Genomic DNA, 72089 nt, shown 5'->3' with positions numbered 1-72089 from the left:
GGAGAGCAGCCACTCCTGAGTTGGAGAGCGGCCCCCCTATCTCTCTACATATCCTAATCCAGGCGTTGAGGTCCTTGTTCTTATGAGGAGCTATCGCTGCCTTGCACTCCTTTGTACATTGCTCAAAAATCAGCTGCCTTACCAGCGGTCGAGCCACTCCCGGATCAGAAAATATCTTATCGGCAGCATCTTGCATTCGGGCCACAAAGTCAACAAATGGCTCTGTGGTACCCTGAATTATTTTTGAAAGACACAAGGAGGCTGTTCCGGCACCACTTACCTGCTTCCAGGCGCGGAGCCCTATGGCGTTGATTTGTTCATAGACAGCGCCAGGGAACTGAGTCTGATCATCAGCGTGCCGACCTTCTCCCATAAGCATTTCCTTGTTCCACCCCCAGTTTCCCCGACTGGCGTTTCTCTCAGCCTGCTCTGCAGAGAACTCTGCGTACCAGGCTCGCCAATCCAGGTAACTACCCGAGGGCAGACACGCCTTTGCCAGCTGAATCCAGTCCGCGGGGGTGAGGGGCCCAGAAGACAGGTTCTCCAGCATGGCAATGGTGTAAGGCGCAGTCGGCCCAAAGGTTGTAACTGCATTTTTAAGTTCTCTAATCTGCTTTATCTCAAAAGGCTCCCATGCATTACGTCCCTGGCCCATAGCTACTTGTACAGGAAATATCCCGTAGGGGCCACTATCTATCCCAGGTGGTGGATGTACCTCATGAGACAAACGTCCCCCCTGCCAAAGCCGCCTGTAAAAATACCGACCCGCCGGCGGCGGAGCATAAGACGGCGGCCGTGATTGGGCGGAAAATGGGGGCCCGTGCATCACTTCCTGTTCTGGCGAAGAGGAAGGGAGCTCCCGGGCGGCCGCCTCGTGGCGAGGGATCGCTTCCGGGAACAGCCCCCAAGGTGGGGCGGAAGGCTTCGCCTCCCTCTCGCGCCGGGGAGCGCTCAGGAGCTCTCTACTCCTCCGCAGACCAAGTTGAGCGGAGCGCAATTCACGGCGCAACGCTGGGAAAGAACCCTGCGACTCCTTATCGAGCGACTTAGGCTCCTGACAGCTGGTCTCTTTGGCCTCCTTGCCATTCAACTTTCCCTCGTCCTCGGAGTCAGACGACTCCGAGGCTAGAGCCCCGTCCTTCTCCTTAGCATCTTTGTTCCCCTTGACGGGCCCCTCTTGGGAGCTCCCCGACTGGGCCTGCTCAAATACCCTGCGTACTTTTGTAAGCTCTTGAGAGCTTTCTCCACAACCACCCTCGCTCTTAGTGTTGCTACCTAGCATGTTTCCCATCTTTTAATATGTTACTCACCGCGTGAGGCCCAAGGAATCCGCCACTTACGCGTGAGCCTGAGGGGAGTCTAAAAGCCCTGTAGGTGCGCGCCACCCAGAGCCCAGGCTTATCCCCAACTCACCTGTCTCGCAGCTCTGTACTGGAGCGTTGTCCGCTGTCACGTCTCGGGGGTGATCAGTCCCCGTGCGGGCCTCCAAATGTCGATGTCGCTCCCGGCCGGCAGGAAGGACACACGACAAAGCCTGGCAGTGGACAACCTTTTCTTTTATTTTTCTTCTCCGTACAGCCTGCCCTGGGATCGCTCCCAGCCGAAGCCTCCTTTGGTCCGCTCCCCGCGGCTCCTTTTGGGCTTCTACTTCCGGGCTTCTTTTTTCCCCCCAGGGGTGGCACCAGTATATATACGGATACAGTGTCCAATCATGTTAAAGTAAGCAAGGCAAGCTGATTGGCTAACATCATCATTTGCCAGGCAGACTATATTGTTGAGCGGGTTGCTTACGCGGTAAGCAGGAAACTAACGTGCTCGATGGGAGGGGTAATCTACCTCAGGCTTTACTCTTTACTACAGGCCTCACGTCCGCCAAGTGAGGTGACCGGGCTCGGGGCTGCGGCTCCCAACAGTGAGTGAGCAGACCAGAGATGATGTCTTTGCTTCTGTCTACAAATCAACCCCATCCAGTTTACCTTGGTAGCTTTGGCGTCTGGGAAGTCCAGTTTAAAAACCATCCAAATTGCTCATTGTGAATTTGGAAAGAAAAACATGGAGGGAAGATAATATCACTTTCTGCCCCAGTTGTCTTTAAAATTCAATGGAAGTTGGAATACAGGGAAGCTTCCCAGCAGGGGACCCACTACAAAGTAAATATCCCCCAAAAGTGATGGATTTTCTTGTTACTGTCTTGCTTTCTGGAAAGAAATTGACACCCTAGAGTCTTCTGGGTGGTAGAGAAGGGTGATTTCTCTGCCTCTGTGGAAGATGACCACGGATATCAGAGGATGTTCTCCAACTGTGGTCACAAGTCCCCAGTGGAACATGTGGGTAGACATCTGCCACCAAGGCTGCCGCCACGGAGTCTCCCAGAAGGGCCAGTGAGGAGGCTGGTGATGCCCTCCTAACCTTGGAGAACCCGGCCCAGACACACACAGATACCCCGGGGAATGCTGGAGCCTGAGTCACAGCCTTCTGCAAGAGGAGGATGCTTGCAAATCACCCTAGAGAGGACGTGAGAACGGAGACCTGCACCTCCAACTCTTTCTGGTATCTTGAAATACGAAGTCCTTTGAGCTTACTCTGTGATGAGAAGGGCTTGCTCCACCCCTTGGCCGGCCCAGAACGTGTGCTGAGACAGAGAGGGAGGGAGGACAATGTCTTTAACACAGAGCAAAGGCATTTCTTCATGCAAAGAGGGCTGCTTTTTGTTTGTTTCCTTTCCCTCTGCCTGTAGCAGCCTTGACCTGGAGTTCAAGGTGGGCTGGAGCAGGCTGGTGACCTCAGGGCACTGGCCTTTCTGTTCCAAGGGTGCCGGGCTAGTTTCCCACAGGCTGCCAGCCCCCAGCTGGGCTGCAGGCTGGTGGGTGCTGGCCGGCAGTCATCATCCAGCAGTGGAGCCAGAAGTTTCTAGGAACCTTATCTCTCTTGGATTTGTTTCCTGCTGGCCCTGGGAGCCAAGGTCACACTGGAAAGTCAATGCTACAGCTTTGCCTTGACTTCTGTGACATCCTTTTTATCACTGGAATGAGGCATGGGAAGGAGCCTTAGCCAGGAAACGAGACTTCTAATTCCATCCCTGACCCCAGTGGCAGGGCCACTTGGTCTCTCCCATGGTGCTCTGGTGTTCTCCTTGGCAACTGTTCTTTATTTTTTCTTTCGGTATTTGAGACTAAGTCTTGCTATGCAGCCCAGGCTGGTGTCAAACCTGCAATCCTCCTGCCTCAGCCTCTTGAGTGCTGGGATTAAAAATGTGCGCCAATACACCCAGCTTCATCTTCATCTACCGATGGCAATTGTATGACGGTTGTTAAGGGCATTCGTCACGCTCCCTGCGACACAAGAATGCATGCTTGTGCCCCTCTCCTTTTAGATCTGACTCACGGGTCCCTTTGCATCCTAAGACCCAGAAACTCACAATTGTCAAGCGCAGACAAAGGTTCAGGTGGCAGCACCAAGGGTAGAGGGAAAATGTGGCTCCGAGCTCAGGGCCCCAAAGAAGTCTCAAGTCCTCGGCCGTTAATACACTGCACACAAGGACCAAGCTCACCCCAGACTAAATGAGTTTCACTTTGTTTGCTAACGTCTTTTCCATTTTTGCCTATGATTAGGCAGGGAAAGAGGCACTGAGCTGCGGCCGAAAAACATGATGTTCTGATGGTCACAGAGAAAAATGCCTAGAGATTGAGATTTAACCTTTGAGATTTGCTTCATTAAGGTTTGTTCTTCGAATTCTTCCTAATTCCCTTCATCTAACTGAATTCAAGGTCTTGAAACTTTCCTCTGTGGGGTGAACTCCTGCGAGTCTGGAGGAAGCTGGGGATTCCTTTCAGAATCCTGGTTTTAAACACACGAAACAAAACACATTGCATCACAATGGGAGTAGAAAAATCTCTGCATTTTTCAACTGGGAAAAAGTCACAGATATTTCTGATACAATTGTGTTTTCCTTCTGTCTAGATCTAACGCTAAACTTTACTTCAGAGTGACATGAATGATACCATTTTCCAATCCAGTTTTAAAAGACATAAAACTCTCCTTAGAGAAACATTGCACCGACACTTTTGGTCAAGAGGCCTCGTGGTGATGTGGTACAAAGGCTTAGTAGTTAAGGTGGGGGAAAAAGTCACAAAAGGGTTTTCTAATCTAGACCTCTTTCCCTAAATTGGAATTCAGTAAAAATTCAAAGGAAATGAAGGATAAGGAGACACCTGGATATTTACGTTAATTTTTAAAATGTTTTGCTCACAAGCACAGGACATATTTTAACTTTGAACTGGCTTCCCAGGGAAAAGGCACCCAAAAACCCAGTTCCGACGGTCACAGACAAGAAGGCAGTGGCACTTAAGGAAGGCTCTCTCTGCATTCTTCATTCTTAGAAGGGTTGCAGAGTGGTTAAGGGAGGCTGTGTCCAGCAGCTTCTAGGAAGCCTGACTGTGGCTGGAGGTACAAATCTGCCTCCCAGAAAGGGATTTTCATCTTGTCCCTGGTTGTCATTAACACTACATCCTTAGAAAGACTGGGACCCTTCTCTTTGTCAGGGATACAGAGGGGAGCACAAGGGACCCAGGGATGCACCAGACACCAGGAGGCCTGGCCTGGGAAGGTGGCAGTGTCATTTTCCAGGTCACCCATGTGCATGGGTGGACAGCACATGGCAGGACACAGTGGTCAGAGGGCACAGGGCCATGATGCCAGGCTGTCATGAGTAAATTAATCCACCCAAAGAAACATCCATTGCCTGGCAGAGCTTTGAGGATTAACTGTGACACCTCCTGTTGGGTGGTTTGTATCAGCCTGGTATAAGCTTTCCGTTTCTCAAAGCCCTCAGCCATGCTTTCCACACACGGACGCTTCGATGAGAGTGACCCACGTTGCTGTCCTCAGTGGCAGGCTGGTGTTTGCTAAAGCAATGGGGACCCCAACTCCCCCAAATGCTTTCTCAACTGTGGGACCTCAGTTCTTTATGTGGACCCCTATACCTGTTTTCCCGGAAGGGCAATGAATGTGTTTTTGGGTTGAGCTTCCTTATCTGTAATAGTTCCTACATTATTGAATGATAAAATCCGAATTGATAGCAGTGGATCATAATCCAGAACCCAAGTCTTTGCACAGTAGGGCATTTCTTCATACCCAGCACCCTCCTGGCCTTGCCAAGTCTATACCTGGGAATTCACCAGTGGACATCCATGCCACCAGTGAGTGCCAACATGTGAATTTCTTATTATTTCAGGATCCCAAGTCCACAGCTAAAGCTGCTTTCCTGCAGAGGAAGAGCCTTGCTCAGCCCAAGGACTGGGAGGCATGGCTGGGAGAGGCCAGGCTGGGAGCAGTGGAGACGCCAGGCTCCTCAGCATCAGTTACACACTTGGGGCTCCCACCTTGCACACGTGGGCCACTCTGCCCCTGCGCGTGGCAGGGGGAACCTTCCTAGCCTGCTCCTCACCAGGTCAGGCTGCACTTCCCGACCTGGGCAGCTAGCTGGGTGAGAGCTCGGCCCGGCTGTCTCCCAGGTGGTCACATCCAAGGACTCTGCCCCTGAGAGGAGCGGGCACGGGAGCCTGCCCCGGAGCCAGAGAAGGGCCAAGGGGATGCTTCCTGGTCCTGCTGCCCATGGTCAGCCTCAGCCCTGTGACCCGAGACTCCTCACGGCTTCTTTACAGATGGGGCTCTCAAAATTTAAGTGAATCATAATCAGCCACAAATTCGAAAGGTGTGACACTCTCCAGTTCAGCAAGGGTTGGCTGAGCTGCGGTTTCCGATTTTATAACTGCTTGTCTCATGACCACTGAATCTGGAAAGTATTAGGCGTCTGATCAAATCATCAAACATTTTTCCAGTCTTCCTTCCTCCCCACCTTCCACCTTCCTGTCCTCCTCCTCTGTTTCCTTCTTCACGCTCTCTCTCTCCTTCCCTCCTATTTGTCTCTCCCTTCTTTCTTTCCTGTTTCTTTCTCTTTCCCCCTCCTTCCCATCCTTCCTTTTCTTTTTTCCTTCCTCCCTTCCCTTTTCTTTGCTTTTATATATTCCTTTTCTTTCTTTGAATTTGAAGGGTTGGAATTTGTTTCGGAGATTAATATTTTGTGTTTTAATACATTTTTAAATATTTGGAGGAAGTTTATCTTTAGTCTCTGGACCAGAGGACAAAGTAAGTGTGTAGACAGGCACAAGAGTTCAGGTTTTTCGGGTTCTCTCTGTTTAGAGAAACCCTGCTGAGAACACAGAAACAGGGGTCACACACGTGGGTGCCCACAGAAGCACGCCCCTGGACATTCCGCTTCTGCCAGGAGGCTGCGGGTACAGGAAAAGTGCCATGTGTCGGGTATTGGGGGACCTGGATTGAGGTGTTAGGATACAGGACACCCTGCAGAGCTAGCCAGCCTCTCTGGGTCGTAAGTGGCTTATATTCTCTGAGCTTTGGTCTTCTTTTCTATAAAATAGGTTTAGTAAAGATATCTATTTGGTAGCTATTAAGGCTTCAATTTTCCATTTCTGAAATAATTTCCTTCGAATGCCATGTGTAGTATTCACAGAAAAACTACCACTCAATAAACACCAGCTCTAAATGCTTTTTCCATTTTAATATTTATTTTGGAGCAAGTCCCTCCAGCCCTCTGAACATCATCCTCAGTTTTTATCAGAAGGGACATTCAAACAGCTCGGACCTTTTATGTCCAACCACGACTTGAGCCTGGAGAGATCAATTGAGTGTGCTGTTGTGGCCAGTGACATGCTGTGGGTACTAAACGGGCTACAGGATGTGCAGGCCCTCGGGGCCACACTGTTAAGAGCTCCCCATTTGTGCTTTGAGTAGCTGGAAGACTGCAGTGCTTATGTTTTCAGTGACAGATTTCTCTCTGACTCTCCCCTGTGAGTCTTAGTTCTGCTGTATGGAAGCAGATGTCTTAATTCTGTTGAGGGAGTTTCCAATACTATGGGAGGGGACTGTTTCTTGCCCAGTGCCCACTGCAACTAAGCTGCAAACCTGGCCCCTTCCTTCATGCTCCAGCAACCTAGGGATTGCTTTTCCCCTGCCAGTCTGCCAACGGTGAGCAAGTGTGTGTATGTTGGTGTAAACAAGCCAAGCTCCTTCTCCAAGCTTGACTCGGGCTCCCAACCCTGAAGAGAGGTGTTGAGAGAGAGCTCCTAAAGTTGGTGGCTGTTGCATCTGATGCTTTTTATAAACCCGTGTAACTGGCTGAAGGTATTTTAGCTGAGAAACATTTAATAGGATCTGTGTCAAATAAGAACTAAAGTACTCATCTGGAAAGAAGTAAATGACTTGAACTTTAACCTGTACCTTTTGGTAACCTTCTGAAAACATTTATGTAATTGTTCTTGTGTGTTTTTATTACTCACACTCCTTGTTCTTCTTGGACCATCCACTGTGTGTAGTAGAGATGCCAAGATAACAGAAAAAGTGACTCTTGAGATGTCCCCAGTTCAAATAAAAAGTACCATAAATTTGAGATACTCTTCCTCATCTGCAATCCAAAAGTCCTGAAATAAAAGATTTAATGAGCCCTCCTTAGGCATCTTGATCTTATCTTTATATATTTAACATAAATAACCTGCAGATATTAAAAAAAGATCGAGGATAGCTAACAGGAAGACACATATGCAGCATGGTGAAAACACAAAAGCCTTGGAGAAGAAAGAGATAAAAATTTATCAGTCATCTTGAAGCAGTTCTATGATGATTGGACACCAACCTGGGCCCTTCGGGGCCCTTCACAGCCAAGAACAAAAGGAAAACACTATTGCTCAACTAGTCATTCTCCCATTAAAGAATGAAAGCTACTTCTAGGACCATTAAACTCTCTCTACAATCATATCCTAAAAGAAATTTACTGCAATCACACACCTGGAATGCCATCTAGTGCAACAAATTTTAACTCTTTAAAATATATATATCTAAAACCAAATATAAAAGCTATAGGTATTATATAGTTACAGGAACAAAGCTGAAAATGTCCAGTAACCTGTGCCTTTGGAATGGATTTACCAGTGCTGTGGTCCTGGATTTGCCATCAGTTAATTTAAATGATCATTTCTTGTTTCAGGATGCATTTCCTCTCTGCCACCTTCACGTATATGCAAAGAATTTAACACTGAGCTTGAAACTGATGTGAAGAAAGTCCTTGATAACCTAATTTTGTCAGATGATATAGGTGTCCTTTATCATTTGAGACTAACGAGGAGGAATAAACAGAACACTGAACTTTGCAGAGAAGGTGGGTGGAACAAAAAGCACATAGATCTTTCTCTGCCCAACCAGTGTCGGGGACGCAGGTTTCTCGTTTGTGTGTTAACTTTTCCATGCAAAACACACAAGAATAATAAAGTAACCTAGGTGGGAGGTATCAGAAACAAAAGCCTTTCTCCTTCATGTACCACTGCTAAGCTTCTTATAGTCTTAGATATTTGTGACACAAATATGACAAGAGTATTTATATTATACACCACACACAGATATATGTATATGTAGAAGTTTGTAAATGTGTATATGTATGTCGTGTTTATTTTTACAAAAAACATGGTCTTAGTATTACATGATTCTTTTTGCACTTAGTTACATGTCTTGGGCATTCTTCCATCACAGTATGGTTTCCTCTCATTATATTTTTCGCATTGTACCAAATACATGGATAGGTCTCATAATGACTAAGCTGGTTCCTATTAATGGACATGGATTTTTCAGTTTTCACTCTGACCAAAAAGAGCCTGAATTTGATATCTGTGTGCACACATGCAAATAAATTTAAATTTAAGTTGGATCAAATGGCATTGATATTTAAAATTCTACTGCAGATCACTGAATTATTCTCCAAAAAGATTCCAGGAATCTCCACCTCACCAGCAATGTATGTGTCCCCACTTACCCCTCAATCTGCCCGTTCTTTAGCTGCAAATGTCACACATGGTTGAAACTAGATTCTTGTTTAATGTGCATTTCTTTAATTATGAGATTGAGTACTATCTCTTAAATTCTCGATCATTTATATGTATTTTTGAATTGCTTTTGTTGTTTGTCTTTTACTTAAATTTAACATATTATTAACTCAGTCATTTGTGTTATGCATTTAATTGGCAGTGTTACATATTATGCATGTCTATATATAGTTATACCTCGGTTCACAGTCTTGATTCCTTCCCTGATTCTGGTAACCAATCAAGTTGGAAAACCAAATCAAATTCAATGGTTAGGTTCAGCATCGACCTGATGGGGAAATTTGATTTGGTTCTTGTCCAGTTGAGCAAACAGAGGGAACCATGGAGAAAACTGAGCTTAGGAACTGAGGTGTCGCTGTATTCTGCTATGGTCTTTAGGTTTCTTTCCGAAGGTTTGCACACAGAATTCTGCAAACAGAATCAAGCTTGGATTTTTGCATTTAGGAAATATATTTATATTCTTCTCAACTTTGGTCTTATGCAAGCAGTCAGTGTCCTTTCCATTCCTTCCTGGTTTTTTTTTTTCACTTGTTTTTACTTCAAATGAGACACAATGTCCCCAAAACTAATTATTAAATAACACTACACTCCTCAACCCTGTGTACACAGACACCTCGTAAGTGCACAGACCTGTACTAACCACTGTTAATGCAAAGACTGATGAGGAGAGTCTGCACTTGGAAAAGACAGAAGAGTTTGAAACACAGAACATTGCATACTTGCAGTTCACATTCCAGAGTGTTGTGCACTGTAGCTGGGGGTCTTTTTCAGGGGACACCTGGAAATTGGCCAGGAGGTAATGAGGGGAACCTGTAACTCGGAGTGATGTACCCACCCACACAGTGTATGCACCCGCACCCGAGTGGACTCAGGAACCAGGGGCTGAGTCACACAAACTCAAGTTTGTGTGGATGAGTCCTGTCCTGGGCATGGATAGGAACCTCTGTCCTGATGCCAAGGACTACATGTGGTTGTTCCCAAGGTGCTGGCAGACAGGCGACATCAGACAATAAGCAGAAGCTGGTGGAATCCAACTCTGATAAGGGAACTCACACTGGCTGGCGGCACATTCCAGGACAGAAGAGACAGAGACACAGGCAGTGTCAGGATGGTTAGGAGGCAGGAGGAGATGGTTAGGGAGGACAGGTAGGAGGAGCTCGGAGGCCTGAGTGTGTGGGTGTGAGAACAATTCTGTGTGCACAGAGTTCCATCTCCTGCACTAACAAGGCAGAGTCTGTTCCCTGGGGATGACAGAGTGATTTTCTTTCCTTTCCTCCACTGCTCCCCAGGCCTTCTCAGGGTCACTGCCCTGGGATGCAGTGGCCATCCTGGGTCCCTCATTGTTGCAGGTATCTCAGCTCATTGCATGCCCCTTGGCCTTCGCCAAGCAGCCAGTTCCCTAGGATAGAGAACAGAGCACTGGTCCAGGGCCTGCCAGGGGCAAGGAGAGCCATGGGCATTGGCTGCAGGAATTCGTACTTGATCTGGAAATCTGAATTCCACGAGGTTGGTGCACTGTAGAGAGGTGACCCTGGCAAGGGAATGTCCTGTGCATGGGCTGTCAGTGAATTTCATCATCCAAAAGGTGGATATTGATACTGAAGAGCTGAGCCAGGCTGCAGAGCCCCTAGTTCCCTGAGAACTGTAGAAAGTGTGGCTTTTGCCACTGTTGCTGTTAGTTCCATTCCCATTTTCCTGCCTTCTGTTTTCCCAGTGGGCCCCGCTTTGTCAAACACATCAGGAGTTTAACACGGGAGGATGGTGTGGAGAGCTGTGTCCGGTGCCTGGGGAGCCCTGCATGACGCTGGCCTATTTTCATCAAGGCTCTGTGGATCTCTGGGAAGGAAAAGGAGAGGACAACAGTAATCAACCTCATCCTGAGGGTCCAGGAAGGTAAATTTTACTAAACATGAGCTCGGACTTAGATCAGCAAACTATTATCTAATGGGGGAAATGTACAAAATACAGCAAAGCAAAGTAAAAAACCAAAAGCATCCCCAACACTAATGTCCAGGAGTCACCAGATAGCACACTTCCGGTATATAATAACTTGACCTTGATTTCTTTTTATGAAAATATCAATTTCATTCAAAACCAGGGCAATACTGTTGTGCATCCCTAGGTACAGGCCAACACTGTCCCTGGATGACTCCGGTGCTGGTGTCACAACTCTGCTCCTGCTCACGGGGCCTTCGAGCTATTGAAGTCACTCACCAAGGCATACTCAGCTGTCTGCCCCACGCTGCTCTGGAACTGCTGTCCCCCACTCCAGTCCAGTGAGCTCCAACCAACCCCATCCACATTTCAGCGTGGGGGAAATGGAGGCACTGGGCTCTCACAGGTAGTGAGTGCCAGAGCCCCCATGTACAGCAAGACCATCTGCCTCCATGGTGGGTCTTCCTTATCATCCTGCTCTGAGGACCCTCTTCTAGTTCTGTGCTGTGAGCAGAACTTCAGAAGCTCTGCCTAGGTAAATGCACATCCCAAGAGCTTTCGGAAGATGCATTCAGCTTGCTCTCTATGGAATCCATATTAGTTTTCATGCACCAGGGGGTAAAGTACCTGTGACAATACTGAGCCTGGTGGAGGAAGGTACGTGCCTGTAATCCCAAAACTTGGGAGGCTGAGGCAGGAGAATTGCCAGAACTTATTCAGATTCAGGATGGATTACTTTGTGAGTTCAAGAGCAGCCTGAACTGCACATCAAGAGCTTTTTTCAAAGGAAAAGAAAGTAAAATAAAATACTGAGCCTTGCTAGATATACATACATGCACACACATACATGCTGCAAAGTACAGAGCTAAAAAGTATTCTCCTGGCTCGGGGTGTGGCTCTCTGAAATAAGCAAGGCCCTGCATTCTCTACCAGCACTCCCTGCCCCTGCATTCTCCACCTGCACCGCCCCCCACCTTTTTGCTTAACTTCATAATTTTTTAATACCAGCAGGTTGGTTTTTCCCCAGTGGTCATTTCTCTTCAGCCTTGGACAGTTTGCCAATTCATAGTCCTTTTTCACTTTCCTCCACCTCGTGTCATCTTGCCCAACAGAGGAAGGCAACCACCCTGAGCACCCACCCATCCTACCGCCACACAGCAATGAAAGTCAGCCCTGAAGTCTCACACTGCCCACACACTGAGTTTGCATCTCCCACTCAACATCAGGCCAGCCCAACACCTCTGGCCAGGAAGACTTCCTGTGCACCCTTCCAGAAACAGGTAGCCAGAGGAGTTGCTCTTCTTGCCGGAGACATGAGATTTTTTTCTCTTGGGCAAAGAAGTTGGCATGCACAGGTGGCAGCTGATCCTCAGCTACGGTAGTATGCACCTCGTTGGCTTCTTCATTTCCATGGTACCCTGAGTGTGAGTCCTTTCTTCTGACCACAGCTCCAGGCCAGACAAGTAAGACCAGGAAAGAGACCACTGCTACAAGGAAGCACTCACCCAGAGAGAGCCTTCCCCAGTGATTTGAGACTGCTCTATCTAACTCAAGCAATGGCCTGGCACTGCAGGAGGTCCCGCTGCAACTCCCCACTTCTGAACTTAACCTGACTCCCCAGGCGACACCAGCAGGGATGAGTGGGAGCCTGTGACACTAGACCTGTAGTGAACCAGCTGGGCACAGTGATTCACACCAGTAATCCCAACTGTCTGGGGTGCTAAGACAGATCTTGTCTAAGGTGACTTTGAGAGACCTTGTCTCAAAATTGAAAAACTAAAAACAGGGCTGGAGAGTGTGAATACCCTGCATGCAATCCCCACTACCACCAGAAAATAAGCAAACAAGAAACTAAAGTAGCAGATCACAGGGAAGTTTCTGAAAATTAAATTGCCACTGGAACAAAAGTTCACAAATGTAGGCCAAATCCCAGGTGCCATACCTAAAGAAAGTGACTGTCTGAAAACAGAGAAGATTCCCATAGGACCCACAACCCCTTGACTTTGTAGACAAAATATCTCGACTTGAAGTCTGTCATACAGGAACAGAGAAGAGTATCACCTCAGTGCTAAAGGACACATGAGGGGCGCTGGCACCAACAGGAATGTCATGTTGGAAATAAGTGACAAGAATTTCAAGGCAGATGTCTTCACTAAAATCCTCAGAAGACAATTGCAAATTTCTTAAGAAACTATAAAAATGTGAAATTTCAGCAAACAGATGCAGTTAACCAAAAAGAGCCAAATGAAATTATAGAACAGAAAGGCTTAGTGAGAGACCTAAGGAATTCAAGGTGCTAGATAGGTTTAGTCGTGGGATGGAGCTAGCAGAGAATAAAAGGGTGAACTTGGATTCATCCAAGATCACTAGGATTTATCCAATCTGAACATGAAGAAATGTAACTGAAAAAGAAATGAACCAGCACTTAGAACAGCAACCAAAGGTGTAATGTTTACAACACAAGAGTTCCACAAAGATTCTGGGAGAAAGAGAATGAGTCTCAAAACTATTTGAAACCATACTGGCTAACAACTTTTGACCAAAAGTATATAATCGCAAATCAAAGAATGCTGGATAAATCCTGAATGGGAAAAGTCCAAAGAAAAACATAATTAAAACTCCAAATACTGAAAAAAAAAGTCATAAATGTGATCAGAAAAATAAATAGTGACCAAAGGAACACTAACTCTATGACAGTGGTAGCTCATGTGAAATTATGAAAGTCAGGAGAAAGTGACAAAATATTTTTCAAGTGTTGAAGGGAACAACTGTCATGCCACATATTCAGTTTGGCCACATTTGGCACAACTATCCTTGCAGAATGAGCTAGACACAGCTGTAGATGTGAACTTCAACGCTTCTTAGCAATTGACGTAAAACTAAAAAGAATATAGAAGGTTTCATCAGGAGCCAGTAGGTGTATGTAGATGTCCTGGCATTCAGCAGCAACAGACTATGCATTTCCTTCTAAGTACCTCTGGGGTACTCCTTAAAACAGGCCACCACTGTCCATTGAACAAACCTCAGCAAATTTAAAACACTTGAAACGGTACACAGCGCCTCCTCTGAAATCAGTGGCTGGGGATTTAGTTCAGCGGCATAAGCACCTGCCTTGCAAGCAGGCGCTCATGAGTTCGATCCCTGGTACCCATGAAAAGAAAAAAGAAATTGACAAATGAACAATAACAAAAAGATTCCTAAACACTTGTCAATGAAACAACACATTTCTAAATAAATCAGATGTCAAAGGTATTTTGAAAGAAATTTGAAAATGCATAGAGATGAATAAACGTGAATAACAAAGGTGCTGAATAATAATAATAAACATGAATAAACATGAAAATACAGTATGGAAAAGTAATGTGATATGCAGAACATTAATATTGAAAAGCCAAATTAATTTCATGAAATGCTTATAGTAGACATGAGCTGGAACTGTCAGTTACCTGAATTTATATATTAATTATATATTAAGACTGAGAAAGTTTAAAGCAAATAAGCCCAGTGAAGCAGAAGGTAGGAAATAATAAAAATCAGAAAATTAATACAGTGAAAAATTAGGAGAAATTGAAAAGTCAATCCAAAAAAAGATGATTTCTAAGACTATCAATAAAACTCGCATATCTCTAGCAAGACAGAAGGTAATGACAAGGTAAAAAGACACAAGTTACCAGCAGCAGGAATAAAATAGGGCTACCACTACAAACCCCACAGTCACTAAAAGAATAATAAAAGATACTAAGAGCAACTTTATGGTCTTCAAAATACTATTTTCAAAGAAAGGGACCAATTCCTTGAAAACTAAAAGCCATCAAATATCTTTAAGAAAAGCTTGACCAGAGGCATGAAATTACCATAAAACTCACCAGTTATGTCCCAGAGAATCTACACAAAAGTCCATACACAAATGTTTATGGTGTCCTTATTCAAAAGAGACAGGGACTGGAGATCACCCCAATGTCGTCCCACAGGGACAGACTGATAAAATAATCTGTACCCTGCAAGACTACTCAGCAGTCCAGGGGACCCGCAGCAGCCCAGACAGAAATAAAAGGAAGCGTGTTCTATCGATATGGTGTTATTCTGGATGATAGATGAATAGAAGGTGAAGAGCACGGAGGACTTCCAAACGCAGTTTAAACAGCTGCTCGTCCATCTGTAACGATTTTAGAATAAGAAGTCAGAATTAAGTGAGAGGGTCAAGGACACACTCTGAGTGCCACTGTCAGCACCTCTGAGTCAGTGCTGGCTGGGAGCCATGGCTGGCTGGGGGCACCTCAGCAGACAGACCCTCGGATACGAGCGCGCTGCTAACCACGCTCCACCTGTGCCGGGTTCTAGAGCTGGATATGTTAGAACTAAGCTCAGATCCCTCGGGGCTTCCCAGAATTGTCCTCCTTAGAACAATTCCAAAATGATATGCAGGGACTAGTTCCCCCTGATCCGCAGGGGTGCATCCCAGGTAGATGCCTGAGACCGCAAGTGACCTCTAATCCTGTATCACCCATGTTTTCCTTTCTATGCATACTTGCATAGTTTATTTATGAATGAGGCACAGATTAACAAAAAGAATTATAAAGCAGCTATCACAAGGTACTGTAGTCCCTGTAAAGTGAATGGGATCTGTTTTACTTTCTTAGTGTCTCTTGTGTCCTCATTGTACTGTGTACAGCACCATTTCCACACTGGAGTAGACCACAGGAACAGGAACCATGGAAGTCAAGATATCAGATTAGGAAAAGCGACTGTAGATTGATCTGTCCTTCCACCACTTCTCAGATCTCCTCTCCTGCCTTCATGAATATTACAATATATTTGAGAGTCAGCGTTCTCTTGTGAAGAAGGATTGAGGCCAGCCCGGGGAGGCAGTCATCTTTAAATGGAATGCAGCCTTGGCCTCAGAACTTGTCTCCACTTTGGAAGGCAAGACAGCAACGCTTAGAAAGTATTCGATAATTTTAATGTGGGCTTTTAAGTATGAGACAATTTAGGGAATCCAGCACTCCTCAGCCCTCACTGCAAAAATACATAAGGCAGAAAGGACAGAAGAGAAGAAACAGAGTGATGAGCCCTTGACTCCTGCTCTAAAACAAATAAGACACTTGGAGCTGAAGTTCAGAAGGCATAACACCTTGTCCTGAATATACAAAAGTGTCACTTCTAATCCAAATGTAGGAGGACAAGCTGGAGAGCAGAGGAAGGGAAATTTCTTCTTTGCTAATGGTCTACACATGTCAGTTAAAACTAGTACATCAGTCACAGTGGCCTAACAGAGATGGCAGGTGTACAGGGCAACAAGTTGGGGTAATAAAAGGCAGGCAGTGTGAGAGTGCAAAAAAAAATAATTGCATTCTCTCATTGCTAGTACTAGTGAGCCAACTTACACTCATGGGCACAAGGAACCACCCTGGAAAAAATTTGAACCTTGAAAATCATCACTGAGGAACATGAAACTAGCATGTTACTGACAGTAATAAGAAGTCAGCACCACAGAGTAAAAGAACATTGCAAATGAGAAAACAGAGGGATAAAATTATGACCTGAGTCACAGTATGACATACCTATCATGTTAGAGAAAGTTCTAAATTATCAATCTGTCTTATTAAAGTGACTGCACTTCCAGGGGCTCAGCTCACCCACTCTGATGACAGAATCACAGGGCAGAATCCAGCATCCCCTTCACGAAACACAGAAAAGCAAGAGAAGAGATTTCGACAAATCTTGTAAAGTGTTTCGATCTGAAATACTGAAGACGCTCCTGCTGACAGATTCAAAATAAATGAAGTCAGCGTTCAAAAGAGGTACCTGCATCCCCATGTTTACTATAGCACTGCTCACAAAGAAGGAGATATTAAAATTAAAGTTCTGTTGTCCAATAAAAACATTTACTTGCAAAGTGGAACTTCAAATTCTTCCAGGAGTGGGGGTGCACACCAAAGGGCTGGTACCTGCTCCTAGGATGAGCACAAGGCAACTAAAGGAATGAAAGACAGAAAGCCCTGATTGCACCATGTCGGTTAAATAAGGTTTTTTAAGAAAAAGATTTCAATGGAAACTGCATCTCCTTCACATCTGTATTTCTAAAGCTTCCCTCCCTGTCAGGCAGGCATGGTGGTGATGTCCCATAAGTTGACTGGCATTTCCAAGATGACTAGGGATGCTGAGTGTCTTTTCACATACTTAGTGATCATTTGTGTATTTTCTCCAGAGTAATTCTATTCAGATCCTTTGTACATTTTTAAAGTTTGCTCATCTACTAAGAGAGTTTATATATTCTAGACCCATATCCCTTCTCACTGTCAGTCTGAGTCCTTATTGGTGTCCTCTGAAGTACCACATTTAATTTTAATAAAGTCCAATCCTATTTTTTGTTTTTTATATTTTTTGAGGTAATACCTAAGAATCCTTTGCTAAACTCACAACCATAAATTTTGGTCCTAAGATTTGTTGCTAATAACCATTTTACAGGCTTAGTTCTTGCATTTTATAGGTCTAGTTCTCAGATCCATTTTGAATTAATTTTTATGTGTCATTTCATGTGCAAGTCAGATGAAGACTTGCACATTCTTTTAGGTATGGCTACTCAGTTTCTCAGAACCATTCGTTAGACAATCTTTTCCTTCTTGAAGAGTCTTTTCATCAACCTTGTTGAAAATCAGATGACCATAATCATATGGGTTTACTTCTGGATGTTCAATTCTCCTCCAGTGGTTTTCACACCAGCTCCATACTGCTATGGTTAATACTGTTTGAAGTACGTTTTGCAGTCCAGACATATGTGTCATCCTATTTTGTTCTTCTTTTTTAAAGATTGCTTTAGTGATTCTGTGTTCCTTGAAATGCCATCTCAGTTTGTGACTCAGCTTGCCAGTTTCTGCAAAGAAACCAGCTGGCATTTTGGAAGAGATTTCGACAAATCTTGTAAAGTATTTTGATCTTAATGTCAAATCTTCTGATCCATGAATATGGGATTTTCTGTTTTTAGGTCTTCTTTAATCTCTTTCAGTAATGTTTTTCTAGTTTTTGTAGCATTTACTTTACACTTATTTTTACTAAATTAACTCCTAACCATATTATTATCTTGATGACACTGTGAATGTGTTTTCTTAATCCCATTCATTACAAGTGCACAGAAATACAGCTAATTTTGTGTGTTGAGGTTATATTCTGCAACTTTGCCAAACTGAGTTATTACTTCTAATATGTTTAGCGTGTTCCTTAGAGTTTTCTAACATATCATGTCTTTTCCAAATAGAGGTCATTTTACGTCTTCTTTTTTGATATGGATATATACACCTTTTTTGGAATGAATAAAAACTACAATATGACCCTGAATAGAAGTGATAAGTGGATCTTTTTGTTTCTGATATTAAGGGTAAATAGTCAGCTTTTTTAAATTTTAAAAATATATATATTTTGGCATTCAGCTTTTTAATATTCAGCTAATAAAAATTTAAGCATTTAGCTTTTTTGATGTCATCTGAGTTTTTCATACTGTTTTCTATCAGACTGAGAAGCTTCACTTCTGTTCATAATGGTGTTTTTGATTTTCAAATGGTATTGATTTTTGGAAAAACTTTGAGGCAATGATTATATAATTTTATATTTTACAGACTTGGCCTTATACATTCATTTTCACATATCAAACAATTACATTTTCTGGAATAAGCTCTATTCTGTTATGCTATATGAATCTTTTAAAGCATTTTAACCTTCTGATATTTTGTGGAGGCTTTTTATGCCCGTATGTGTAACATATTTTGACTTGTATGGGGTTTTGTTGTTGCTTTCTGCTTTGTCTTGCTTTTCTTTTGTGTTATCTTTATATGATGATAATATTGGCCATGAAGAATGAGCTGGGAATTATTTCATCTTCATCTATTTTTGCAAGACTTTGGAAAGAACACATATTAATTTTTTATTAAATTATTGATGCAATTCACCCATAAAGACATTTAGAGCAAATGCCTGTGCCTAAGGAAAATTTTGTTACTGATTTAATCACTGGGTTATTTTTCCATTCTTTCTGTTTCCTTTTTAATCAGCTTCATTAGATTGTCTATTTCTGGAAATTTGTTCATTTCATGTAGATTATCTGTTTTGTGGGCATAAAGTTAATAATATTCCATTATAATGCAGTTTGGAGGTTCTTGTTCTCCTCCTCCCTGCAGCCTGAGATTTGACACCTGACAGCTCCCTCTCCAAAACTCAGCCTGAGCCAGGATTAACCAGTCACCACTGCAGCAAACGCACAGTGATCACATACTTTACAACAACGGCTTCAGAACATAACAGGTGTGGCTTGTTCTACCATGTTGGATCAGCACAGATATAGAGCCTTAGGGGAAGAGAAGAATATAGAAAGAAATTGGATGGTTATCAGCTGAGAAAGTTGGTGAATTCCCTGAGAGGCTGGACAGCATCACATTTTGGGGCAACTTCATCACGTAAAGGAATATTGTTATGTAAGTAGCCATTAAGGAGGAAAGAATAGAGTATCACAACATAATTTTTGCAAATGGAACTCAGCTGGGACCTCCATTCTGCCAGTACCACATTTAACATTGGAACGCACTAACAACCCACAAGAACCCATCAAATGGCTGAAGAGGTTTTTCTCTCCTTTGTTATTTGAGCATGACAGCTCAGGTAGTTTATTGTGGGAGTTCTGAAACTGTATCAGACTCAATTGAAAAGTGTCTAGGTCTATTCAAGTTGTTACAGCAAAGTATCATGGTCTACATGGCTTTAAACAAGAGGATTTGACAACAGCCTAGAAATTGGGAGGCCCAAAGCTGCAGAATCGGCAGATTCAGGGTCAGATAAGGGTTGACTTCCTGGTCCACTGATGGCATCTTTGTACTGCACCTTTATATAATGAAGGGGAAGAAGGGTCTCTCTGGGCACTTATTTTATAAGGGTACTACTACCATTCATGAAAATCCAACCCTTAGTACCTAATCACCTCTAAAGACTCACCCTCCTTCTATCAACAAAGTGGGGTTTAAATTTGTAGTGCACAGATTAAGGAGAAACATACACATTTGTTAACTAAGATGCTGGGTAACTACAGTTTCTAAGGCAGCAAGAAGAAAATAGTGCTAAAAACAAAAGCAAACAAAGGGCACCCTCTAGGTGGCTGAGGCAGGAGGATCCCAAGTTTGAGCCCATCCTGGGCAGTTCAGTGACTTAGGGAGATACTTTCTCAAATTACAAAGAGAAAACACAAAAGGATCACAATCCACATCCTAGTCCAGCAACAGACAGACAAACAATCAAACAGTTTCCTCCAGATGCTTGTGCAGTGGTAAAATTCATCTGCAGGTAGAACGGCTGCTTCTTTAAGGAAGAAATGTTAATCCATAGACGAGAGGCCTTGAGCTGCTCCATGAGGAAGCTGAGGTGCTTTGTAGACTGAAGTAAAAGAGTAACCTCTTTGGGTGGAAAGTGAACCCCTACAGACCAGGGATGCAGAGGGATCCTGCCGTGGGGGTTCCCCCAGACAGGGTGGCTGAAAGCCAGCCGCTGCAGTGTCTGCCGTCAGTTTTATAGTGGATACTTTAACTGTTTCTTAAACAAGATCCAGGTTATCATCACATACGTCTTATACTGAGTGGATTTTTTCCCGCTCCTGGAGATTGAACCCAGTACATCCCCATTCCTTTTTTATCTTTTAATTTGTGAAGCAGGATCAATGTAAGTTCCTAAGCTTCCCCGGGCTGGGCTCGAGTTTGTTATCCTCTTGCCTCAGTTTCTCAAAGTTCTGGAGTTGCAAATGTGAGTCACCTCACTGGCTCTGAGAGATTTTGCTTAGGGCCAGCTTGGTGAATGATGGAAGTCTCTTTGAAGACAGGCTCCTGGGGAAAGTAAGCGTCGGAGCTTGCCGGGAACCCTGAGGCGTAAGGAGACGAGCTGTGGCCCCACAGGAGAGCCTGTGAGCCCAGAGGACAGGCCAGTGGGGCCGGCTCTTTATCTGTGTTTTTTGTCTGAGCATCATGATTGCAAGTTGTTTTGCTTTCTATGTCAGCATGAATTTTACTCTCAATATCCTTCAATCAGATACAGATTTCATCATGCACATAAAAGCCTGGTTTCAGTTTTAAATGTGGGCACAGTCTGTTTAATTCTTAAACACAAAAAATAAACTAAAACAGCAAAAACAACCAGCGGTGGCCCGCTTCATTGTGGAGAGAGAGACAAAGTCTCAACACAGCTTCACCAAGAACAGTAGGAGGGCAGTGGAGCCCGGAGGTCCTACTGGCCTAAATCAGACGATTTATAGAACCCAGGACACTGCATTTCATCTAAAGGTACCATGTCACACAACTATACATCTCCTAATTCAGTATCACAGGCATTCGTTCAATGGGGTTTGATGGATATTTTTGATATTTTGCAGACTGATCAAAATGTCGAGGTGCAGAGGAACTTGGTTTTTAAAGATTTATATAAAATGGGGTGACTCCTCACTGCCACAGAGGTAAGACAGTGAGACAGGAGAGATACAACTCACATTCAGGGCTACACATCACAGAGATATGGGAGGGGGACCAAGAGATGGAGGGAAGGTGAAGAGAGAAGAGGGAGAGAGAGAAAACTGTGAAGACATGACATGCTCCCTCGAAAAATGTAATCACTGAACACGGCAAACATGTACTGACAAAAACTCTTAAAAACTATAAAATAAGTAAATAAATAAATAAATTATCATAGAGCTTTGGCTTAGTTTCTGTAAGGGTCATAACCGTCCTGGAATCTACATTTCTCATTTGTAAATGAGAGGATGGGCCCATGCTATCTCTAAAGTTTGATTTTTTGTTTATTGCTCAACACAACCAGGACAAGAGTAAGGAATGCTATTCCACTCAACTCTGAGACCTCCGGGTCACAGTGTAGAAGTGGAAAGGAGGAGGAGGACGATGGAAATGACTTTGGCTCTGTCCAGGAAGTTTAATTCCTTAACCCGTGAGGAGGTCACTATAAGTGACATTCCTGAAATTCAGCAGGAATTCTTGGAAATGGACCCATGACCCAAGAGAGTTGCGATGGACTTTGCCTTTTAATATCTGGGCGCCAAAAAATGAAAGGTTTGACAATTTTGTTTTTGTTTTGTTTTTATTTTTTCTTATTTTATCCATGCAAGCAATGATTGTGGCACAAAGGAGTGGAGCTTGGCTGGTAAGACATTCCCATTGGAACATTTAGTAATAATGAAGGGCTGTCATACCAAGCATGTCTAAGCTGGTGTCATGGAGCCCAGAGAGAAAACACAGAGTCTCATGGAAGCCTTAAATGATGTTTCGGGAAGCTGGTGTGGGTCCCTCATCCAAGCTGAGTCAAGCAAAGGATGGAGAACCATGCTCAGGACTTCCCAATGTCAGTGACACCAGACACCAACTTCCGACCTTTGGATCTCAGTAGAGATGGTGGTCATCGATGAGTCTGAACTGTTCCCATAAATACACACAGGGACTTTGGGGGGTCCTAGAAGTATTCTAAAATTTAGGAGTGCCAGAAGAAAACAATAAAAGTCTTAGCTGGAGGAATGCACCAATAGAAATGGAGAGAATTCAAGTGGGTGGGGAGGGTGGAAAGCCTTGGTGAATGTTTAAATTCTTAGAATTCATTACAGCCACAGAGGACACACTACTGTTCAACCCCCCTCAAAATCTTCCCTCTTTCTTCAAACTTGCCTACCCCGCCATTCTCGCCATTTTCTGAAGCACTTCTCCAAGTCCTCTTTCCTGAAGGTCTGAATGAGATGTGATCAAAACCACGGTGAAAGCTGCTGCTGAGAGCTCGCCAGTGGGAAGGCAGCTCCTAAAACCATGGTGATACGTCCTCCTGCACCCAATTCCCCGGCTTCGGGCTCTTCCCCAAAGTCAAAATGACCCACAAAGGGAAGCAAGGGTCCGTATTTTGAGGAGGATTTGTAGCATTGTCTGTATCCTGATTATTTTTTCAATTTAAATAAACGTGGTATTTTTAGATTACCTCTCATATATTAGCAAGCAGCAGGACTCCATCATGACAGGAAGTGAAATATTCTCAACGACCCTTCCCTACCCCTGCTCCAGGGCAAGGCCCTTCTGGGACTCCCTCGGTGTGCAGAGCTTGTGCCCCTCGTCTCCTGTGTCTGCTGGACAGAGTCACTGAGTGTGTCCCCAGTGGGTACTGTTTGCTGAGAGTTCCTTAGTACTGCTGAACACAGCACAGCAGTGCTGGGCACCATGAGGACAAACAAGGAATCGGTCAGAGAGTCTGTAACAAGCAGTATGCTTATGCACCGCTACAAGCTATCTGCTAACACTTCCTGGGTTTTTGTAACTACACTCACATGACAGTTTGATGCGTATTTTATACTTTTGAGATGTCTACCTTGTGTGGCATCATCGATGAATTACAAATATTGTCTCCTACTTTCTGGAAGCGATTGTCTAGATCATTTTTCTGATTTAAATGTTTGATATGATTCACCAGCGGAACCATCCACGACTGATGTTATGTTTGAAAATGTCTATTCAATTTTAATAGATGCAGCATATTCATTCCCTTTGTCTACATTTCCTTAAGTAAGCTTGGGTGGTTTTGAGCCTTCACGTAGAGTTTGAGTATTATAATACCCTTCAAAGTATTCTTTCACCACCTTTGGGACCTGCAAATTCTCTAGGGATAGTCTCTCCTTCATTTTTGGTATCTTTACTTTTCTTCTATTTTTTGGTAGTTTTGCTAAAGATTAGTCAGTTTTACAAATATTATTAAAAACCAGCTCTTAGCTTCATCGATTTTTCTCTATTGTGTTTCTGTTTTCAATTTTATTCATCCTGCTCTTATTTGCATGGTTTCTTTCCATTCACTTGTTTGGCTCATTTTATTCTTTTCCTCATTTCTCATGGTAGGGATTTAAGTAATTAATTTAAGCTTTTCCTTATTTCTAATGTCACCATTCACTGTTATAAATCTCCTTGCCAGTACTCTTTTAGTAGAATTGCACAATTTTGGTTTCTTGTGTTTTGTAAATTTTTCATTGATATTCTCTTTTTTTGTGTGTGAATTGGTTATGTCATTTGATTCCCCACTATTTAGAGGTCAACCTGTCATCTTACTACTAATTTCTAGATTGATTCCATCCATGATCAGAAAATATTCTGTAAAATTTTCAGTTATTTAAAAATGACCCAAGAAAAATCTACCCGGGCAAAAGAGTCTGTTTCCTGCTGAATGGAGTCTTCTGTGTGTCAACTAAACCCTTTTCATTGCTTATGTTGTCACTTTTAGGATTCGTGCTGGTTTTGTCTCATCTCAGTTTTTGAAAGAACTATTTTTGACATGTTTTCAGAATTTGACTGTGATTGTGGATTTGTCTGCTTCTTTTCCAGATGGCTGGAGGCTCCAATGCTTGGTGGTGCATATTTAGGGTTACTAAGGGCTTCTTGGTCGATACCTTCTCTTATGACACAACAGTACCTTGGTTCATGAACTTAAATTCTGGTCACGAATTGGGCAAGAATGAAATTTATGGTTTAGGTTCAATGTTGACGCTTTTATGAGGAATGAGATTTGATTTTAGTCCAACTCAGTTTGTGACAAGAATCGTGGAAAGAATTAAGTTTGCAAACCGAGAGATCCCCAAACTGAGGATCCATATTTGTGTTATACTTTGCTTTGCTCTGAGGTCTGTTTGATCAGACACCAATTTTAGTCACCCCTGCTCTTTTTTATTGTTGTCATTAGTGTCTGTGTATTAAATCATCTTTCACTTGCCAAGTACCTCAGTGTTGACACTGACATGTATTTGAGTAAATATGTTAGCTGTGTGTGTGTGTGTCTGTGAGAGAGAGGGAGAGAGAGAGAGAGAGAGAGAAAGAGAGAGAGAGAGAGAGAGAGACCTATTCTGTCCCCTATTTAATATGCATGTCATGAGTTTGTGGTATGGGAATGTTTATGTCCTTTATTTTATGACTTGTTTTGCATTCGCTTGTTCTTGTTCTCATACCCGAGTATCTTTTCTTGGCTTCTGGTAGTTAATGTGTCTAGGACACAGCCTTGTTTTACTTGTCGTGTTGGAAGTGTACCTCTGCACGGTTACAGTGGTCACCCTGGGCATCACAGTGTGACACAGTGTCTTTCCCTGATGTCAGTCCCCTGTCATTTTAAGCCACATGTGGATAACCTCACTTCTGTGCAGTGCCTTGACCTTCTTAGTGTCCTCATCAGATGGCTGTCATTTTGCCTTGAATAACTGAATCTGAAAAGCCCATGGTATTATCGATGGCCTAGTATTCGTACTTTTGATCTTTCTGCTGCTCCTCCCTTCCTATCCCTGTGTCTACCTTCTTTCACCCTTGCTATTCTCCTGGAAGAACTTCCAGCTGCCAAGCCTTACAGGTATATCTGCAGACAATAGATTCCTTAAGTTCCTCTTTCCCTGGATTGCTAGCTATTCCCTTTCCTTCCTGGAGCGTTTAGAAATTCAGCTCATAGCTGTGCCCCTTGGGCGCATACAGGATACTAATCCCATGCCTTCCTCCTCTTCAGCTTTAAAGAGCAATCGGATATCATCTGGATTACTGCTCCCTCCCAGGGAATGTGTTGACCCTCTCTGCTTTAGGGTTTTCTATTTAGAATTCTTCTTTAGATTTAGAATTTGAATTATGATGTGCTTGGTTTCTATTTGGGGATTTTATCCTGTTTGAGATTGGCTTGGCTTTGGCGATTTTTAAATTTGTGTCCTGGACATTTGACAAGTTTTCAACCATTAATTGTTCATTCAGAAGCCTTAGGGTCCCTCCCTCTGCTTCCTGCCCGCCTGGCACATTAGTTACAGGAATATTTTGTTATTGCTTCACAGGTCCCTGAGGCTCCATTCATATTTTTCTATTTTATCTGTGGTTTGAGTGAATTCTAATTTTCTGTCTTCAATTCACTTGTCCCATCTCTTTCATCTCCACTTCACTATCGAGCCCATCCAGTAATATTTCCCCCCATTACTGTATTTCTCAGTTGTATGATTTCATTTGGTTCTTTTTACAGCTCTATTTTCTTGCTGAAAATCCCCCCACTCTCTCTTGCATTCTTTCTAATAGATTATCATAGCTTTTTTTTTTTGATAGCTGCTTTAAACCCCTTGTCTGATGGCTCCAACAACTAATGTGTGCTGAACTTTATGACCCTCAAATCCACAATATCAGCAGGTTTGATGAATGTTCTTTAGGATGATGCTTTAGTGCCGAAATACAGCACTTAACACCAACGTGGGCCGGGAATCACAAGCTTAAACTGAGGGACAGTATAAACTAGAGGAGTGACATTTTCTTTAAAATCGTCTTTTTAAAAAATCATCTTAAAATTGAAAGTATCAAAAATTCATAACTTGGCCAATAAAATGAACAATTATTGAAACAACTGAGTTTCTGCCCTGATAACATAAAGAGACGCATCTTATGACTATTTTCTTGAGGACAAGAATACAAAGGTAATGAGATTCACTATGATGATGCCCATTCTAGTTTGATTATTATCTTCTTTTGAAGTCCTGTAATGTCTCCAATGTTTTGGTTTTATTGGTTTTGTTCTGTACTATTTTGTTGAATTTTATTATACCTGATGATATAGGAAATTCTTTTTAAGGAAGCAAAAGGCATTATGGTAACCATTGTTGATCCCCTTGTATTCTGTTTTTCCATCATGTGCTATGTCCACTCTTTGTTTTGACTGACTGTGCTTTGTTTTGTCACATTTGATTTTATTCTCTTCCAAAAAAAGTAATAAGAACTGTGGGAGTAATAAAACCCAAAATATGTAATTGTTATTGTAATAAAGAGAGGAAAAGAAAGTGCTCTAAAGGATACAACTGCAAGTGTGTTTAGGTGTGTAAGATAGATGACCATATTACTAAGTTTTTGTTGGATCATTGAACACAACTGTTTGCAGTCTCATTGTTTGAATGTCCACTTTGTACGCTTTAATTTTGTAACTTGAACAACTATTTCTAATATGACATTATGTAATCTATTAACTAGTGATTTCTTACTGTTTTTTTGAAATTCTGTATTACTTGTACCCTTTTACTGTTTTGTTTATTTTTTCTTTTTTTAAATTTTATTTAAAAGGAAAAAGAGAAAAAACAAAACAAAACAAAGTGGTATAAGGGTACAAGTAATACAGAACAAACAAAAAAAAAACCAATAAGAAATCCCCAGTTAATAGATTACATATTATCATCTTAGAAATAGTTGCTCAAATCACAGTATCAAAGCATACAAAGTAGACATTTAAACAGTGAGACTGCAAACAGTTGTGTTCAATGATCCAACCAAAATCATTAATATGGTCAGCTATTTAACACCCCTAAACACACTTGCTGTTGTATCCTTTAGAGCTCTTTTTTTCCCTCTCTTTTTTACAACAAAATTTACACATTTTGGGTTTTATTACTCCTTAGTTCTTATTACTTTTGGGGGGGGGGAGAATAAAGTCAAATATGGCAAAACAAAGCTGTCAGTCAAAACCAAGGATAGATATAGCACATGATGTAAAACAGAGTACAAGGTTATCAACAATGGTTATCAACAATGTCTCTTGTTTCCTTAAAAAGAATTGTCTGTCTCATTAGATATTATAAAGTTGAACAAAACAGTAGAGAACAAGACCAATAAAACTTAAGCATTGTAAATATTACAGGACTTCCAAAGGAGACAATAGTCAAACCCGAATGGGCATCTTAGTGAATCTTATTGCCTTCAAAGTAGTTGCCTATACCCTCAGACCTGATACTATCCCACAGAATGGAACAGAGTCTAATCAGTCAAAACAAGATAGTGGGAGTGTTACAGGACTTCAAAACAAGTTAATAGGAAATCAAAAAAAGTTACTAATATATATCCTGCTAATTTTTTAAATTTTTCCCCTTAATTAAAAAAAACAAAAAATAACTAAATAATTTTTTAATGAATAAGGGAGAGATTGAGATAAAACAGGGCATAACAATATAACAATAGAGGTCAAAGCATGACTGTTTCAGCAACCTAGTGCTTCACCACCAAATAACCTGACTTAATAGTAGTTACCATAGTGTCTGTCTTTTTCCTTGAAATATTTGAATAAAACTTCATATACTCTAGCTTCAAATATTTCCATATCAAGAAGCCCAGAATAAAGTCTTTCCAATTAATAAGTGAAAACTTTATAAGGCTTCAAGGCCACATAATAGGGAATCATGATTACCACATATTTTTATATATTTGAATCATTACTTACATTGTTTTTTTTCTATTTAAATAAAAATTTTTAAAAAAAGAATACACAATGGCCAGAGCTGATGGAAAAGAGTAACAAGTAAAGGAATTCCTGGAGGACCGCCAAATATAGATGAGTGAGTGATGGGTGCATACATGAGAAGCGATCACAGTGAAGAAAGGGCGAGGAGTCGGCAGCTTGCAAGGGAAACACACTGGAACCCACAACCGCTTTCAGGAGGAAATGGGAAGGGATTTTACCGTTAGAGAAACACCTGCCCTCCACTTACGCCTTTTCACCTTGAAGCCTGATCGCAGACATCCCGTGTCACTGGTCATCTTAACACACTAGCGGTGAGTTGCTGGTCCCACAGTCCTGGGCAGTCACCACTCTTGCCACACTCTCTTGTGGCTCTCCAGGAAGACTACAATAAAAACTGTTCTTCCTGGAGGACTGTGCCCCACGGGAAAGGGCGGGGGATTCATACGTCCACTCGGTGACCCACGGAGAAACTTTGGTTCATGCCAGTCAACCCATTCCAACACAGCCTGTTTCTAGAAGTTTTTCAAAGCTGGAGACGGTGGGTTCTGCTAAGGACTCTTTTCTACCCAAGTTGTTCTTGTTTTATTTTGCTTGTTCCTAGTTAACTCGAGGTCAAGGTGATTTTGTGTTAATACGTACGGCTTTCTGGAACTCCTCCTTCCTCAAACACACAGACGATTCCCAAAAGAGCTTGCCCACACTGCAGACCCACACGCCACGAGAAAAATAAACGTTCCCGAGGAGCCTTTGCTTCCACCAGTTCCCCGCCGTCTTGTCTTATTCTTGTAAATATTGCTTGCTTCATCCCAAACTCCCAAAGTGGAGTTTATTACAAAGGACTTTTATTTGGACTAGAAATATTTGTATACAATTTTGCATGGTTTCCATGGAAAAAGTGAATAGGACTGTGTTAGAATATTGTGGTTTTAAGGATTAAATGTCAAGTCCGCCTTTGTGAATCTGCATGGAAACTTTATGTCTGAGTGACATTTTTTTTTTCTATTAGAGAAAGCTTTGGTGTTTTTCACACCCAAATCGGTACCTGAAAAGCTAAAGTCCACCTGGACGGTCCCCTAGTGTGCTCAGAGCGATTGTACTGATGTCATGTGACAAAGAATGAAAAAAAGAAAAGCAGTAAAGTAGGAAACTGAGGCAGCCAGCCTTTTTGCAGCCGTTACAGCACTCTCTGGTCTCCTCAACAACTTCATCTCACCCAGCACCTGTTTCTCTTCCACAGGTTTACCAGCCTCTCCTCATCAGCTCCCTGCCCCAGGGCTTTGGCACCTGCTCTTGTCTTGTCCAGAGCCACATTTGCTCCAAAAGTGTAGTCTCTGCTCTTCAAAGTCAGTTCTCATGCAAGCGTCACTGACCACCCTGAATAGCAGCTACCCAGTCCTCCCCATGTCTCACACCTGATTTCCTTTCTTGCCAAAGAAAATCTTTAATATTACACGAAAAATAGTCTATGAATTACAAATTTACAAAATGTATCTGCCTATCTTTGTTCATGGCTGGGAGGCTCCAGGGATGTGGCGGGTATCAGAAGCAGCTTCTCAGTGACCGCTGTGCCTGTGACAGTGTCTCAGGTACCTGAAATCTCAGGCAGCGAGAGCATCTCTTGTCTGCATTGAGATTCTGCTGTGATCCTCAAGCAAGCCTGATATACAAGAGTAGCGTGAAAGCTTCTTGAATAATGTGAATACAGTGCAGAGGAATTCTACCCACTGTGGTCTCCTACCTCCTGGCTTGTTGTGTAAGTCTGTCTCAAAGATAGCATTAAATAGCGTGAGGAAGATGGGGTAGGACAGAGCGATCACAACCGTCCTTTGGGGAAAAGATATTTTAAGCTTACTCCTGTGACCACCTCCAGCTGAGACCTGTTTTTATGGGCTTTTACCATACTAAGCCCTTACAGGGTGGGGGTTGGGGGGTCCGAGAGTGCCTCTGAGCATGCGTAGAATCAAAGCAGGAAAGGCTTGCTGTGCATTTAGTCCGACTCAGAGCCTTTCTTTCCAGTGGATCCACACAAACCTTCCAGCCAGATCTGGCTGCTGTTTTCAGTCTGACCATCTTCTGTGACAGCAGAAAGAACTTCCTAAGCCCAAAGGGCGCCCTTCAGTGCTTTTCTGTCCCACTGAGAGCCCTCCCGGTGGCTTTCAAGGTGTCCTCTTGCAATGTCCTTTATCACCACCTCTGGGAAACTTCCTTCTCAGACATGGAAACTGACAAAAATATTAAAAAATAAAAAAAAAATTTTAAAAACCTCACAAAGCAATGTTCCCAGCTCCAGGCTTTCACAGCAGCCCGTTACGCTCCATTCTAGCCAATTATATTCTCCTGCAATCTCTTGCATCTTAAATGTCAGGGGTGGCCTCTACCTGACTTCCAGGATCCACCCCTGGGTCACGGTAAGACTTGAAAAACTGGAAAAGTTCAGTCCAGTCGATAAAGATCAAACTTATAGATGTGATGTCTCTGTGTGCTCCTAAGTGGGCCCGGAACCGCTTTCCCAACCACACAGCACCATGAGTCGGAGGACCCGGGCCTTCTTCCTTACTCCTACCTGTTGGTCCCTGGTGTGTGTCCCCGAGGTTAGCCAATGACAAACAGGTGCCTAAGCCTATCCAGAGGCTGCTCAGCCCCAGGATGCGACTGTGTTCACACCTTCGGGATTGTCACCACGCAAAAGGAAGGATTTGTTTCCTGTCCCTGTGCTTGTGACTCCATAGCACTCGTCACATGCCACAGCCACATCCTCATCTTCCTTAAGCTGGGACCTCACCTTCCTTTTGTGCTACATGGGTACCTCACACGGGAGCCACCCCTGAGTCGGTAGTTAATATGACTGTAGTTAGAAGCTAGCATGATCACAGTTAGAGCTAGCAGAGTTACTGCAAAGCCTGGGCACTAAATCCTGAGAGTGCTTCACTGACTCACCTCCTTGGACACGCATTGGCCTCTGTCAAGGATGTTGAATTGATAATTGCTAATCACGTGGAATAGTTGGCATTGGACTGCTTACCTACCAAGCGGGTAAAATATTTTAAAAGAACCATTAAATTTTTTTTGTGGTAGTTATTTTGTTGCCAATGGATAGAGCTTGAAGTCTCAGTGTGTCCCACACAGTCTTACAGGTCTGGAGTACTGAGTCTAAGCTGACTTGCTATCAGAAGTGGAGTGTGATCAGAAGAGGTGGTGCCTGAGTGTGACCTGGTACGGGCCACCTCCTTCCAGTCCTTCCCTGCACTCTCTGCTCCCCAGTCACCATGAAGTGAGCAGGCCTTTCCACCACACAGCTTCTGCCCTGCAGACAGCTGACTAAGGACTGAAACCTCTACAAACCTTGAGCCAAAAGGAACTTCTTCCCTGATGTTGCAGGTGTTGAGTATTGTGCCTTAACAATAAGCAAGTGACTAAGGCCGCTTAGACATGTCCTCTCTCCCTCTCTCAATCTCTCTCTCTCTCTCTCTCTCTCTCTCTCTCTCTCTCTCTCTGTCTCTGTCTCCTTCTCTCATTAGGATCCCACAGACCCCATATGCTGCAGCCTGCTCCCACTGTGTAGTCTACAACCCTGGATGGAACCTATATCACAGTGCACCATAGTGGAACTTACATCACAGGAGCATCCCATGTGCTACTTTCTGGGCTGACTCTGTACATTACAAGGCCCAGGGGACTGGGGATTTAGCTCAGTGGCATAAGCACCTGCCTTGCAAGCAGGCAGTGGTGAGTTCGATCCCTGGAACCAGTAAAAAGAAAAAAAAAAATCAGAAACATTACAAGGCCCAGCCTGATGATGATCTCCTTTGTCACAGGCTAGGAATAGGGAATTGTGTGGCTCCCACTTTGTTTACTGGCACCTTACCCTCCTGTGAGGGAGGGTCCTTGACTCTGCACACTGCTTCTGCCCTGGGTGATAAAAGAACATGAACAACATGAGGGACAGGTGTCATCACCTTCCACAGAGATGATGAGGATTTGGTAGAGACCAACATCCCAGCAAAGATGGGAGACTCCAATGAAGAGGTGACCCCACTTCAGTGTTTAGCAGGTGTCCCAGGTCTATCCTGTCTGTTGACTGTGTGGAAGTGGGTATTGCCTTCCAGGGTGAGACACAACCCAACTCCGCCTTCCCAATAGCTGCATGGTGATGTTCCAGAGAGGTGGCTTCAGCAGGGTGCAGAACCATGTTCCAAAACCTACGTTTGTTCACTGGTGAGTTTAAGAGGGGAAAGGAGCAGGCAACCAGTCAGCACCTACTGACTTTAGGGAGTGGGTCTGGAGAGGGTCTGAGCCTGGGAGTTAGGGGGAAGGAGGAGTGTTTCTACCATGGAGGAGCACAAAGCCATCCTGGGAGAAAGATAGGATGCAAAAGATCTCTTCTTTTAGAACATCTCTTTTTCTGACTCCTCTTGATGGGTCCATCTCTTAAGGACACCAACAACTCTATGTTTGTTTCTATGTTTGTTTGAATCTGTACAGATCGTCTGTCCATGTTTGTCCATTTGCCCGTTTGTGAACAACTGTTCTTTTTATTTTGAGCTCAGAAATTTTCCTTTTTTCTTTTGCATTTATAGATCATTTAATGAAGGTTTATTTGAGTTATAAAATTAAAATCATGCTTCCACCTGGATTCTCAGGTAGTCAAAATGATGCTAAAGTCAGTTGTGTAAAGGTAATGTATATTGTTGATTATCATAACTTGAGAGTCTCTCATTGTTCAAAAATAATATGTTAAATGTTATGATTGGAGTTTTCTTTTTAAAAAACTTATTACAAAAATGATTGAACAGGGGCTGGGGATTTAGCTCAGCGGCATAAGCACCTGCCTTGCAAGCAGGCAGTCGTGAGTTCAATCCCTGGTACCGATAAAAATGAAAAAGACAAAAAAAAAAAAAGAGAGATTAAACAAAAATCCCTTGGGTTGGGATTGTTGGACAGGACTTCAATTGATGAATAGGAGAGTGGCCACCTGATAACATTTTACCAGCTCTTGCTCATTGATTGGAGGCCCCCATGATCTCCATAGCCTTAGGGGAGACACCCCAACTAAATTTATATAAATATTATTGTAATATGTTCACATTGGTCATCAAAATAATACAAAAGGTTTTTCATTTTTAAAATACCCATATAAATGTTTTCATATGGTTATGACAATGATTATTGTTAACCCCTTGGTGTATTCATATATTCATGCCTCCACATGTACAGGTCTTTGAAAATGTAAAGATAGATTGTTTGTGGTGACAAAATTTTGTTTCAGATTCAGACATCTGCCTCTAATAAGTGCTTATGAGATGAACATCCTGCTAAAGGTCAGCAAGTTAGGTAAAGGCTTTTATGTGTTAGATAGCGGTGAATGACCAAAAGGGAGAAATCTGATGTCAAAATGAAAATTCAAGTGTGTTACAAAATGTCATCATGACTTTATGCTATAACATTGTATATAGTTCAATTTCTAATTTTCTATGTAAAATATGCAACTGTTTGTTAATATTCTACAGGTATTCAAATATTAAAACAGCCATGGTTGTTAAAAAATAATGGTTCTATTTTATGTTGTAAGATGTTTGATATTTAGATAAGATAATAATGTCTCTAACTACATTGTATTGTTATCGATCTTTTGTTCTGGATGTTTAACAACTGAGGTTTGGAGACCAGCAATTAGAGAGACAGATGGGCTAAGAGGACAGCCAATATTTTAGCCCTAGCCCTCCAAGGTTAGTGAAGACTCATAACATAAGAGAACCTCTGCTGCATCATCCTATACTCTGTCAGTCCCTGGGCTTCTGATCAAGAAGAATGTGAGACCACTAGGAAAACGGTCATCGGTATGTGGTGTGCCTAAGGAGAGTCATCAAGAGAAAAAATCTCCCAAGCTTTCACAGAAAGCAACTTGGTCAAGCAACAGCTGTGACTCCTCTGAACGGCTGACACTGACAGAAGAACTAAGAGGTGCTATAGCTGGTTCCAAGGTTTCTGAGGAGACTTAGCTGACCTTGACAGATAACAAAACATGACTGATAGATAACAAAAATTAAGTGAGATTGTGATCTCACTTAACTTGGTCTTGAACATCCTGCAGAAAATGTACAACTACTAGAAGCATATAAAACAATGCTCAAGTAATTTGTTATAAAAGAAACTCAAATCACTATTGCCTTTTGGTAATTGCCAGCTACACTGGTAGCTGACTACTGTCACAGATTAATGGACTGCACAGGGTTTCAATTGCGGAATGCAGGGACTTAAAATCTTTGGACTGCACTTAAAATAAAGGACCTACAGAGCTCTCCAACGCAGCTCCTTCAGCTTCAACTGATCACCCATCCTGTGCAACAACAAAACAAAAAGAGGGCTATGCAGGCAGCCTTGAAGCTGGAGATTGATCTCATGTGTGGGGCTAAAGCAAGGATGCCTGGAAAAAAACAGAGACCAAAACAAGCTATATAAACAAGTTGTTCCAGCACCAAGAAGGCAAGGGGCCTAGGCCTGCCAGGCAATAGGTTGCTTGGCAGAGGGGCTGAAATTGACATCATCTTCCTCAGTATATAAATAAAGGTGCTACAGTGGTTGAGCAGTTCCTTTCCTCCCCTCAGGAAAGTAAGGGCTCCACCTGACCCTAGCTTTGTCTTTTCTTTGTTTTTCTCATCCTGTCACCGATCCTCAACCCCAAGAACCTCAGGAGCCACATTGGGTCCTGGCATCTCTGTACCTGAGTTTACACCCTAGATGGTTCTATGTCATTTATCACTTTTCTTCTCTGTATTTTCCAAGTAAACCTTCCACTAAGGCTTCCTGGTGTCATACCATCATGCTTCGGTTCCTGCATGTGAAATGTCAAAGGCTTCCTACAAAAAAGTACTCTCCAAAGAAGGAAAACATGTTGAAATTTGCTGAGCATCTATTACAGCTGTCACCAAATATGAATGATCTGATCAAGTCTTTGTACAAACTGAAGTCATAGATAGAATAAATATGATCCCCAGGTCACAGCATGTTAAATAACTTACTAACGTTACTTAGCTGCCCAGGATAAGACATTGGTTTCCCTGTCTCTCTAGTTTGCCTCTCCTTGCCTCAGAGGGGCGGCTCTTCCTCATAAGGGAAGGTACAGGAAGCAGTTAGGCTGCTCCTGTTGGAATCACGGGCTTCCAAGATCAGCCTGCACTTGCCTTTGGTCAGGTCATCCAGTGGGGAGGTATCCATGTGGAGGTGGAAGCATTGCCCACATGAGACTTTGTAACAGGAAGAACTCATTGTACTAGAGTGGATTATAACAGAATCTATAGAGCTGATGGAACTCACAGTCTCAATACTAAGACTCAGATTGGAGAATGTCAAGGTAAACTGAAAGACGTGTGTTAGGACTTCCCACTTCTCCATGTATATTTATTCTTAGATTCAGCCTGGAATGGTAGTGCTTTAAATGATGTTAGAATACACTGAAACCTCTTCATAAATTTCTACCTTTTCCAAGTAGAGTTTAGGTGCCAGGAACAAGTCAAAAATGCCATCATGTGCTTGTTCTCCATTCTACCCAGCACGTAGGAAGGGTCTTTTGAAGCCAGAGAGGCCCAGGTGAAAGGAAGTACATTATGTGTACATTCCCGCCTGTCTGTCCATCCTCCAGCTATGCCGAGGGCCAAGTAGAGACAGTGATTTATGATCCTAGCATCTGAGGAGCGTGCACAGCAAGAAACAGAACCAATGAGTATCTGTAAAGAGGAAGTGCAGACTTACTGCACCTCAACCCTTTTTTTTTTCTTTTTATCTACTATCCCATCAAACCCAACAGTGATCCGAGCTGGGTGAAATCACTGTTTCTTCTTCATAAATGCACATGAGTAATGTGTGAATGAAGACTGGAATTTCATGATGCATAGATGGGTAGCTCCACCCCGCATCATGATTTTGACAGCAATGTAATGTATATTTTTAACTTCCACCTCAAAGAACACCACTAGTGTCTGTACTCCTATCTGAATTTTACAAATTAGAAAAGTGAGCATCCCATTTTTCATAGATTTATGAAAAGGAAACTCTGGCCATTTGAAGAAGAGGAGCCACCACACCATACGAAAAGTTTTCTAAGTTGAAAGAGTTGGGATGGTTACCCAGCTGTATGTTATCATATGTGCGACACAAGGGTCTTAAACTAGACAGTCTGGACTCTTAACCCGTTCGGTTCCAGTTTCCTTGCCCCAAAAATAGAGGTTGCATCATACCATTAAACATAAGAATATGATAGTGCAGTAAAATATTGGAAAGCATGATGTGAAACAGCCGAGAAAAAGTATTTCAGAGGGTTTTATCTGATACTTGGCATCCTTTCTAGGGTATGGCACTTCAGCAACTGGTTATTATTTCTTTTATCAAGAGTGATTATGGACACTAACACACTGCACCAAAAGCCACCCAGGATAAGTAAGAGACGGTCCCTGGGGCTGCGAAGTGACTGGAGTGATCCAGGACAGGAGTGCTGACCAGATGTCAGGTTCTGACCAGGAGGGTGACACAGAAGCCACAAGATTCAGGCCGGGATCAAAAATCACCTCCGCTCTCTATTACCATCTGCTCTGAATCTGGGTACCACTATGACTGGTCTCTCACCTATATTTATGATGTTTCCTATCGCTTTATTTCCAGTGAAAAGAGGGATCAGGAAAGACCTTGCAAGAAAGAGCAGTGTATCCTGGTGGGTGGACATAATGGAACTTGCACATGAGACAAACCTGGGGTAAAATCCAAGGGGTGCTTCCAGGTGAATGAGAGAACTGGAAGACGTGGAGAAGAGGTAATGTGAGCGGAGCACCCTGGGCAAACTGGTTTGGTGAACCAGGTCACTCCTGATCTCATTGGTTGGACTCACAGGAGACCTGGGAGGCAGGGGCAGAAGACACAACAAGTGCTTCTCCACCTCCTTCCTCCTGGACTCCTCGGTGGGCATTTTGATGGACACATAGAAAGGAATTACAGCGATTCTTTCTCTTTGGATGTTTTGGATTTTTCTCTTCCTTTTTGGAGCATTGTTTTGTGTCCAACTCTTCACACTGTTTGCAGACACAGTGGGACCTTGAGTTCCTACATTGCCTTCTCATTCTGCCTCTGATAAACGTGACCTGCAAGCCACGACCTCACTTCTAACATCTTCAAAAAGTGATAACAGCACAGATCTCTCTCTAGGCTACTGGAAGGAAAAGATTAAATATATATGGAAGACGTCAGTGGGATTGTGGTTTGGGTAGTGTCTCATAAATAACAGCTTCTCTTTGTAGGTGTAGCTTAACCTGTAATCAAATTAGCACCTTGTAGAAAACAGAAACTCAAAAAAAATTCTTTCTTAGAGAAAAGAAGAAACAATGGACAGATGAATAAACAAAATCCGTGAAGAAATATATCAATTCATCTTGAAATATCACATGACCCTTGATGGGCAAGGGTACTGGCCATGAGTGTCAAAAGCTGATTTCCCTAAAAATGCTAAAGGGCATGAGAGAGGGAGAGGGCAGGATCGTGCTGAACACATCAGGTTCACAGCCCTTCAGTCCTTGGTAAAGCAAGGTGTGCAGAAGCACCTGACATCTGTGTCGAGGTACGGGTGAAGAGGATTAGCAAAGAGAAAATGTCTGGGCTGGGGTTCAGCCCAGTGACATAAGCACCTGCCTGGTAAGCACAAGGTCGTGAGTTTGATCCCAAGAAATGTCTTAAAAGGACTTCATCCAGGTCAATAGAAATACACTAAAATTGATTCAAAAAGGAGAAGAGGGCTGATTTTTGCTGTTGTTACTCTCATGTCACCCGAAAGAGAAGACTGATCATTTTCCAGAGAGCTGGACATGGTGACCTCACTGGATTGGACAGGGGTAAGCTGAGATCACAGATTCACCCTGGGGCCTCACGAAGCCCACTGGGACATACATTTTCAGAACACATATTCTGGCACCCCTGAAACTAATGTGATCCTGGTATTGAATCTTTCATTTTGAAAAAAAAAATCTATGGTTTTGATGTAATCATCAAAGGATAATGGAAAAAAATAATGTTATTTCATAGTTTGAGAGAAAAGAAAAGGACATCTGGAATTAACTTTGAGTGGAAAAAATACTGACCTCATTCACAACGTGGAGGAAAAGAAAATGGAATAAAGTCCCTTAGGTGATATTCAGGAAGAAAAGATTGAAAATGCAGTTTAAGATGATCATGGAGATGCAACAAAAACAAATGTTCTGGTAATACCAGGTTTTTAAAAAATCTACCAATGTGGCAGGTAGGTGTTAACTTATTTAATTTTCAGAGTGAGTAGGAAAGAGAGAGTATAAACATGAGTTGTAGAATCAGACGTACACAGGTCCTGAGTTTTCACTGAAACACTGGTTATTTTCAGGGAGGATAAATCTGCTTCCAGCCCTGTGTTCAAGGTTACCAGACAAAATATCACACATGCAGACCTCACAGGGTGAGTAACCTTTTAGTATGTGTCCCCATCAGATATTCTTATGCAACATCATCTACTGTTCATCTGAAATTCAAGTTTGATTGAGTATTTTATATATCTGTGCATCTAACAGCCTTATCCAAGACGGTCACCTTTAGCAACAGAAATAAAAATATGGACACACAGTATTAAAGGTAAATCACTTAGCAGAAGGCCTAACTCCTGGCAAGTCAAACAGTAGCTACTAGGATTTGTGTTTTTTAAATTTCATCAAGAGGATTGAGCTGGATCCTTGGCTATCTCTAGAGTGGTACACATGTGATCTGAATGCATTGCTGGTAAAACATGACATGAAATCAGAGATAATGATATAACCTACTGAAGAGCACGCGGTGCGGGAAAGATCCGCAGGTCAGTGAATTACACACTTGTTACATTATATGGGCCCCATGAGACCAGTCCTTCTTCAGGTGCTCTGTGGGAGTGTGATGTGTTCCCCATGATGAGCCCCGTCATCAAATCTGGTGCAGGAGTGGGGAGCTGAAGGTCAGATGGGTGATCTGGCAGGGTGCACCCCACTCCACGGGACAGGACCAAGCTACACGCCTCTTTCCTTCTTGACGCTCTTACTCCATGATGGTATCTTAGTGTGAACAGCTGAAGTAGGACCTGCAGGTATGCCTGCATAGTCTCAGCAATTCTGGAGGCTGAGGCAGGAGGACAACTTAAGTCCGCATGTTTAAAGCCAGCCTGAGAAACACAGAATGATTTTGTTTTGAAAACAGTAGCAACAAATAAGCAAACGAATCCTCCAAAAATCTTAAATCTGAGTAGCTCAGCCTAACATCCTCTAGGTTCGCTCATGTTAACACCCTTGGCCAGTTTGCTTTCTACTGTCAAGGCTGAATCACATTCCACATGTTTCAATCCATTCCTCTGTGGAAGGACACTGGGGTTGTCGCCATGTCTCGGCTACCATGAATACTGAAACGGATGTGCGGAGCAGAGACCAAGATCATCGTTTCATTTCCCTGGGGTTTATGCCCAGAAGCTGGACCAATGCATCCCTGGGGAGCTCAGCGGGTACTGTGCTCAGTTACTCCCAGAAAGCACTTTCCAGGGGTCCGCTGCATGCGGTTAATACCACAGCATTGTGCACTTAAGAATGCAGGTTTTACCCAACATGTCCCTATCACAACATATTGATTAAGAAGCATAAAAATCCCAGGGAAATCCGGTACTCTGAATGGTACCATGACATTATGTTCAAATTTATCCACAAGTGTGCTTTCATTTTGTGCATCTTTTATATATCAATTATATTTCTGGAAAGCTTTTTTAAAAACTCAACTAATTTAAAAGCACTTCATTGAGGACATTTGTCCCCTTAGCCTGACTCAGAGATGCCTGGGATGGAATGCTGGCATTGGGAGCTACCTTCTAGAGGCCCAGAGAATGTAACAAACCAGTGTCACCGGCTGATTACTTCCCCTGTATGAAATGCTTGAGTTCTCAAAACAGAGCCAGAGCATGGAGAAAGTGATTGGGAGACGCAGGGAAAGCCACCTCAGTAATCACGAACAATTAAGACCTAGATATCCATGGCGGGACTCACTCAGGGCTGGGTGAGTTTCTGACCCCAACACAGGTGCATCACAGTTTGCTAGGGAAAAAAAAGCGGGGAGGAAAGGAAAGGGACAGATTAAGAGCTGAATCTTTTCATGTATAGGATTCGAACACTTGATTCTGCGAAGCCTGGTGACTAATGATGAATTCAAACCAGAGTAAGTGACTCACTCCTGGGCACCTGGTCAAATGTAGCAATGCCAATTTGGAAACTGGAGCCCTGGGTCTCAGTCCTGGGTTGTTTTCTCTTCCTGGGTCTCCCTAGTTTGCCTCATCTGATCCTGTCCCCTCCCTGGCCACCTCGGAACAGCCCAGGATGGAGAGGATGAAAGCTGGGGTCACTCCAGCCACATCTTGCTGTTCTGATTACTCCACATTGAACAGGTTGGCTTCTTTTGAATGCCTATGAGCACCTTTTTTTAAAATCTTTCTCAAATTTACAATATATGAGGTATCAAGCTAGACTGCTGACAGCATCCAACTGTTCTCTGTTACATGTTTTTCTAGAAAATTTGTAGATGAGACCCAAACAAGTGATACATCAATGACACTGTCCAACATCGGTTCATAATTTGAAGACTGATGATACTTCCAGGTGATAATTTTCATATATGACAAGCTGTGACAGATGGATTTTCAAGGCACTGATGTCCGCGCTAACACTTGGAAGATGTCCTTAAGGTGGTGCTTTTCCTCACGCGAGCCTGCTCATGAGGAACTGACTAATGGCTTTGTGTTTCCCTTAAACATTACAAATATAAAATTTGAATCTCCATTGCCCTTTTGTGGAGAAACAATAGCTTACTGTTTTTATTTCCTAGAGTTAATGAACCTGATTGGAACTCAAAAGCTGAACTCAAATTTTTTCCCAATCAATTCATTTCCCCTGCATGTTTTATTTTTCTTGACCTCTAAAACCACTAAACTCTTTCTTTGGAGCTGAGTGTGAGGGAAGGAGTGAAACTTGAAAGCACATTTCTGAAATCCGCTCTGAAAAGCCTGTTGTTGGCATTTTGTAAAATCCAGGCACATCACAGCCCTGAGCCCTCCCACGGCTGGGCACCCACAAAGCCTGGGGAAGAGACAGGTGGAAGGAAATCAAGTCTTTGTAGTTAGTGCCCAAAAGTATAAAACTGAAAGACCTGTCAAAAATCTCAAGGCTTTCCATGCACAAGGCTTTCCATGCAGACACACGTGGGAAGGTTAACACACCCACAGTTTTTTCCATGCTGCTGACCACCAATGACCTATCACAAGACCTCTCCCCGCTCTATATGAGTTTATTCCTGTGCTAAACTTCTGTCTCGGTCCAGGCTGCAGAGTTTCCAAGGCACCTATCCAAGTGTCTGTTGGGATTTTCCCTAAGAAGCACAGGATTGCCCAGAACAACGAGTCCAAACCGTCTGTAGCTTTCTCCAACCCCATCCCCAACACACCCTCCACCCATTTTCCAGCGCTCACATCTTGCAGCCCATGGAATTGACATAAGAGAAGTTACCTCTAGCCAGGGACAGTGGCACCACCCCTGACCGCCCTACTCACTGCCCCAAGAGTCACCCTTTCTAATAAACCGCATAGCCTGGACCATGAGAAGGCAACTGTCCTACTGTGGGAATTTCCTGAGGGTTCAAGGAACCAGTCATTTTCCTGCTAACCATCTCCCATGGACAAGCACTGGGATTGTTTCTAAGCCATTATGTGGTGTTTAACATCAGCATTGCTGTGAGTGTGAGATTTAACAGAGGACAGGGCCATGTCCACCGTGGAAGTTCTTGGTGTAGGTGTATACCTCTCCAAGTTTACCGGCTGTTTCTAGACTACTCCCGGAAGTGAACCCATTCACAGACCCTTGACGCAGACAGGTATCTGCTTCACTACTGGCAGCAGTTGGTGCTTTCAACTTACAGTGCCTTTACCAAGGAGACCTTGCATGGAGAGTGGTCTCAGCAACGCTGCCAGGTCCTCAACTCTAGTGACGAGGGACTGAGAAACTCTCAGATGTTTGCGAAGCATCCTGAACTTCTCTGGTGTGAACTTTTTGTTCACAGTTGTGCAAATCCCAATTTTTTAAAAGAATTGATGAATTCTGTTAATATTCTGTTTATTGATCCATTTGCATGCCAATCATTTAAACCTTATTATAATCTCATAATAAACAATATCTGTCAGGTCAAACCCCCCTTGGTAATCTTTTTCATACAGTTTTGTTCTTTTCCTGAAGTTTTTCCACTCTAAATGTATTCTAGAGCACAAGTATAATTCTGACTGCTCACTTGGAAATATTTTGGATTTGTAGATTGATGTAGCCACAAAAATCTTCTATTCTTCCCCCATAAATACAGGCCATCGCATCACTGAGTTCCTCTAAATGTTTTCCTCAGCAACTTATGCACTTCCTGTGTGGTACTCTGATAAGCACTTTGTTTCCTGCATACCTGGGTTAGCACTTAGTTCTGTCCCATCACGAGTCGGGGTGAGTCCCCACTCCTGTGCTGTTTTACCTGCTTCTCCCTGGCACATGGTAGGCTGAGCACACTGACCATATTTCGGGAGATGCCTATGAACTTCCATTTTGTTTTGACAATTTCTAGGTTAAGCCACCGTGCTGTCTTCATTTTATTTCTTTCAAAATAAACATCGGGATAATAGTATCTTGGAATTGTACTCAATATTAAGTAAAATACATATATATAACTATACACTTTTGCATACTTACATATACATATTACTATTGTATCTACAGACATTCCTCCTTTAGTGGCCCCCTTCTTTAATAATTATTCAGACTTACAACGGAAGCGGCTTGTTTGGACTTACAATCCATCACTTTTTGGTACAGTTCTGTGTATCTTGTTGGTAGAGTCCCAGTGCCTTTTTTTGTGCACAGTCTACATTGTTTATTCAGTATTGTATTCTTGATGATTATGTTTGCAGTACAGTGCTGTAGTTTTACATTCTGTCATACATTGCAGTACTGCATGTCAGAGTTACACAAACAAAAGCAAAGTCATCAAGCTGGAGTTTTTTGGCCCATGTCTTTGTTCTGAATATTGTAACATACATACTACTTACAACTCCTCATCTAGTGGGCAATTCATTTAAAGGTCTAGTCACGAGAACAGAATTTGATCATTAAATGTTTGTATCATGGCATATATGTGTGTAGTGAACAGTTTTTTTTTTTTCATTTTTCTTTGCCAGCAGGTGAGAGAAGTTTCAATTTTGGAGACATTTTATATGCTAACTCTTATTTATACGCCCTCTTCCTGCTTACTGCCTTAGTTACACTTTTTCATTGCTAAGACAAAGTACCTGACACCCAAAGTTAAAGAAAGAAAGGTTTATTTGCCCACAGTTTGTAGAGGTTTCAGTCCGTAATTGGCTGGTAGCAGTGTAGGATAGGCATCACAGACAGGCAGAGAGGCATCGCAGAGGAGAAACAGTTCCAGGTGGGCAGACGGCAGCAAAGCAATCAAGGACTTAGCAGCTTTTCTGCCCTCTTTATACTCTACTTAGACCACTGGGACCAGGGTGGTGCCAAACCGATCAGTGGAATGATTTAGTAATCACACACCCTTAACCCCAGCTTCTCACACTCTAGGTCCAGCTACCTCTAAAACCCCACCTACGACTGCTGGGGGGACATCTAGACACAAACTGTAACACCTGTAATTCATATTCCTTTAGAATAGCAGGTCTATTTTACCTACTGATGTGTTCCAAGCAAGATAGTGGGCATACAATAAATAAGGGGTGGAGTCAAGAAATAATGAATTCAAGCATGCAGTGACCAAGGAAAGTCATTATTTTTTCTCAGTGTGACATCCAAAGTAGCCAGGTACAGTGGCACGTGTCTCAAATTCCAGAATTTGAGAGGCTGAGGGAAGAAGGCAAGTTTGAGTCTAACTTGGACAATTTAGCAAGACCCTGTCTCAAAAATGAAAAGTAAAAGTGGTTTTGGCTATAGCTCAGTATGAAGGTCCTGAAGTCAATCCTCAGTACCCCCCCCCCAAATTATAAATGGAATTCTCTATTTTGACAAAATTACTTTTACCCCCATGAATTTGCACCCTACTACATTTAAGTCAGATTGTGTCCACTCCTGGGGAACCTTTTCCATGAACCCTGCTTCTCCTCTTCCATAGCATGCATTCTCTCTCTCTCTCTCTCTCTCTCTCTCTCTCTCTCTCTCTCTCTCTCTCTCGCTCGCTTGCTTTTTCTCTGTACAGCTGTACAACCTGTCAGCCTCCTGGACATAAGGTCTCCCAGGAAAGACTGCATACTCCCCGGGGTGCGTTTTCCAGGTCTCCTGGGTTTTTCAAGCCTTGTGGCCTCAAGGCCACCTGACTACAACCCTGCTGCTTGCTGCAGGCTTCGGAAAGCACCAAGTGAACACCTACTACACTTCCCTGTGCTCTGGGTTTCTCATCTGTTCAGATAAATCCCTCCAGTGATCACAGCATCCAGAGGCCCATGTCCAGGACTCACCCCGCGGCCTGTGGGTCTGTCCTTGCTCATCTGGCTTCCTCCCAGCTTCCTCCGCGGCAGGGACCACATGTACCAGCTCAGCCTCTGCATTCTCCTCCTCAGCCTGTGAGCTTCTCCTGGCTCCAGCCTGTGGCCCCCCACAGTCCACGAAGGGAGAACAGACTCTGCATCTCACACTGGAGCCATCACTCCTGGTCCTTTGCCAAGGGGCTCACCTGTCCCCGTCATGTCTCCTCAGAGGAGCAAAGTGAAAGATAACAAAGAGACAGAGACAGCCTTTCACCAAGGAAAGGGGATCTGAGGAAATGAGAGTGTTCTTCCAGGCATCAACTCCCCTCAGTGAACGTGATCACTACTTTCAGCAAAGGTGTACGTTAATAATAAAAATTAAAAATGGGAGAAAACAACCCAAGCAGCAATTACCTGGCCTCTGGCTAAGCGTAAATCATTAAGCTTTCCGCCCTGTAAGAGAACAGTTTTCAGAAGCACCCGAAGGCACTTTGGGTGTGCTCCACACACAGAGGGGTCCATACAGCTTCCTGGAATGCACCGGAAGTACAAGGCGATTTCTACAGAAACCTCAGAATGACGACAGGGGATTGAGATCTGCACCTCTCAGAGGCCCGGGGGGGGGGGGGGGGGGGCAGGGTGTGCCTCGGGCTCTGCCTGTGCAGAGGACAAGGCCAGGATCTCAGCATTTACTTTTCTTGTCTGTCTCCCATGCGACCTTAATCGTATGTATTCCTGCAGAGGAAGAAAAAAAAAAAAAGACAAACATGTTTCAGCCTCCAGATTGCATTAAGCTTGCAAGTAATTTCGATAGCTTTGCATGGATGGTGTGCCTGCTGCCCATGGCGTTAGTTCCCAGTCTGTCCCAGGAATCAGTACTCGCCCCCTGCAAAGCGTGAAAAAAGCATTTTTTTCTCTAACTTGTGATCGGTCTGCAAATTTGAAACTGTTTCCCGGCTCCTCTCGGGAGAATTTGTTTGGTAAATTTAGCTGTTATTAGCGAGGGGGCAAGGACCTTTAATTGTTGACGCTGGTCCACAGCTAGGTTTTAAAACTAGTACATCAGCATACAAGGGAGTGAGAAAAGACGCACTTCAATGAGTGAAATATTTTCTTCTGAGCACGTATCAACATTCACAGTGAAGTTCATTTATGGTAAAAGTGTCTTTATGATTTTTTTTTTTTTTGTGGCAAAAAAAAAGGAAACATTTAACAAGGGAATCGTAAAATTCACCAAAGCGTTTTGCAAGGGATTTGATTATTTACAGGGCTCCTCCCCTCCCCCCAACTTCGGAACAGCAAAATAAACATGGAAGAGCTTCAGAGGCCTCAGGCGACAACCAGGGTTTCACAAGCAACTCCGCGCACGCAGCCGGGCCCCACGCCGCGCCATGTGCGAAGCATCCAGGCTGCTGCTATATTTGGAAGCTGAACCGCTTCCATCTGTGGGGGCGCGGGGCACAGCACCCTTGCCCGTGCAAAGCTGTTCCAGGTGTGCGGACGGAGCTGAGGCTGAATCCCTGAGAATGTGCCAGCTGACATACCATCCAGAGAGCCAGAATCCGAGGCAGTTTTTCCTCTGATAGCACCAGGCCAGCCCCCAGCTCCTCGCCCCTGCTCCGCAGCCTCTGTGCCCCTGGGAACAGAAAGGCTACCACCCCAGGGTGCACCAGTTTGACTCGATGGGTTACAACCTGTGCCCGTCGCCAGGGCATGGCAATAGGCTTGCAGAAGCAGTGAAAACTAAATAAAATAGTTATTCCCTGTGGTGGCTAGAAAACTCCTGGTTCCTATCCCTTCACTCCAGCCCCTTTTTCCCTTCCATCCTCTTCCTCTTGTCCTCCTCTCCCTCCTCCCCTCTGCTTCTTCATCTCCTTCTGGTCTCCTCCCTCCAATTCTCTTCCTGTTCCTCTTTTTCCTCTTCCTGTTTCTCTTCCTCCTTGGCTCTTCTTCTCCTCCTCTTCCCCCTCTTCTTCTTTCAATCTTCCTCCTCGTTCTCTTCTTCCTTCTCTCGCACTTCTTTCTCTTCCTTCTCCTCCTCTTCCTTTCTTCCTCCTTTTTCTTCTACCTCCTCCTCTTTCTTTTTCTTCTCCCCACCCGCCGTGCTATCGTGCAAAGCATGAGACACAGCAGCCACAGACAAATAGTCCATGACCAGAACACACATAAAAGTCAGCCCTGTCACACATTTCACAGCCACCAGCCCTGGGTGCCAGACTGCTCCGTGTAGGTCAGACATACAGGAAGTCATACCATTGCCTTTCGCAACTGATCCAAGAGCCAAACAATGATCCCTGTAATAACTGGACCCGCTGAACCAACCCTTGATTAATCATTCACAGCTCCCCTAATTTTGTTCCTGATTCCAGCTGAGGAGCAACTGGAGAAAAGCCAGGCCTGTTTTCTAGCCAACAGCATAGGGGTCTGACTCCAGCTATTGCAGGCCAAGCTCCCCCAGTCTCCCCAGAGTGCCCCTGGAGCCTCCCCTGCCAACCCCTCTGCATCTCTGGGAACCTCAGCCCCATGCATCCTTGGGTGACTGGATCCCTTGCAGCAACAAGCTCTAACAAAAGGCTTTCAGTTCTCCCCTTGGTGACCTTCATCTATTTCTGTGACAGTGGCACATCTGCTTTCGTGTGTCTTAAGGGAATGCCCCTCAAAGTTGGGCCTCACAGTGTCCCACCGAATCAGAAAGACTCCCTTTGAAGGGTTCCCCATGCCAGGTCCAGATTGACGAGCTCCAGGGTGCCTTTCAGTTACAGCATCTGCATGTATGAAAATGTCACAATGTAACCCGGTGTTCTGTGTCACTAACGGACACTTGTTTAGAAAAGCATCCATCATCATTTGTGCCAACTTGTATTTTGGTTTCTGTCATTTACAGCTTGTAAATCTATAGTCAACAGAAAACCTGAAGTTGGGATGCTCCCAGAGGATGCTCTGAAACACCAGGTGGACCAACTGTCTGAGTGGCAGGGGGATGTGTAATTATGAGCCAGTAAATGGATTAAGCCACCCTGGCAAGTGTCAAATAGAAACGTGGTGGGCAGACTCAGGACAGGGTGAAGGATACAGATGTCACCCCTTCTATGGGCGTTGTGGTCTGCACAATAGCCAAGCTCTCTAGGGATTGTGAAGACTCCCACTGACAGAAGCTCAGAGCAACTCTGCAACTTTCACGAGCTCAGACAAATGGGAGGGCTGACACTGAAATGCAGGTCACCTCATCTCAGAGCATGCCCCTTTGCTGCGAGGACACCACACCAATGTCCTCAGGGGAACACAGAGTGGGAGGAAGCTCCTCTCCTTCAAAGGCAGCATCACTGTGCTGCTCTGTCTGCCCATAATCAAGATTGATGGCACTAGGGGAGCCTCCGAAGGGGCCACACATAAAAAATCCAGCAGGAGCGATGGACATGGATGCCTTGTATGTGTTCTTTCTCAATATTTTAAGGAAAAAGTTTAATTCGTTAGTTGGAACATTTTCTTTTCTGAAACACATGATTTGAGCATTTCCTTTTCTGTCCTAAATCCCCTACTCTGTCTGTGATACAGTGTCACTCAGTGGTCATGGAAGGGCCCCCAATTTAGGACGTGTCCACATTCATTGGACAAATGAAAACAACACTGAGATTCCATCTTGCCCCCCAAAAAGTGGCTATCATCAAAAATCACCCAATAACAAATGCTGGAGGGGCTGTGGAGAAAAAGGAGCCCTTCTCCATGGCTGGTGGGGATGCGACTGGTGCAGCCACTGTGGAAATCAGGGTGGCTATTCCTCAAAACACTAGGACTAGAGGTCCCATTCTGCCATTTATTCCCCTTCTGGGTATTTTTACAGAAGAATTGGAAACATCACAGTGATATACGTGCAACCATGTTTATTGCAAGAGAGTTTTGATAGCTAAATCTTGGAAACATCCCAAATGTGCATCCAGTGGCATATGGATAAAGATGTGGGGTAGTTTTATGCAATAGAGTACCACTCAATTATAAAGAAGGATAAACTTGAGGTTTTTATAAGTAAGTAGATACAACTAGAGACCATTCTCATAAGTGAAATACATCAGACTTGTGTGTGTAAACATTGTATTGTCTCCCTAGTGTAACAACCTGAAAGAGTAAATAAGATCCAAAATGGACAATAGATATTGTGAAAGTGAAAGGGGTAGAAACTACTCAAAAGGAAAGAACAGCTGGGGTGTGGGAAGGGAGAAAAGGAGGGGATATGAAATTAAAATTGTGTATATATGCTAAGATAGCTAAGATAACTGTATTACCCCTTCTATTAGCTCATTGAAAGGAACAGTGGTGGTATTGTTTGATCAGGTTTGCATAACTATATCTGGTGGCAGGCTGTTTTACTAATCTGAGCTGGAAAGGCCCAAAAGTCAGCAGTGGAAGCTGGAAAGACTATGCCAGCCGGGTGAAGGATCTGTGCCAGTAGGTTGAGGGTTCTGTAATGAAGCCAAAAAGCAATGCTCAAAGTAAGAACCAGGGCTGCCCTGAAAAGTACCACAGCCATCCTCGGTGACAGCGCGGTCTGGAGCTCCTCTGAAAATGAAAGCCGTCAAGTACACGTCAGGAAGCCAGAGTAACAAGTTTCTCCTGGAGATTAAACAGCAACATCTTCCCCTCCAGAGCCAGGAAGCGATGCTTGATGTAAGGACCAGAGCTCTCCTAACATGAACCACAGCCACTCTCAGCAACAAGGTCCTGAGCTCCTCTGATGACAGTGTCCAAGTTCACATCAGGAAAGCCAGCATGACAAGCTCCTCCAGGAGAACCAACGGCTCCAAGCAACAACACTTAGGGGAACCCACAATGCCCGCTCTTCCTCTCCACGTCTCCTGTTACGCTGGCAGGTTTCCTCAGGTGGACCATCCACACTGAGCACCACATGATTTAATTCAGCTGTTTCAAGCTGACCACCAGTTTTAATCCCTAACAGTAGGCTAATAGTGTTCTCATCAAATGAGTTCAGAACCTCTGCTGTTTTCTGGAAGATATTCTAGAGAATTGGTGTTTTTTTTTTTTTTTTTTCTGTCAATGTTTGGGGAATTCACCAATGGGAACAATCAAGTTAGTATAGGGTGATTTTACCACCCAATTTGGAAGGTTACTTATTACTGATTCAGTGTCTTTATCAGATAGTAACCTATTTAGGTGGCTGTTTTCCTGGTGCAAATTTTAGAGCATGTGGTTTTCAAAGGAGTGTCCAATGACCTAAGGTGTTAAACCTGAAACTGTGTATAATATATATCCTTAGAGTATTTTTGGTGTCTGTGGGAGGCATAGTAATGACTTCTTTGTGATTTCTGACACTGGTAACTTGTACTTCCTAGTCTCTTCACTCACCAATATGTCAGTTTTATTAATCTTTTTAAATAAACAGTTTTGCTTTTGCTGATATAATAGATAAGCTGTTTTCTTTTTTTTTTCTTTTTGGTACTGGGGATCAAACTCATGACCCTGCTCTTGCCAGGCAGGCACTTATGCCACTGAGCTAAATCCCTAGTCCAACAAACTGTTTTCAATTTCATTAATTTCTGCTCTTTTAAATTTATCTTTTTGCTTGCTTTAGATTAAATTCCCATTCTTTAATTTCCAAAGGTGGGCTTTTAGACCTTAGCTTCTTTTTCTTTTCTTCAACATTTACCTTTCATAATGTGTATGTGTAAAACTATAAATGTTTTATTTCTAAGCACAAATCAGTTTTCATAATTTGTAGTTGTACTTTCAGATAGTTTAAGAAACACTGGTTTCTCTTGAGACTTCTGTGAACAGCATTTATTTAGAAACACATTGTCTGATCTGCAATTACTTGCCTATCTTCTGATTATCTCACTGCCACTAGTTTCTAGTTAATTCTGTTGTGGCCCAAGATCTCCACATGTCTTATTTCTGCGGTGTGCGTTTGTTAGGCCGAGTTTCATATTGGGCTGGGTTTCACGTCCCCATCATTGTTCTTGGTTTGTCTACCCAGGGCAAGGTGCCTTTGAGCTTCATAAGGCTGTGTATTCCATGTTAGTTAAGATGTCTTTGATAATCTTGTTTGGATTGACAGCTTAATTTTCCAAACATCAGTGTCACTTCTTCTGCTGCATATTCTGATTAGATTTCAAAAAGTGGCAACTGAAATAATTAACCACAGATTTTTCTTTATGTTGAATATATACATTTCATAACATATGTGTTTAAAGCTATAAATCTGTGCACTGGGGGATTTTTATGGCTTTTTGGAGAATTGAGCCTTTCGTCTTTATGCCATGCCTGCTTCATAATCTTATGATTAAATTTCAGACTTCCTGTGTCCATCTCCTGGGCTCAGATCTCTGCTGTGCTCCTTACTTTGGATTTCTGTCCCCTGGAGAGGTGGCTGGAGGAAGTCAGAAGTGCATAAATTCCATGTGCTCATGTCAGAGAGGCTCTGCGGAAGCCCTTTCCACCGGAAGACCATCCTTTTTAATGAAATGCTTCAGGGCTGTTTTTCATAATGGTCTCTCACCTTGCTCCCTGCTAGAGAAGGCGGAGTGGTTCCTCTGCTCTTCACTAGGTAAGGCAGGTGGGGTTCCTAAAGGCACAACCACGAACCCCATGAGAATGTAAGGGACTCTAAGACCAGGGCCGTGGGAACTGCCCTTCTAAAAGCAGACCCCATTTGGCCCCAGCAATCTGTTGAAATCCTGTTTATGGACCAGTTTAATGGGTTTACAGGCTGCCAGGTCAGCAGTTTCCGGCGTGAGCTCTCTAGGCCTGCCCTGCTCACGCTGGTCACCCACTCTGCTGCCTGGGTTCCCCGATGGGTCTAAGCAGTCACTGGTTTTCCATTTGTTCAGCTTTTTATTTTGTAGGGAAAAAAGCGATGATTTTGGAGCTCTGTGCATGTCAGGGCAGAAACCCAGATAATAACATTTTCAAGTTTGGCTTTTCTCTCATTTTTACAGGATGTGATGCTTATAACTCTGAGTTTCCTAAGAGCGCTCTGGGTTCAATAAATGTCTCTCCATTGATTACTCATCGATCTTTATCTGCGATTCTGTGGAACCAACAATCCCAGCAGATCGAAAGCCAAAGTGTGTCAAAAATCAAACAATAAAAGTCAGACTCTGACGAATACCTCATTTTGCAATACAAATGGTTTCTGTGCAACATCTAATTTTAACATGAAAATAAAATCTAAAGTGTGCTTGTATTTAGGCCGAATTAAATTGGCCAAATATTAATAGATGTTCTCAGCATTGAAACCACATTTCAACTGCTCTTAATAAATCCTAAAACCACTTTTAAAACATTTATTAATTTTCCATAGCTGACATGACCACATAACAAAAAGCATACACAGACAAGAAATAAATCTGCAGAAAAGGGTTATAATTATTTTTCCCATAGTTTGGGTTTTCCACATGGGAGATAAACAATCAGTAGGTGAGAGAAAAGAATATTGCTAAGGAAACCCAACAGATTCACCTGCCCAATAATTCATTCATTATGTTTTGTATGTATGAAATTGGAGGTTAGGAGCATGCTAAGATGATGTGTGAGGAATATATTCATAAATGTGTATTTATATCCTATTTATTTTCTAACCAAAAGTGCCTTCTCAGACCACCATAAGCAAGTCCCACAGATTAAATGTCTTGTTTTCAAATACACATAATGTGCTTAAAATACTATTTCACACATGTATGTATTCAAGACTGTGAAGAAACACAAGCAAAATAAAATGTAGCCTGGAAGATAAAGCCTGCTTACATTAAAGGTGAAAAATTGTCTTTGTCTCCTTGAATTTTGATTCCCTACATACAGGAATCAAAGCTACAGGGACTTGGTTTGCAAACTCCTTTGTGAATCTTAAAGCCTGTGGTTCTATAATTAAAATCATCATGACATAAATAATAAGTGATAAATGAACATCAATGAGAGAAAAAACTAGTTTTTAAAAGGGCGATCAATTACAAGGGGAATGTAGCTAACATGGTATCTTTAGAAGAGAGTTGGCATCACTACTAAATCTGAATGTGAATGTTTCTTAGCTCTGGGGAACCCCCTTCCAGCAGGCAGGAGCCCAAGAAAAACATATCACAGCTGCACCAAGAGACATAGAAACAGAAATGTTGTTTCTAACAGCGAAGCCTCAACCTGGATGACTAGAGACATTTATAGTGTGAAGCAGACACTGAGTATGTTTATACAGTGGGAGGCTGAGGGGCTCTGCTTTGGAGTAATTTATATAGGGATCACAGTCGTGATATTCAGTAAAAGAATGAACACAAAAATAATGAATGTGTCCTCCAATACTCAAGTGAAATGAAGTTTAGAAAGAAGCCAGTCCAACTCTCCTGAGAAAACTTAGGGCAGAAGAAGGAGAGATCTGGAGAGCACAGGGAGGATTCCTGGCTCAGTGCCCCCCACGTTTCTCTGGGTCCCCTTATTGATCAATGTAATGAAGCTTATTTGTTGGTTGTTTTCATTTTTAATTTTCTTTACAAGGGCTTCACTACATAGTGGAGTTTTTTGGGTTTTATTTTGGGGGCCTTGTCCCCCCAGAAAACTAGAGTAAATATGTAAGAACGCAAATAACACATAGCAGTCCCAGCAGGGAGGATGATGGGGGTGGGAATTTATGGGAAACCTGGATCCCAGGGCTCAGTGTGTTGAAAGACGGTACCCTTGGAGAGAAGAGTTTCTGAGGCCGGTCATCCTGTTTACTGGGAGGGGGAGATGACCCGTCCTATAAAACGTGGGGGGTTGCTGGGATACAGCACACTTTCCTGGGGCTATGAATGGATCAGCCTCCCCCATGGCCTTAACTGTCTGTAGTGTCAGGAAGAGCAAAAATGAGCTGGGAGTGTGCATCCTGAGATGGAGAAACGGCTCCAGGGCGCTTCCGTCCCATCTCTAACTAGACTTCAGGTGAGTCCCTCATCCTGGATACAGAACCAGCGCGGACCTTCCTGCTTTCAGGGTCCCCAGGGCCAGGGGAGCTTGGGCAGCTTTGATCAGCCCTGCAGGACCGACACAAGCCAGGCTACTGTGTCTCTTGCTGCTTGTGTGCGTGAAATGAATCTGCTTTGTGTCCCTCATGTGTGGGTGACCGCAGTCTCCCCAGATTCACACAAGGTGGAAACACGGCCCTAGGAAGCCTTCCTGGTTGTTCCGGACATTCATTTATAAGCTTGTGTTTAACAATATGTCTGCAATAAAATGACTGAGGTGTGGTGCAGCTCCAGGAGCCCCTGGAGGGTACATCTGCCCTGGAGGGACCAAATTGATGAGAGAAAGCAATTCCTAAAACAGGAACATTTCAATTTTTGCCTAAAACCAATAACTAAAAAAAATATAAATACCATAAAGCTTCAATTGTTAAAAGAACAGTGAAGCAGTGTAAGCCAGAGGTGAACTCCATCCAGCCAAGCTCTGTCCCTCTCCTCCGGTCCTGCTGCGAGCCCGGAGCTGGCCGCATGAGGCACTGTGCACGTGGTCAGGGATGGAGTAGGGGGCGGGGAATTATTTTTAGTGTTTTATTATTTAATTGACATACAATATCTGTACTTCTCTGTACTTATTCAATACATACATGTAATTATCATATCAGAGTTAACAGCATTTTCATCTCCTCAAACTTTATCCTTTGTGCATGTCGGGAAACTTTAAGCTCTTCTCCTCCATTGATTTCGAAATGAAAAATTGGTAGAGGGCAGCTGACCTCTTGCACTGCTGAATACCAGTCTGTTTTTCCCACTCTCCTTGTGCCTTAGAACCCAGCATGCATCCTGTACTACCCTCTCTCCCCCTTCTCGTCTTTGGTGACCTAAAGTCTACTGTCCACTTCTATGTGCTCAGCCTTTAGCTTCCAGATATGAGTGTGAACTTGCAGTATTTGTATTTCTGCCTCTGCTGATTTCTCCCAACATAATGTCCTCCAGCTCCATCCATGTTGACAGGATAATGGGATTTTTTATGACCAAATGGGATTCCATTTTTATTCCACTTATTCGTCAGGTTGATTCCGCGACCTGACTTTTGTGAATGGGGCTGCGGTGAACATGAATGTGAATATATCTGACTGATGTGCTGATTCCAGCTCCTTTGGATATATAGCTAGCAGTGAGATTGCTGGGTTGCACGGTAGTTCTATCTCTAGCTCTTTAAGGAAACTTTATACCATTTCCTGTAATCACTGGATGCTTTCAGTTCCATTAGCTAAGTAGGAAAGTTGAGGGGGAACATTTCCTAAGGATCCTGAGTGATAGGTGGCTTAGAAATGGAACACTCCCGTACCCCAGGATCAGAAAAGTCCCAGTGTAGCAGGCAAGCTCAGGGTCCACACAGAGGTCTGGTGTGCAACCCAAAGGTTCCCAGATGAAACACCAGCCCTCCCCTGTGAACCTGCACCATTGCAGACTGCAGGGGAGGAGAGCAAGAAGTCACCAAGAAGCTAAGACCTCCTGTGAGATGGGGCCACGTGCAGGGTGACTGGGGGACAGCCAGGCGCCAGCCTCTTCCAGCACATGGGCAAGGAGACAGGCAGAGCCAGAGTCCACCCGACCCCCATCAGTGACCGCTGACTCAGAGAAACACAGGCCGTGATGACAGCTAATAAGATAAAATACAATTTAATCCTTGTAGTGTTTAGTATTTCACTGACTTTTGCAGACCTAAAGCGGATACTGATCAACTGTTCAGAAGATAACAATACACAGTGTAGCATCTATGGGGATCTCCTTCTGAATCTTGTATCATTCTCATTGTTTTGTTTGGTTGGATTTTATTTGGTTTTATCTTGTTTGGTTTTGTTGTTTCTTAGCATGGGCAGCTATTTCAAAGATAACAAGATCTATTATGGTAATCATTTTGGATTTACTAGGATCTTGTTTTGAAGTCCTGTATTGTATTCACTGTTTTGTTTGTTCTATTCTGCTTCTATTTTGCTTGATTCTTACTATGTCTAAAAACAGAAAGGCATTATGGGGATCATTGTTGATTTCCTATTACCTTGTTTTGTAATCCTGTGTCACTTACACTGTCTTGTTTTGATTGGCTTCATTCTGTTTTATTTTGCTTGGTTTTAATCTGTCTAAAATAAAATAATAATAAAAAGAAAGATTCCCAGATGGATGTCGCCCTTGGTCCCACTTAGGGCTGGTAATAAGACTCTTGGGAAGTGATGACTTCCAAGTGATGCTCCATGCTGAGCCTGAGGATGATGGGAAATTCCTGCCTGAGGATGATGGGCAATCGCTGCTGTAGCTGAGGACAAGGTGGAAGAGGGAGCGGTGTTTTAACAAATAGTCATGCGCTGAGGTACATGTTCCTGTGTTTGCGTTTTAGGAGTTAAGATAATTGTACCAGCAAATCCAGGGTGCCCCTCCCAGTAGACAGTGATGAGGGCCATGTGAGTTTTCCAGCTCTCTTGGCTCCTACAAATGTAAGCTAAGAGATATACATCGAGTCTCTTTTAGACACCCTAGATTTTCTCGGTAGATCAACAAAGATGAACGCAGCTCCTTTATTTCCTTTGTTCCCCATTTCATTTAGCTCACATGCAATATGCTGAGATCAACAAAAACCAAAAAGAAAATAGATGCCCTCCTCATGTTCCCATTTGTGGTGGGAAAACTTTCACTTTTCCCAATTTATCATGATGCGGGCAGTGGGGTCTGTCAGAAATGCCTTTCAGCTGTTTGAAGCAAAGCCGTTCTGTATGTATTTTCATCAGGGTTTTTGTCATGAATGGCTCTTTGCTTTTGTTGAAGGCTTCTTCTTTGTCTGTGGAGATGATTGTGTGATTTTTGCACTTACTTCTGTCTGTGGATGTGGTGTGTTTATTAATGTGTTTATGTCGAATTATCCTTGCATCCCTAGGTTGGACCCTACTTGCCCCTGACATATGATCTTTTTAATAATTTGCTGCATTCTATTTGCAAATATCTTTTGAGAATTTTTGCATCTATCTTTATTAAGGAAATTGGCCTGTAGTGTTGTCTTTTCTGTTTCTTTTCTTTTCTTTTTTCTTCTCTCTTTAACTCCTTGTCTGGTTTGAGTGTTAGCGTAATGCTAACTTCCAGGAATGAGTGGGTTTCCCATTCAATTTCATGGGAAAGGTTGAGGACTATTGGCATTAGACTGTCCCTGAAATTCTGATAAAGTTCTGAGGTGAATCTATCAAGTTCTGAGCTTTTTATCATTTCTGCCTCAATTGCATTGCCTATTATCACCCAATTCAGGGTTTTTTTATATTTTGGGTTCAGTTTTGATAAATCATATGTGTCTAGGGATTTCTCAATTTCTCTTAGCTTCTTCAGTTTATCACAATGCAAGTTTCAAGAATAGTGTCTTATAATCCTCTGGGTCCACTGTGGTTTGGCATTTCTCCATTTTTAATTCCATTAAAAATGTTTCTTTCTTTCTTTTGGTAAGTTTGGTTAGGAGTCTATAAATCTTATTTATCCAACTGACTCTTAGATTTATCAATCCTTTGTGTTTTTAAAAATCTCTCAATTTAATTAATTTCTGCTCTGATCTTTTCATAATTACTTTCTAATTTGATTTGTCCTTGTTTCTCTTACCTTGAGATACATCATCAGATTCTGGATTTGTGATCGTCCTTTTAATGTGAGTGTGCCCAGGTGTAAACTACCCGCTTAGAACCATCTGCTCTGTATCCCATAGTTTTGGGTTTGTTGGACTTCCATTATCACTGGTTTCCATAGCTTTTTTTTCCTAATCTCTTGTGTGGTCCATTGCTTATTTAAGAAAAATATAGTTCATCTAAAATCTGAATATCTGATTTGTTGAGACCCTTCGTCTGTCCCAAGACCTCTTCTCCCAAGACCTCACACTAGGCATAGTTTTTACTTTTCCAGTGGCTTTTAAATGCTGGGGTGTGACAGCACGCCAGCTCTCAGTGTCTCTGATGCCCACGGGGATCCTCCCCCCGCGGGCGAAGACTGCTGTCTTGTTCCGTTGCACAATCATACATCCCTGCATAGCTAGTGAGCAGCTCCTCTCGGGTTATACACCCTGTCCCAGTTTTGTTTTGTTTTTTTCCTTTTCTCACTGGAACAAGAGAAGCTACTGGAAGCAAGTAGAGTAGAACAGTGTGTTCCCTGTACACTATGTGTTGGTCCTTTGCCTGTGTGAGCACCCAGCCCTACCATGAAATAGCCCTTAATTTCTGAAAGAAGCAACTGGACATTATTAAAACAGGGGTGTTCATGACAGGACAGAGATTCTCATCATTATGATTTTCTCCTTTGTACTCCCTTTTTTGATGATCTCTGGCAAACAGCCTCCAAAAATTGAGTATTGTATCTTTCTCTGAAGCTACTCTGTCAGTTTTTTTAAAATATGCCACACCCAACATGACTCCAGAAATCAATATATTCAAAAGACGTGACTTGGCAACATTCTTTATCCATCCAGAAGGAATAATTTTTTATCAAATTGTGAAATTATTCCTGAGTATCAAATCCATCATTCAAAATACAATAAATCACCTCACAGCACTGGAACCATCTGAATGGAGCCCGAAACTTCTACAAACAATCTCATTTAGGACATTGTACTCTCCTCCTCCACCCGACCCCCAAAACTGCCCATCTAAACTGTGACTCACTTGCATATTTACACAGCTAAAAAATAACAAGGGGACCTCTGGTGGTCCGAGCACTGTGCTATGTGGGATTACAAAAATAGACTTGAGGAAAGCATCTTTTCCTCAGTGTTATGCCCTAGTGAGTAGAGAGCACATGTTAGAAAATAGTTGCCGTAGGTCATCACAGTGTTAGCGGTGTAATTCAATACAGGGAGGAGTGAATGTACAGACCTAGTCTTTAGCAATCCTTCCTTGGAATGTCAGAAGAGACATGAGAGTGTTTGTTCCAAAACTTACTGTCGATGTGCAGGGGAGCTGGGGAGTTACACACCAGGAGGGTGGGGCTCTGAAGAGGTGCAGTCGGGGCAGGAGAGCCGGTGATTTGGGGGAGCTGGACTGAGTGCAGTGGACCTGCGTGAGATCATGGCTCTGGCTGCTACTGCTGTGAAGCGGCAGAAGCAGCAGAGGGGTTGCACGCGGAAGTGCTCAGGAGCTCTGCCTCAGTGTGGGGTCAGCCTCATCTCAACCCAGCAGGGCTCAGTCCTGAGTGCTTACACCCCCTAGGCTACAGGGTCGTATTCTCGGGTGTGTCCTTAGGGCCACCACTGCATGTGCGTCCAACAAGTTCCCGTGGCTCACCCAGTCCCTGCTCATCTCCATGCAGTGGGGAACATGACTCCTATGCAAAGCCTTTCCCTGGAACGTGAGCCAGGGGTCCCTGTTGTCACCGTGCTGTCCAGGCTCCTCTGGACTCCAGAGGACACTACAGGTTGGCTGGTGCACCCGCAACGTGGCCTCTCATTTCATGGCCCTCGTCACAGCCCCCCCCCAACACCCACAGCAGTATTGCCAGGCTTCCTAAATTCTGTCCCCCTTGCAGTCCACGAAGTCCTGATTTTCTTGGTTCTCTAACAGTATCTTAGATCTGCCTTTCTTCATTCTGAGTTTACTGCAGCCAAACAAGACCAGAGCAATGGGAAAATTCTTTCTTACAACCTTTGTAAGGGCGGCAGCACCAGCCATGACCACTGTCACCTCTGGCGAGGATCACTCACCAGCAGGAACTCCCACACTGTGAGCCACTAGACCCCATACCCACAGGTAGGCCTTTAACACAGGACGCCCGGTGAATGTCATCCCAGGAAGTGGCTGTCCCCCAAGGGCGGGTGTATCTCCATGGCTCTGTGACTGGCACAGACTCAATGAGTCTTTTCTCATGGGACAAAACAGTGGCTTTAGTATGAAACTATCACCAGTGAAGATTTCTTAAAAATCTTTTTCCTGCTGCATTTGTGGTCTTCTTTCTCCAACAGGCTGTGACTTTATTTGTTATTCCCTTCTGCCTATCCAGCATAGCGAATATTGACAGAATGTGCAGGGAACTAAGCAATTCTGCTTGGTACTTCAATGATACAGTGAGCTGTAGGGAACTCCTGTCCAGAGTTCATGTGATGTTCTGGGAACAGCTCTAGGAGGGAATGTTCACTTCCGTGGGGAGAGAAAGCAGGGGGCCTCTCAGAGGTCTCACTGGCTCGCCCACGCTGGGGAGAGAAAATGCAGAGAGGCTGCAGATTTAGGGAGGAGTAAAAAAGTAGTACAGCTAGGATACAGGACAGGAGGAGAGGACATGGTAAACCCTTGGGAAGTGGTTAAAGGACAGTTCGTCTGGCACTTTCTGAGGCCATCAGGGATTCATTGGATGTAGGAGAGAACTGGTCAGCTGTGGCTATTCAAATATGACAGAATACACTGACAGAAGGGTCAGTGTGCTCTTTCTAGTTGACTCTTTTCAATCTCTCCCTTTTTTCTCCTCCTCCCTTCTCTTTGTCTCTGTTTCTCTCTCTTTCTTTCTTTACCCTCCCATCTCAGTAGCAATTCTTTCTCTCCACCATCCCACTAACAATGAGCACAAGTAGTACCAGGTTTTGCATTCTAAATACTGTTCTCTACTCCACATAGCTGGGAATCCTGAAAAATTGACTACGACCAGAACTGGGAGCTTAGAATTCCTGTTGGGCTGGAAAGGAGACTTCCACAAAGGACAGAGGAGCCAACTTGAGCCCCTTGTCACTGAAAAAATGGGGGTGACTTGGGGATTAACAGGGGTTAATTGTTACAATTATTCCATGAACAAACTACAAAATCATGTGTTTATATCAACATACATCGATGAGTGAATTATAAGTTTGTTCAAGCGTAGGATATTTGCATAATTTCAAAATCAGTCAGTCGTACAGTTATTAATGAAGAAACACAGCCATGCAGCCTTGGTAGGTAGTCAGACTTAACTTCACCAGGTATGGAGCACATGGAATTATGTACCACTGGATACTAAAGGAATGGGCAGTGTGAGTTCTGAGCGATTACTGCAAAATTCACTGCAAAATTCTGGACTACATCTTCCCACCAAAAAGCTCTTTGTGCAACAATTGATGGAAATTTTAAAAAACCTGATAATTAGGCAGATGTCATGTGTGGGCATCACTTTTATTATTTTGAAGACTTTACTCCCTCTGTGCCAGAAAACCTTATTTTAGTAGAAAATATGCATTAAAACATTGAGAAACTTACTCTCTTTTGATTTAGGAAAAAATTACTTTGCATGATTTTGCAACTTTCATGGTAGTTTGAGATGTTTACAAAATAAAGAAATTTAGGTAGACAGAAAGTGATAAAAAGCCAAACAAAAACTAATGTATATTGTAAGACTCCACCAAATGAAGTTCTTGAGTAGACAAAACTGATCTCCGGTGAAATAAAACAGGTCATTGGGGGCTGGGGATTTAGCTCAGCGGCATAAGCGCCTGCCTTGCAAGCAGGCAGTCTTGAGTTCGATCCCTGGTACCAATGAAAATGAAAAAGACCAAAAAAAAAAAAAAAAAAGAAACAAACAAAAAAAAACCCCAAAATAACAGGTCATTGGTGGCCAGAAGAGGACAGTGGAGAGAGCTGACCCAGAAAGAATATTAGGAAATTTCTGTGGATGTGGAAAAATTCTGTGTCCCAATGGAGCTATGTGTTTTGAGTGTACAGACTTGTCAAGTTAAACAACTAAAAACAGAACAAAAACCATAGGTTTTAATGTAACCAGTTGAATAATTGCATTCAATAAAAACATCTTAAACATGCTAGCTAAATAAAAAGAAAATTCCAGATTAGATAAATGCACAAGATCCAATTATCAGGTCCTGCATTACCACACTTACATACACTAAGAGCAGGGATATAAAAGTTTGTCACGCATGTTGCCAAATGTAGACAATAGCCACATTAACTGCAGATAAGTAGACTTTAGTGTGAAGAGCTACGAGAAACAAGGAAGCAGGCTACAAAAACAGGCATTAATTTGTTAATTACACAAGGCAACTGGAAAAGTCTATCCATGTGACAACACAATTTCAAACATTTTAAAGAGGAAAAGTACCATAGAACTGAAAATATGCAAATCCATCAGCACTCTGTGCTTGGTAGATGTAGAGACAGATCAGTCACTGGGTGTCTGGAACATCTGTACGAAGCACAGCTCCCCTTGGCTAACTGCCCCTTCCATAACATTGCTCGGCACCATCAGAATACGCTCTTTCCCTGCCATGTGCGTGGAACATTCATGGAGACAGCCCATATTCTCAGCATAGAAAACATGCTTATAAATTTTCAGATATTACATTCTCTGATACTCTCAACTTAGTTAGAAGTAAATTAGTTAGAACTAAATAACAATCAGTAACAAGAAGATATCTGAAAAATAATGAAAGCTACGGTTTTATAGGATAAATTAGAGAAGACCTAAAAATGGAGAGACATACGTTCTTCCTGTGTTTGAAGATCAATATTATGTTAGTTTTCCCAGCTGATGTCCAAATGGAATGCAGCTCTCAATAATATTACAAGGGAGCTTTGAGGAAATCGGCAGACTCACTGTAAAAGTTTTGTGAAAGGCTCAAGAGCTAAAATATAAAAAAAATTAAAAGAATAAAATGGTGAAACTATTTTATCTGTATTACTCATTTTAAAATTATTTTGTAGCTTACATAGTCTTTTTTTCTGATATGATTTGTTTGGTTGATTTTATTTTTTAAGACAAAGCTTCCCTATGTAGTCACTACATAGCCCAAACTGGCCTTGAACTTGTAGCAATCCTGCTGCCTCAGCCTCCTGAGTGCTGGGATTATAGGCATGAGTCACCATGCCTGGAACCTTGTAGACTCTTATAAATCACACTAATCAGGATACTATGTTATCAGAGAAAGTAGAGATATAAAGACAAATGTGACAAATAAGCAATCATTTTTTAGACTTGCCATTTTTATAATCAATTGATTTTCAGCAAAAATGTAAAGGCTTCACAAAATAAAGACAATCTGAAAAAAGAAAAAACTAAAGCAAATCTATAACGTCTACTTTAAACTCCACCCAGGAATTAAAGTAAACCTTAGACTTCAATGTTAAATCTAAAATTATAAAACAACTATAAGAAGACATAGAAGAAAATGTTTGCGACTTAGATTTAAGCTATTTTAAGACATGATATGCAAAGCATTGCAATACGTAAAATAAACATAAGAAAAAGACTCAAAATTAATACTTGTTAAGCTCATAAAATACTGTTGAGAAAACTAAAGGGTAAAGAAGACTTGAAGAAAATCAATTGTGCATCATAAAAGTTTATCCTTATCATGTTAAAAAACCCTCTTAAATGCAATAGTAAGAAAACAACATAATTTAAAAATTTGCCAAGTATTTTAACAGAAACTTCACTAAATGTGTAGAGTATGGACATGAATATATGGTAAATAAATTCATGAAAAGATGCTTTAAAATGCGGAGAAATGAAACTATAACCACAATTAAGACACCTTTAGGTGCCACCATTAAGTCAAGTGACTAAGCAAAAAATCAGGCGAAAAAATAAAAATACATAGAAACAAACAGATATTCAGGACCTCTGGAACTCAGTATTGCCGGTAAGAATCCAAAATGGCACAGGCACTTTGGAAAATAGCTTTCCATTTTGTTTGTTTGTTTGTTTGTTTAACCAAATTAAGCATATGCTTAGCCAATATGACCCAGCCGTCCGCGTCTGAGGTGGTTTACCAACTTAAATACAAACTGAAAGGGTGGCAGGTGTGCTCTTGGCATCATAGCCAAGACTGGGAAACAGCTCAAATACTCCTCAGCTGGAGGACGGGAAACAGTCTGGGGCACAACGCTGCCTTGGAACACTGCACAGCGAAACAGAAGCAAGGAGCAAACGCATATGTCTGCAACAAGACAGTGAAGCACTGTGACAGACAGAGAAAGCCAGGTTCAAAGCGCGGAGACCTACGTGATTCCATTCTATGACCACCAGGAAACGCAAAGCGATGGACACAGAAGGCCTCTGAGGCTGGCCAGAGCCAGTCAGTGGGGTCACAACGAGCTGGACCCGCGGGAGCACTACAAGGGGGTGGAAATGGTCTGTGTTTTGGTCACCACAGGTGTGCAGGGCGTGCGTTATCAAACTTACAGCATTGTGTATTGGAAGTGGTAGATTTTACTGCTGTAAATTATGTCATGGAAACCAAAAAGAGATCCAGAGAAAACACAGCTGTTGCAACCTAGGAGAAGGGAAAATTGGAGAAACTCGGTTTTTTACTGAAGCTGAACAGAAGCCGAGCAAGAATTCACTGTCCCAGTCTGTTCAAAATGATTCCGTCATTTATGATGCTACGTGTTTTGGAATCGCATGCAGCCATATTTAAAAATAACATTCTCACTATAAAAGGCAAGGCACTCTCTTGCTTATTGTTTAGAATCTTATTTTAGTTGATATTTTTACTTGTAAGATTCTGAATTTTTCCATAATTAAAAACCACAGGGACTTAAAAATAACATCACACTAGCCAAGAAAACTATCTAGCTAATATTTTTCCTAAAATAATAAATTTTGAAAATAAAAAGATCAACTAGATGACTTTTTTCATCGACAGTGGTCTTTATTTTTATTTATGTATTTTTAGTTGTCTTTATTTTATAGCCCATGCAATAATCCTGTTGCACAATGCAGGCGAAACTCACAGAACCAGGGTCAGCAGATTGCTGTCAGCCATGCGGGCGTGGCTTGTAGGACGAGGGGGTCACATCCTCCTGGATCCCGAAGTCTCATGATCTGGTTACTCGGGACTTTTAACTGTTTCAGAGTAAGTTCTTACAAATGTGCTGACACCACCTGCCCAACACTAAGTCTCAAGGCGAGTGCTGCCCCTGCCTGTCTCTGGAATGTGTGACAGTGGATCAGGTCACCTGCGCCACTCTCTCCAGCCAATGCCCTTCCAGCCCCCGGGGAGCTGCGGCTGCCCTCCTGTTCATCCTTTATCTACAGAACCAAATGCCTCGGATTTCATTTTCATGCGCTTGACTTGGTCATTTTTCCAAGGACCGCTGGTCCTGTTTGATGAAGAAAACTTTTAGAAAATAGGATCTGAGGTGCTAATGGTACTAATGTCCCTGAGGTATCATTTCTTTTAGGCCTCACAGCTGATAGAATATATATTTTAATTTGCATATGCATGTATGGATATTTAATTTATCCAAGTGCATGCACATTTTATGTAATTGTGCATCGATATAAAAATAAATGCATTCTTGCTGATGTCGCTAATTCCTACTCTTTTATTAGTACATGGTGACAGGGCACAGTGTTCACACTCCTTGTGGGAACTTAGTCCACGTACACAATGTGTCTTCATTTCTTTGTTCATCCTCTTTCCCTCCCTTTCCTTCCGTCTCTTGATCCTCTTTCCATTTAAGAAAGCCCTATCTGCCGTCACCCTATAATCCAGCTTTTATCCAGCCTTTATTTATAGTTTGAGCTTCTGGGTCTGATTTGTTTCACTTCACATAATGGTCTCAGGTTTTGCTACAGGTGCCTCAGGTTTATCTTTCTGTATAGCAGGGTAGGACTCCACGGTGTGTGACCACCACATTCTCTTTACCCGTTCCCCCACTGAAGGATAGATAGGCCATATCTGGGATTGAGCTACCATGAATCAGGCTGCTGTAAACACGATGTGAGTGGATAATTTAATATGATGGCTTTAACTCTTTTGAGAAGATACTTAGTGGGAAATAGCTGGGTAAAGTGGAATTTCGAGTTTCAGATTTTTGATGAATCTCCATACTAGTTTCTACAGTGATTATACTAAATTCCTACCAACAATGTGAAAAGATTCCCTCAGCCCCGTCCCCAGCCTTGCTAGGACTGTCATTATGTGATTTGTGGATGGTGGTCGTACTTCCTGCAGGAAGGTAGAATCTCAGGGTTGTTTTAATCTGCATTTCTGTAATGGCCAGAGATGGTGAAGCGTGTATTCACTGATCATTTGTACTTTTTCTGGGAAGTGTCTATTCATTTTAGTCGCCCATATTTTAATTGAGTCTTGTTATGATTTGTGTCTAGGTGTCTCCCCAAATTCTCAAGCAGCCATAGAGGTTTTTCAGAGGTGGCTGGATCGAGCTTGTGATTGATTCAGTCGAGGTGCGGTGCTGGGGTTAACATCAGGTGATCGCTGGATCAGTCCACTGACCAGTTTGACAGCAGGCTAACGCAGCCGCCCAGGCAGAGTATAAAAGGGGCAGAAAAACACTGCTAAGGTCGGTTGTTGACTTTGCTTTCTTCCACCCGCTGTGAACTGTTCTCCTCTGCAAAACCGCCATGACCTGGAGTCAGCTGATTATGGATTAAATTTCTACAACTGTGAGCTAAATAAACCTTTTCTCCCTTAATTTTCGGCAGTGGGTATTTTGTCTCCATTACAAGCAAAATAAGTATGACAGGTCTTTTATTTTATGAGCCTAAGATTTGAGCTCTTTGTGTATTCTAGATATTAGCCCTCTGTCCGAGGGCTTGCTGGCTCTTATCCATTACTACATGGCTCATTCTAGTTTTCTTTGCTTGATAATCTGTGCACACTCACTCCTATGATGAGAAACCTTGCTGGTACTATCCATCGTCGGTTTACCTAGCTTTTCATTTCAAGTGCACATGTGCTATGGGTTAGGTCAAAACTGTACCCCAAAGTCTCCTATGTTCAGAGGTGAAGTGACCAGAGGTGACTGGATATTAACACTGCAAACTCATCAGTGGATCAGTCCATCAATGGGCTCCCAGCTGCATGGGCAAGAGGACACGGAGCCAAGTAGGAGGTAAAAAGTCCCTTTGTCTGTCTGTCTGTCTGTCTGTCTCTCCCTTTCTCTCTCTGTCTCTTCCTCCCTCTTCCTCTCCCTCTCCCTCCTCCCCTTCCTTTTCTCCTTCCTGGCAGCTATGAGGTGAGCAACTTTCCTTCTCCTACGATAACTCTGCCCCCTTGCCAACCATGGACTGAAACCCCTGAATCCATAAGCCAAAGCTAAACTTATTCTCCTCTAAATTGTGTAGGTCACATATGTTCTCCCAGCAACAGGAAACTAACATAATGTGCCTCCCAATATCAGGACTCCTACTACACATCCTGTGGGAAGCACATTTGTGATTCACTGATTTTGTGCGGATCAGTTGGTTTTCCACATTACACACTCCGTAATCTCCAAAGTTATTTTGTCAGCTCCTTTTTCCTAACCCCTTTAGGCGGGAATGTCTCCTACATTTGTAACAAGGTTAGATTCTCTGCTCCACATATACTGTTTTTCTTTGTTCCCTCAAAGTGCAGAATGATGTCATTTTTGAAAACCCTGCATTCATTCAGCTTCACTGTGTCTAAACATTTACGAGTTTCTTGATGAATGTTTAATGGCAGATACACATCGTTCCGTTGTCAGACAGAATAGTGTCTCCGGCCTGAGATTTTCTGTGCTTCTCTGACAATCTCTTCCAACCTTTCTGAAAGTCCAGAAAGAGGAGGGCTTTTACTTTCTTTACAGTGTTGCCTTTTCCGAGATGCCAATTTTTGGAATTAAGAGGTATGTACCCTCTTTGGGTTTGCTGCTTTCACTTACTTAGCAATATGTACCCCAGTGCACCCCTTTTCATTGATGAAAAATATCCAATTTTACTGCAGCTTATTTTATGGACTCATATCTTGATTATTTTTAGATTTTGGTGATTATAAATTTAACTTCTACAAATATACAAGCACAAATATGAAAATATAAAAATGTGTGAACAGGAGTTTTCATTGCAATTGTGTAAACTAGTAAAAACAACTTCACTATCACATGGTAAGATTGTATTAAGTTTTGTAAGAAACTACTGAAATATTTTCCAAAGTAGATGGACAATATTGCATTCCTACTACCTACTAAGGAACGGAAATTTTCATGGCTCCATAGCCTGAGCAGAATTTAAGAGTATGATTTCTTTTTAAGTTTAATTTTAGTCCTTCTAATAAGTAGATAGTAGTGCCTCATTTTAACTTGAGGTTTGTTGATGTCAGATTGTGATTAGCTTTTCACAGTGTACTCTGCCACGTGCATAGGTGTTTTAGTGGTAGGCTCAGATATTTCCCACTTCTCCGTTGTTATTTGCTTCCTTGTTGTTGGGATCTAAAAATTCCTTGCATATTTTATCAGAAAATGACTGTTTTGTTCCTGGGTGGCATTTGTTTTCATTCCCTTAAGAGTATCTTTCAGAATCAAATTTTTTGGTTATTTGAGACAGGGTCTCCCTATGTAGTTCTAGCTGGTCTTAAACTCATAGTGATCCTCCTGCCTCAGCCTCCTGAGTGCTTATTTATAAGCATGTACCACCAGACCTGGGTAGAATTTCAAAATTTTAATACAGTCTCACTTGCTATTGGTATTAATCATATTTTGGTAAATTGTATTTTTTGTATTAATCATACTTTTTATTATATCTAAAGTGTCTCCATGAAAATACAACTAGAATATTATCCAGAAGTTACACTTCTTGATATAAAGACAAAGGAAATGAAATTACTATGCCAGAGGCATCTTCACTGTCATGGTCATTGCAGTATTACTCATAAAAGCCAAGACATTGAATCAACCTAAGCAATGGATAGATGTATATTTTTAATCTGTGTAGCTGTCCACAATGAAATGCCCTTCAGCCATAAGAAGAAGACAATCTGCCATTTGGGACAGCTTTGGTAAACCTAGAATACAGTATGGTAAGCCAAAGAAGACAGCAAAAGAGACAGGCCCTGCATGATCTCACATGTGGAATCTAAAAAAGGTGAACACATAGAAGCAGAGACTGGAATGGGGTTCACAGGAGGAAGGGTGTGGAGCAGTAGGGACTTGTTGGTTAAAGCACATAAAGGTTCAGTGATGTAGAAAGAGCAAGTTTTAGAGACCTATGATACACTCTGAACAGTATTAGTCAATTGCATTGCACACTTGGGAACTGCTAAACACACATACACGCACGCACACACACTCACATCGTGCTTTCTCTAAAGAAAGGTGAAGAAGATTGCCCATCACCCATTGCCCATAGGCTCTGAGGAGAGTGAGTCAGATCCCATAAACTATGATGCTGTGAGTCACTCTGCCCTAGAGCTGTGATGAACTTAAAATTTAATTTTCTGACCTTCAGCATCTGAAGCCCAAACCCAAACAAATGGTCACTTCACAGGACAAGGAGTCAAATGGTCTGCATATGTCTGAGTCACCAAGATGATGGGTAATTTTTGTGCTATGACCGTCATATATTGATATAAATAACAGTGTTTAGAATAATTTAGAATATATATAATTAACAGACTTGAGAAGTAAATGGCTTACTTAAAAGCATAAGCTTTGGAGTCAATCAGAACTGAATTTAAATTTTGGTTCCTTCATTTATTGGTTGGGTAATCTTAACTAAGTTTTAAGCTTTGAAAAGCCTCTGTCTTCTCATGTGAAAAATACACACTCGTTTTTCAGTGAGATGTTGTAAGAATTCAGTGACAACTGCCTGCTAGGTTTTATTCAGTAGCAGTGGAATTGATGTACAAGAATAGAAAGCAATTTATATTTAATAGCAACTAAATTGAGAAACTTCCCGGAACGAAAAGCACCTTGTACCTGGAATTGCACAGTCACCCAGAGAACCTCAAAGCAGGACCCTAAGATGTTGGATAATTGTTTGGGAGGAGTCATTTTCTAGTTAAGGCAATTTTTCCAACTTGCATGTGTTCAATTAGGAAAGATAAAATGACAAAGAACTTTAGAGAACTACTAACATTAGTCTGTGTCATTGGGCTGGATTTATGGTCAGTGATCATAAATCATTTGGGAGTCAGCTGGATTTTAACCAGCTTCTGTACTTCCTTTTTTATATTGACACAGAGCTTTGGCATGTAGTTATAAGGGACAATATGACATTCGGATTTATGAAGACAGTGAGTAGTAATCCAGTGAGTTAATTAGCATGCCCACCCACCTACCCAGTATCATTTCTTTAGATTAAGCACATTCAAATTCCTTCCTTTTTACCATTCTGAGATACCCAATGCGTTACTGTGGATTCCATTCACCCTCGGGGCCACCGGCATCAGGACTCACTCCTCCTAGGACGGGATAACATTCTACCTTTTCATTTTAGGGTATTTTCCTGGATTCCTCAAGAGAGAAATTTTCAAGCACCTTGACTATTTTGACAATGAATATATCAATAAGGATAATTACTAAGATCTCCCCCTTTGGTGACTTCAGGTACCATGCTGAGCACTTTATACGGATCGCCTCATTTCAATTTCACAGACACCTGTAATAAAGCTGCAGTGGGACCCTGCAGTTCACAAGCTCAGTTCTTTTCATATCAATCACAAATCAAACTGGACAAACACAGGCTCAAATTCAGTGCCTCAGTTCCATGTTGACCTCTTGAGAAGTGGATTCGGTTCTCACCCAATTTGGTGTGGGACCAGAATTGTGGACATAATTAAGTTCATGAACCGAGGTACTCTTGTACTGTCTTGAGGTTGCAGGTAAAGGGTGTGGGCGTCAGAAAGGTCAGGAGTGCTTGGGCCGGAGGCAAATGCAGGTTAGGCGTTCTTTTTAAGCTGCCCTGAGAAAGACACAGGCCTTTGGTTGGTGGTGTGTCAGCTCTGAAAACCATCTCTTGTGGTTATCTGGACCTGAGACTTTACAAAGACAGCCTGCCAGGAAAGACTACTCCCGCCTTAGCGGTTTAATCAGCAGGAGACTCTGGACCCCTGCTATTCCTGACACTGATTTCTATCTTCTCTCTCTGTTCTAAGATTATCTAGTGGTTTATAGATTTCACTGATTTTTAAAAAATGGCTCTGATGTTCATTGCTCTCTTAGGATCATTAGTTTCTGCTCTGAATTTATTATTTCTTCTCTTTTCTTTTCTTTTACCTGTGTTGTCTTAAGTTGCCTTTTTCTCTATTATTAAGGAGAAAATTCAATTATTGATTTAGATTTTTCTACATCTTGAAACCATGCATTTAATGCTACAAATTTCTGATCACTGCTTTTACAGATCTCAAATTTTGATAGGTAATACCTACAGTTTCATTATACAGAATAATTTTTAATATTACTTCAGATTTCTCTTTGTGTGCTATTTAAAATGGTGCAGTTTAACCTCCAAATATCTGGAGACACTCCAGCTTTATGTTTTTGGTTAATTTCATCGTCTTTTGAACATGTACACTACACAATTTCTATTGTTTAGAATTTGGTAAGTTGTGATTATCTTACTCAGTGTGGCAGACACAGGCCTAAAAATATTACGAAATCAACAATAGTAAGAAGCTGGTGGATTTGCTTAGGTCTTCTTGCAGCTCTATCAAATTTTTTTCTTCTTTTATTCTGATTCTCCGTCACCATTGTTAGTGGCTCACATACTAAAATTGTTTAATCTTTGGAGAACTGGCTTCCTATTATCAGGTAACGCCCTTCTTCATTGTTAATAATTTGCTTTGTTTTGAACTCAGCTTTCTCTTAAATTAATACAACTCTTTTGACTCACACTCGTTCTCCTCCCTTTTAAACTTACCAATGTCCATACATTTAAAGTAATCTTTTTAACAACATGCAGTTGTTTATTCACCATGCTATGAATTCTCTTTTAACTTTAAGCTTTTAACACTTAACACTGTTAGGGGCTGGGGATTTGGCTCAGCGGCATAAGCACCTGCCTTGTAAGCAGGCGGTCGTGAGTTTAATCCCCAGTACCGATAAAAAAAAACACTTAACACTATTGACTTTAAGCTATTATCGATATAGTTGGAAAAAATGTACAGCATCTTGCAAAGTAATTTTTATTCTTTCCTTTTTTGTTTGTCTCATCTCAATTTCTTTCTTCTGTTTTCTCTGGTTTTAATTATTTTATGATTCCATTTTCTTTCCTCTCTTACCATATCACCACATGGATTTTTTAATGATTGTGCTACAATTTTCAATATGCATTTACAAATAATCTAAATCCACACTCAAATAAAACAATATCACTTCCCAGGACATTGTTTTCCATACTGTTCCTGACGGACTCACTCACTGTTCCATGTTCTCTCCTGTGTGTTGCTGCTGTTCTGAGGACTGAATTCACAGCATGCATGCTGAGCCGCAACCGTAGTCCTTTTTCTGTTTTGTTTTGTTTTGGTTTTTTTACTTTGAGACAAGGTCTTGCTAAGTGGCAAATTTGCCCAGGTTGGGCTTGAATTGGCAATCCTCCTGCCTCAGCCTCCCAGAGACCTAGGGTTAATAGGAATCTGTCATCTTACTGGATTTACTATTACCTTTGAGTACCCATTTACAGATCTTCAGGTTAAAAAAACAGAAACTTTTATCCACATCATTGTGTTTC

This window comes from Cavia porcellus, unplaced genomic scaffold (assembly GCF_034190915.1).
Source record: "Cavia porcellus strain 051 isolate PalLab524CR breed Dunkin Hartley unplaced genomic scaffold, mCavPor4.1 scaffold_23, whole genome shotgun sequence".
Lineage (NCBI taxonomy): Eukaryota > Metazoa > Chordata > Mammalia > Rodentia > Caviidae > Cavia > Cavia porcellus.
This window is presented reverse-complemented; position numbering follows the sequence as displayed.